General features: G+C 35.7%; 1 protein-coding gene across 1 annotated transcript; it reads right to left on the bottom strand.

The window, feature by feature from the left end:
- Positions 1-28,888: 28,888 nt before the first annotated feature.
- Positions 28,889-43,536, bottom strand: TYRP1 (tyrosinase related protein 1). Its single transcript, XM_061199057.1, has 7 exons — positions 43,152-43,536; positions 41,420-41,742; positions 38,505-38,709; positions 35,492-35,659; positions 33,101-33,280; positions 29,948-30,094; positions 28,889-29,094 (listed from the first exon to the last, which is right to left on the bottom strand). Exons 1-7 carry the CDS (start codon positions 43,534-43,536, stop codon positions 28,889-28,891), a joined length of 1,614 nt encoding a protein of 537 aa, XP_061055040.1.
- Positions 43,537-72,089: the final 28,553 nt, after the last annotated feature.

Below are 72,089 nucleotides of genomic sequence, written 5' to 3'. Positions count from 1 at the left end.
GACACTGCCCTCTCCAAAATGGAGTCAGAGACCAGATTCCTGAGCTGAGTGTCAGTTGAGCGGTCTAGTCCGTTCATTCTCTTCCTCACTCCCTCCTGCCCTCTCCCTCTAATTTATCCAGGCTGTAATCTCACAGCCTGAAGTGTTTATTTTTTACTGGTAGTTAAAGAAATATTTAACCAGCTGCACATTAACATGAAAATGACCACACAAGAAACATGGTTGCTAAGCAAAGGTAGTGTAACTCCCGTAATTGTACTGAGAGCTATAAAACGTGCACAGAAGCATATGTCACCACTAAAGCATCCCTTCTACTCACATTTTTCTCATTGCCTCCTAGAGCAGCATAAAACTGGTTCCTGGATGCCCATGGCAACAAACTCAAAACTTGACTTGTAATAGAGCTTGGTTCCCAGATGTTCCTATTGGCTATAAAGTTACACAGCAGATTTAATGATATAGCTGGACATGAAATGCTTTCATATTTTTCTGCTGCAAAGTCAAATTGAAGGCAATTTTAAGGAGGAACATAAAAATCCTAAAATCCAGATGGACCAGTACTCAGTCTGCTAGGTTTAAGTCAGCTTTAAAGACATGGGTTTCATTGAGTTAGAGAGTTTCTAAATCTACAGAAAGAAATATAAAACCCTCTACATTTAAATTTATTTTCAGACCAAATTAATCTCCTAAGGATAACTAGACACCACATTTAGATAACTACTGTTATCTCTGGACTGGCATATTATCATCCTACTTTCTCTCTTGTTCTCAAGTGAATGCTTATAATATTCCCTTGGGCAGCTTGTAAGTAGATTCCTGGGCACCACCCTCAGAGACTGTGATTCAGTAGATTTGGATTGAGATCCAATACTCTGTATTTTTAGCAAGCACCCTCAAGTGATTCTGATGAGGTGGCCATAGACCACACTTGGAGGAAACAGGTGAGCCTAGTGGTGGTAACCACATGGTGCACAGCCTTTTGTCATCCAGGCATGTGTAAGGCTAGAGTGACCAGAGACAGGGCAGTGACCTGAGAGAAGTACAGCTTTCCAAGGCAGGCTTGGTTGAGGAAATCCTCCCTGGGATATAAATAATTAAAGCCAGCCTTATGCCAGTCTTGAAGTAATAGGGCTCTACTCTTCACAGATTTTGTGAGAAGATGACCACAAAGCTGGCAAGAAGATAACATGATCCCAAATTTGGTTCATGACATTTCTTATTCAGCCCACACCTACACATGAGGTAGAGCTACTGTCTTTTTATAACAAATTACATAGGTCAAGAGGACTATTAAACATTCTTTTTAAAGGGTGTTAGTGAAGACTGAGACTCATATGAAATGATTCTATTGTTGAGAACTGCAGAAGTCCCATTAAGAAGATCTAAAATGAGCAGAAGATGTTACTGCTTCACCATCTGGTTAAGATTCCTAAAGGATCTCTGAGGGAAAGAGAGACTAGGTTCATTTAAAAGTGAGCTCATTAAGAGTGATGGGGAGTAATGAGCTTCATTCTAATAATAATAATAATAATAATAATAATAATAATAATAATAATAATAAATGAGTTCCAAGAACACATTATCAGAATTATCAAATTGATTCACCCTGGGCCCAAATTTCCTTCAAAATCCAGTCAAAGTATATGGCTTAAGATGAGTTCAACCAAAGAGGCTTTGTGTCTTTAGACTTAAAAGTTCCCAGTAGCCTAAATTACCACACATTTTCTGCATTGATACCATTGTTTAATGGCTGTAAATAGAGTGATAGAACCTCATTTTACTAAAGCTAAACAGAAGAACTAGACTCTACTGGTGGACTTTTGGCCTAACTTTGAGACTAAGAAGCAAATATTTTGTAAGAGAGCTCATATCCCTCAAGTCAGTGTCCTTATAGACACAGGACCACTCTCCCTTCTATAATTTCTCAGTAAATTTCACAGTTGCTACACTTTTTGCCCACGTTACACTATGGGCAATGTTACAATTGTTTTACACTATGTTTGTTGGGTCGTAGTCATTCACAAACTATTCTCCGATGCCATGCTTGTCTTCCACAATGAAATAAAATTCCACAGCATGAATCTTCTAATACTCAGGAAAATACTATTGTAAATTAATTTAAAGATTTTTCTAACTTTGGCTTTTTCTCCCATAAGTTTTTTCAAACCTTTGATGTCTGCCACCACTCATCCAGTATTAGCGTCCAACTCATTTAGACTAAAACAAGGTATTTGTTTCTTTTAAGCATGTATAAATATTCTGTGGAATATTACTAAAATATCCATCACTTTCCGGTGCCCTGCCACCTGACTGAGGAAAACCACAGGTGTGCTGATTTAAGGTGTAATTACAAGGATGTACCTGAGTCACAGTGCAATGCTTCTATATAAACATGTTGAGGGCTCACCTTCAAAATGAGGTCATTGCTGGACCAGTCACCTGGTAGGAATGATTTATTCAAATGGAAAAACAGAAGTGAGGTGGAAAACTCTAGTGGGAATTCTAGGGGAATCTCCGAGGCTTGGAGGTGCCAACATGTCTGGAAGGGATCTCCTTGGGAGTTGAGTGTCTAATTTGATTCCCTTGATGAGGAGGCTGGATCAGCTGCTGTAATTCTAAAGCTCCAGGGTTGCACAGAGCTTGTCTCTACACTTGGAGCTGTAGACCAAACCAAACATTCAACTTTGTAATCAGACCAGTTACTTAAATTTAACACAGATCCAGAGTAAACTCATACCTACATTAGAAAAAAAAAAAAGCACTTTGAATTATGTCACTTTAGTTCAGCAGAGTAAATATATTTTTCTGAAAGCAGTTTGTTAATATTTCATCAAAATAACCTGATCAGTCTATGGAATTTCTGATCATTCATTCTTATACTAACAGACTTTAAAAAACTAATTTTTTAAACACAATTTATTAATTAAAAATTTAAATAACAATAAATGAAGTGGCACAGGGAAAATATATGATTAAACATTAAAAAACTGGTGATTAGATGTGCAAGTTTGGGAATATGAACAAAATATTGGGGCAGTTAAACTATAAATATTCTTAAAATTTTTATCCCTGTTTCATTGTCCTTGATGCCTGTAGGTATCATATATAAAGCATTTTAAATTACCTTTTGAGTGCAAGCAGATGGAATTGGGAAGATGGAACAATGGTCTTTGTCCTGTTGCCCATATTTAGAGCTACTGAATGTGCGTGTACTTTTGTGTATAGCATTATATCTTGTTGCTGCTGCACTCTCATGCCCAATGCTGCTGCTTTGAAAATTATAATTGGTTCTCAATAACCACCTTTAGGAAATCCTCCAAAAGTATTTGTGTAAATTCCTGCCTCCTGAGTGCAAGTTTACTAGGATATCTCAAGAAAGGAAGAATCCTTAGTTCCTCTTATTCTGTCCTGACCCAGATAGGTTTGCTGCTTGTTCAGTCTAATAAAATGACCTCAGGAGAGTATAGCAATGTAAAGCTGTGATTAAATGTGTGATGAGTAATAGTTGTTGAACCATTCCATTTTCACAGTAACTTTGAGCCTCTCATGTAGGTACACTTAAATCTACTTGTAAACTGACCAGACACACCCATTTACTTTTTGAGGACACAGAAATGTGTTCAAAATAGATTAGCCAAAGCACTGTTATTTTACTGTCAAAACTACTACAGTGACAAACATGCAGAATTTTGCCCAAGGGTCTAGAAAAATGAACCTCATTATGATAGCATGAGACTACAAAATTTCCATTTGGTTTTAGCAGTTATAAGGGAAAGGTCATGTAAAATCACTGTGCCCTTGACAGTGGCTGGATTAGTCTCCCAGCAGCCTGCTTATAACTTTCTGAACGTAAGAAGCATGGTAGGTGTCTGTCACAGAGGGTCATACCCACAACCATATTTAGGGGAAATTACATATTTATGGGATCCCTGCTGAAGGACCAGCCATAGGCAGCCATGTTGGTACCATGAGACACAGCTGTAGCTGATAGGACTGTAGGTCTGACATAAGAGAAACAAATCCAAAATAACCTATGATTTGCTAGGCCAATTATTTTCATCCTTTTAGGATTTTGAACTGGAAAAGAATGAAATGAGTTGGCAGCTGGAGACAGGAATTAACACAGAAAGGATGAAAAGAGTGATTCCATGACATAGAATCAATTATATGAGGAATTAATTGCAAGCTAAAACTGTGAGGTAACACAAACTAAGAGTTAGTGGAAACTATGAGATAGAGAACTATAAGGAGCAGAGGAGAAAACTCGGTTGAGAAAAAGGAGAAGAAGACAGATAAAAAGCAGGGTATTTTGTTTAGGAGAAACACAGGGAAATGGACAATTTCTGAAGTTGCCCAGATCATTAATGGCTTACCAGCTTTAGTTCCATTCCTATTTGTATTAGTTTCCTGTGACTGCTGTAAGAAATTACCATGAACTTGGTGGCTTAAAACAAGAGGAAGTGTATTCTTTTAAAATTAAGGCGACCAGAAGTAGAAATTGGAAAGTGTCCAACAGGGCCATGCTGGCTCTGCAGGCTCTGGTGGAGAATCCACTCCATGCTTCTTTCACCCTCTGGTGACTTAGACATCCCTTGGCTTGTGGCCATATCACTCTAATTTCTGCCTCCATGTTCACATTGCCTTCTCTTCTCTGTGTGTCTAATCTCCTCCTGCCTCTCTCTTACAGGGACACTTCTCATGGCATTTAGAGCCTGCCCAGATAATCCAGGAGAGTCTTCTCATCTTACTATCCTTAACTTAATACATTTGCAAAAAACTTTTTTTTTCCCCAAATAAGATAACATTCACATATTCCTGAGATAACTATATGGACATATTTTGGGAGCCATTTTCAGTTTACCACAACAAAGCTCGTATTTCCGATGGAGACCTCACTCTGTCAGAGTGGTTCTTCATTAATAAAAAATAAAAAAGAGAAAGTTAGGTGTCACCCAGTATTCCACACGTTGCACCACCCTGTAACTCTCATGTTTGAAGATCAAGGTCAAATTGGAAGTATAATGTGGGTGGAGAAAGAAAGAGGACCATGCCTCCTCTTGCCAAAGAAGCCATGAAATAGTTCAGAACTTATCCATGACAATTGTAAGATAGTCCCTGAATGTTTATGTTCACAGATATGGCCTCCAGAAAAGGAAGGGTCAGAATTCTCTTGCACTAAATTAATAAAATGACTGATACTTTGCTATCAATAATTTTTATATCATTGATTCAAAAATATTGATTCATTATCCATGGATTTCCAGCTTCCCTGCAAGGCCCCAGGTGGCAAACTTAGGAAACTAAGTCCTTCAAGTAGCTCACAGGCTGATGGGAGAGAAATACATACAAACAATAGCAATGCAATCTGATTTCTGCTATGTACACCAGGCAGTGAAAGTACAGTGAGAGGAGAGCTTGAAGGCTTGATGGGATTAAGGAAGAATTTGCTGTTTGGGTGATTTGGGGCGGAGGGGAGTAGCAGCAGGTAGAAAGCATTTAAGGAATAATGGAGAAGATTCCTGCCTAGGAGAATACCTTTTGCAGTCATCACCTTATACTTAAATTTCAGTCGTAGATTGAAAAATTTTTTTTCTTTTTTGGCTTACAGCCTAGATTACCTGGGAAATACCTCAAGGAACACTCCATGAGTTACCAGTTATTTACACTTTTATAGGAATCACTTTATCAGGTCTCTACACCAAGAGCAAGTTTTTAAAAAGTGCTGGGTAGAGAGTAAACAAGGTCACCAGAGTCAGCCTCTGTGTGTGCATGTATGTATGTGTTGACGGATCATTGGAAAAGGAGAAAAAAAAAATTGTACATTGAGTATGTTCCTGGCACTTTGCTTGATATTTTATATTATCTCAGTTAATTAGCTCAACAGTCCTATGAAATGTATATTTTTATTTTATTGCCTGAGTTTTATGGGTGAAGAAACAGATTCAAAACGGGAATTAACTTGCCCAAGGTCACACAGCCAGTCAGTGGCAGATCTGATATCTTAGCCTTACTCTGTCAAGATAAGATATATGTTAGTCTTCGAAAATAGATGGTACAAGATACGAGGCATGAAAGAACATGGTATTATTTAGAGAATGCTAAATAATTTAGTATGTCTGAGTAAAAATATAAATGAGAAATTACACATTGCCCCCTACACATCAGCATGCAATCAATTAGCAAATCTTACTGTTTCTTCTACTTCCCGTGTGTAGCCTATTGTAGTCTACTGGCACCCTCCTAATTTAATATGTTATGACTTCTATGTGGACAATTTCAGCAGCTTTCTACATGTCTCTTTCCACCAGCTTCGTTGACTTTCAGTTCTTCCTCAGCAATAATGCAGGTTTAATCTTCTAAAGCAAAAAAAAAAAAAAAAAAAGCTGTGTGTGTGTGTGTGTGTGTGTATACGCACACACACACACACACTTTATTTTTAGAGCGGTTTTAAGTTCATAGCAAAATTGAGCAGAAAATACAGAGATTACCCATATACCCCCATCACCACACATGTTTAGCCTTCCCCATTATCAACCCACTAGAGTAGTACGTTTGTTACAATTGATGAACCTACACTGACACATCATTACCATCCAAAGTTCAGAGTTTACGGTTCACTCTTGGTGTTGTACTGTCTATGGATTTTAACAAAGTATAGTGACATATATCCACCATTACAGTATCGTACAGAGTATTTTCACTGCTCTAAAAATCCTCTGTCATCCCTCACTTCTCCCAGACCCCTGGCAACCACTAATCTCTTTACTGCCTTTTTCAGAATGTCCAACAGAAGCATAGTAGCCTTTTCAGATTGGCTTTTTTTTTTTCACTTAGTGTAATATGCATTTAAGTTTCCTCCATGCCTTTTCATGGCTTGAATATATTCCATTGTCTGGATGTACTACAGTTTATTAATTGATTTACTGAAGGACATCTCGGTTGCTTCCCGATTTTGGCATTTATGAATAAACTTGATATAAACATCCATGTGAGGGTCATTTGGGTAGATACCAAGGAGCATGACTAATGGATTGTATGTTTGGTTTTGTAAGAAACTACCAGACTGTCTTCCAAAAGTGGTGGTACCATTTTGCATTCCCATCAGCAGTAAATGTGAGTTCCTGTTTCTCTACATCCTCGTCAGCATTTGTTGTCATCAGTGTTTTGGATTTGGTCATTCTAATAGGTATGTAGTGCTATCTCATTGTTATTTTAATTTTTAATTCCCTGATAACATATGGTGTTGAACATCTTTTCATATACTTACTTGCCATCTATATATCTTCTTTGGTGAGGCATCTGTTAAGGTCTTTTACCTTTTTTTTTTTTAGTAGAGTTGCCTGTTTTCTTACTGTTGTTTTAAGAGATCGTCACATATTTTGGATCACAATCCTTTATTAGAGGTGTCTTTTGGAAATATTTTCTCCCAGTTTGTGGCTTGTCTTCTCACTCTCCCAAATTTATATTTAATTGATATTGTTGTATATTTATCCTTTATTTTAAGCCCTTTCAAAACCCTTTTAAGAAAAAGTAGCATGTCAAATTTTAAAAAGGAGTTAAAATATTTAAATACTTAGTAAAGTTCAAATTCCTCATTCCGGCATTTACGGATGTCCATAGTTCAGCGCAACCAATGTTTCTAGTCTTATCAGTTATCAGTTGCATTCACTTTTGTGCCAGACTAATAGACACTTCTTTCCTGGAATTCAGACACTGTTGGAGGGAGCATAAACTGGTGTAGCAATTCTGGTTGGCAGTTTAACATTACAGAAAGAAACAAAAACAAAACCCCCAAACCCACATTAAAAACAATCTCCTTTGCTTTAGCAATTCCTCTTCTTGGAATGACTCCTCAGGAAATAATTGTTGTGTACAATCACATGGTCTCTCCACCTTTCCTTTCCTAAAGGTGTTCGTTGCATTTTTTTATTGTAGTGAACATCACTGGTTGCTTATCCAATCTATTTTCCCCTTCTCAAGAATTTTAAACTTGCATTCAATTATCCATCTCACCCCTGTTATTTTAGGGCTAACATTTTTCTATTCCAGTCCTGAAGTTGAGCCTCACTGGGTAAATCTGCTTTCTGTTTCCAATGGTTTTTTGGAAACACTGGCCTATGCCAACCTATTGATGGCTTTCTGCCCATCTCAGGAAACGGTTCATAAGTGGGTATATGAGACATAAGAGGACATTTGCCAGGGGCACTGGAACAGGTGGTTTCTGTTCTTCTGGATGTTGCTGTCTTTGAATGTGAAGGCCAGAACTGCTGCTATCATTTCTTCACCACCAAAGGACTGAGTGGACCTTTGGCGAAAGCAGGGCCAAAAGGATCTCAGAGAAATGGAGTCTTAGCTCTGATTTAACCATAGCTGACCAGTGCCCTACATCTGGATTTTAACCAGTCATGCGAGCCTTAATAAGCCATGTAATGTTGTTTTAGCAGTTTGAATCAGATCTTTTCTTTTGGTTGAATTCATCAAAATTGATACTTTGTAGAGAGAAAAACTGCAAACATCTTAAATATCAACCAATAGAGAACTGGTTAAATAAAAAATCACTAATACAATGGAATAGTGAGCAGGAATTAAAAGATGACACTGTAGAAGAAGATATAATGACATAGAATGATATTCATAATATTTTTGTGTATAAATGAGTTAAAAACTGTATACGTATGATAATCAATTTTGGCTTAAAATCTATATTTACATAAAATGAGGTGAAGCCTTGCAGAGCGCTTGGTACAGTGCTCAAAATATAGTAAATGTATAGTAAATGTTAGTTATTATTATTTTAATTTAACAAAATGTTAACAGTTGTCATATTTAGGTGATAGCATAAGGATGACATTATTTTCTTAACTTGAACACATTTCATTTTGTAACAATAAGAAAAAACAGCTCTTTCAAAATGGTTTAAATTTTAAGTTTCTACTATATTGTCATCATCAATGTTTAAGAGATGAATAGTTCACTATGATCACATCATAAAGAATTCTGAAGATATTAGAAAAAGAAACCTACTTATCTGCTTCCTAAATATATTTTCCAGGTGCCTTCCCATTCTTGAAACCTTCCTCTCCATTTGGATTGCTTATTTTTCCTACCATCTTTTGACAATTTTATTTCCTCTTTAAGACACAACTAAAATATTGCCTTTGGCACAGTCTTTCTAGGACATGCTGGTCAGATGTGGTTCCTTGCTCTTTTGAAAACTACAGAATTTGCAAGCTGATTTTTATTTTGTCCTGTGTGTGTGTGTTTAATTTACACAGTATTTAAAAAAATCTATAGATGATACTAATTAAATAATGGTAGATTTCCACATAAAAATCTGGATTTTCTTTTGAAAAATAATAAGACCTGACAATCTTGCACTTGCATAGTTGCATGATAACAATAGTCTTAGATTGAATGGCAGCTTCCCTTTTCAAGTGTGTATTTTTTTTTTTTTAAGTATTTCACTCATTTATAACAACTTGTGCCTCCTGTAGACATTTGACTCCTACCATAGTTTAGTGGAACGCTTAGCAAGGCAAGGTTATTTGGCTACTCCCTTATTATACACTGCTTTTCGCGGTTGTTTTTGTATGTAAATTTTCTGTAAGTTTCTTGGGACCAAAGCCTGTACTTACACATATCTTACAGATATTTGTCAACTCATACTGCCTTATGCACAGTAGGCTGGTAACATATTACTTATTGAGTGAATTAAACCAGTGAACAAATAAATAAACCTTGCCACATTCTATAAATCCTTTACTCGAAAAAGGTTTTTTATAGTTGCTTCGGTTAGTCAACTGAAGAAAGCACTTTAGAAAACCACATTAGTAGACAAATAAGAAAATTGTACCATGGATCATGAGTACTGAACAGGTCCTGTATCATTGTTGAATTTTAACAAAATGGTTGACTTTTAAAGGTGATATATGAGATCTGGCCTAGCATTGCACTAACAAAAGTTATTGGCTTACAAAAGATTTTGATAAATTCACTCTTGTCCTTTTACTAGTAGAAATGTGTTTTACCACCTGTCAAACACAATGACAGAAATGCTGAAAACTTCATGATAGAGCCATCACTTGTGCAAAATGCTATTAGATATGTCAAGCTCTGATGGTGAAATTTCTTCAAGAGTCTTAACAGAGGTCAGTTTCAACTTCTATATTCAGTTTTGTGAAAGAAAGCAGTATAGTATCATTTTAGGTTCCCTTATGACATCTCTTGTACGTTGTAGTTGCTTTGAGTTGGGGGAGAAAAAGCTGGATAGCAAATGAAATAGTTTCTGGTTGTGGAGAAAAGTTCCTAAAGTAATTAACTCCTAGTTTTGATATTTTCTGTGAACCCTTATAGCTGCAGGAAGATAGACTAGAATTTGAAACACATCCTTCAAGTTTCTTACATATATTAAATTAAACTTAATAACATGTATGGAATGACAAGGGAGAAAGATCTAGATGTATGGAGAAGAGCTGTAAAGTTGTGGTTGCCATTTTAACATGGGCTTTTTATTTAGAGAGTTCCTTTTCCTTTAACTGTCCATAATCTGGCAGCCTTGTATGAGTATAAAAAGGGTGAGACAGAGCATTCAGCACAGAACTGTGGCATTGATAAAGTCAGTCTTCCCTTGGTCTCACAGTCTGCGCTTTGAATATGTATAATTTAGAGATACAGATTTCATCTGAATACAGATAAACCTCATTTTATCGCACCTCACTTTTTTGCGCTTTGCAGATACTGTGTTTTTTACAAGTTGAAGGTTTGTGGCAACCCTGCGTCAGACAAGTCTATTGGCGCCATTTTTCCAACAGCATTTGCTCAATTTGTGTCTGTCACATTTTGGTACTTCTCACAATATTTCAAACTTTTTCATTGTTGTTATATTTGTTACGGTGATCTGTGACCAGTGATCTTTGATGTTACTATTGTAACTAGTGTTTTGGGGCACTGTGAACCATGCCCGTATAAGATGGCAAACTTAATCAAACTTAATCTATTGGACTAGCTTTTCCCCCATCTTTCTCCATCTCCTTGGGCTTGCCTATTTCCTGAAACAAAACAATGTTGAAATTAGGCCAATGAATAACCCTAAGTGTTCAAGTAGAAGAAGGGTCGCAAGTCTCTCACTTTAAATCGAAAGTTAGAAATGATTACTCTTAGTGAAAATGTTGAGAAGTGATTAGGCATGTTGAAAGTTGAGACAGGCCGAAAGCTAGGCCTCTTGTGCCAGTTAGACAAGTTGTGAATGCAAAGGAAACATTCTTGAAGGAAATTAAAAGTGCAGCTCCAGTGAATACATGAATAAGAAAGTGAACCAAGCCTTACTACTGTTACGGAGAAAATTTTAGCCATCTGGATAGAAGATCAAACCAGCCACAAGATTCCCTTAAGCCAAAACCAAATCCAGAGCGAGGCCCTAACTCTCCAATTCTACAAAGGCCAAAAGAGGTGAGAAAACTGCAGAAGAAAAGTCTGAAGCTAGCAGAGGTTGGTTCATGAGGTTTAAGGGAAAAAGCCAAAGGGTCTCCATAAAATAAAAGTGCAAGGTGAATAAAGCAAGTGCTGATGTAAAAGCCATAGCAAGTTATCCAGAAGATCTAGCTAAGATCATTAATGAAGGTGGCTACACTAAAAAACAGATTTTCAATGTAGGATAAATTGCCATATTAGAAGAAGATGCCATCTAGGACTTTTATAGCTCGAGAGCAGAAGTCAGTTCCTGGCTTGAAAGCTTCAAAGGACAGGCTGACTCTTGCTGGGGGCTAATATAACTGGTGACTTGAAGTTGAAGCCAATGCTCATATACCAGTCTGAAAATCCTAGGGCCCTTAAGAATTTGGCTAGATCTACTCTGCCTGTGCTCCATAAATGGACTAACAAAGCCTGAATGACAGCATATCTGCTGACAACATGGTTTTACTGAATACTTTAAGCCCACTGGTGAGACCTACTGCTCAGAAAAAAAGATTCCTTTCAAACTATTACTGCTTACTGATAATGTACCTGGTCACCCAAGAGCTCTAATAAAGATGTATAAGGAGATTAATATTGTTTTCATGTCTACTAACATAACATCCATTCTCAGCCCATGGTTAAGGAGTAATTTCGATTTTGAAGTCTTATTATTTAAGAAATACATTTTGTAAGGCTATAGCTGCCATAAATAGTGATTCCTCTGATGGATCTGGGCAAAGTAAGTTGAAAACCTTCTGGAAAGCATTCACCATTCTAGATGCCATTAAGAACATTAATGATTTATGGGAAGAGGTCAAAATAATCACAATTAACAAGAGTTTGGAATAAGTTGACTCCAACCCTCACGGGTGACTTTGAGGGGTTCAGGACTTCAGTGGAGGGAGTAACTGCAGATGTGGTGGAAACAGCCAAAGAACTAGAACTAGAAGTGAAGCCTGAAGATGTGGCTGAACTGCTGCAAGCTCGTGATAAAACTTGGACGGAAGAAGAGTTGCTTCTTATGGATGAGCCAAGAAAGTGGTTTCTTGAGATTGAATCTCCCTGCAAAGATGCTGTGAAGATTGATGAAATTACAACAAAGGATTTAAAATATTACATAAGCTTAGTTAATAAAACAGCAGCAGGGTTGGAGTGGGTCGACTCCAGCAAGTTCTACTGTGGGTAAAATGCTATCAAACAGCATTGCATGCTACAGAGAAATGGTTCATGAAAGGAAGAGTCAATCCATGCAGCAAACTTCATTGTGGTCTTATTTTAAGATATTTCCACAGCCACCCGCCCTTCAGCCATCACCACCTTGATCAGTCATCAACATTGCGGCACCAACCTCCATCAGCAAAAAGATGATGACCCGCTGAAGCTCAGATGATGGTTAACATTTTTCAGCAATAAAGTATTTTTAAATTAGGGTATGTACATTGTTTTCCTTTTAGACATAATGCTATTGCACACCTACTAGACTGCAGTACAGTATAAACTTAACTTTCATCTGCACTAAGGAACTAAAAAATTCATGTGGCTTGCATTCTTTCCATGGTCTGGAACAGAACCTGCATTATATCCGAGGTATGCCTGTGTAAGCTCTGTCACTTGATTTTACATGGCCTATCTGAGCTTCATTTTATCTATAAAATGTGATTAACTGTCTTAAAAATATGAACTTCAGGGCATGGTTGAGAGTATTTAAAATCAAGTAACTAGTGTACCCACAACAGCCTCCCCCTTGCCCTCCAGCTTTTGGAGACTTTATGCTTCCTCCATCCATTCTTACCTTTTCAAAACCTTAAGGAGGAAGGGATCTGATCAGATTACTCATATGTAGATGCAAATAACTGATAAGACTTCAAGTGTACCTGCGCTCGTATATGTTTACCAGGGGCCAAAGGTTTTAAGCCCGAAGAATGAATCTTTAACTGTGGAATTTTAGGAATTAACTAATTATTGAAGGAGAAATTCATTGCTCAGATAATCACTTCCCTATGCTTTCTGTTCCACCCCTGGAAGTGGTAGGCAGTCTGCATACTTAGTAGTCCACACCCAAGTGGGAAATGGTGACTAATAAGTAACATGGATAATTTTCTTGGTAGTTAAGTTTTTATTTAAAAAGGCACCAGGTTTCTTCTGTTTCTTCTTTAAGAAAGAAGTGCCTAATCTCTAAGTAGGAAGGGCAGAACTCCCAAACAGAATATTATTGCTATCAATGACATTGTTATTAAACATTTTTTTCCCACTCAACTAGGGGAAGCACCGGCATAGGAATTAGGGCAGTACCTGTATGTTTGCATTTGCCGTGTAAATATCCAGAGGAGGCAAAAGGGCTTTGCTTCCTTAAAGAGAAAGCTCACCTTCTTGTAGGAGATAGAGGGCAGAAAACATACATTAAGTTCAATTTTTGAACCCTATTGAAACGGCTAAACACCATTTATCTGAACCCAGCACCACTGGTGGGATAGCATTCTGAACTGAAATTTCAGGTTTAGACCATGGTTTGGGATTAATGGATAGAGCTTTGGGCAAATAATTTGCTACATCCTAGACTTCTACCACTCTTACTCCACCATTACCATTAAACTAATAGCTAATTTTCTTTCTTTCTTTCTTTCTCTCTTTCTCTCTGCGTTGGGTCTTCGTTTCTGTGCGAGGGCTTTCTCTAGTTGCGGCGAGTGGGGGCCACTCTTCATCGCGATGCGCGGGCCTCTCATTATCGCGTCCTTTCTTGTTGCCGAGCACAGGCTCCAGACGCGCAGGCTCAGCAATTGTGGCTCACGGGCCTAGTCGCTCCACGGCATGTGGGATCTTCCCAGACCAGGGCTCGAACCCAAGTCCCCTGCGTGGCAGGCAGATTCTCAACCACTGCGCCACCAGGGAAGCCCAATACCTAATTTTTAAGTCAGTCCCTCTAGCAGTCAGATGTGGCAGAGATTGCCACAAGGTTCATTTTACAGCTGAGAATAATAGACTTGGGTGACGTGTTACACATCAAAACAGTGGTTGAAACAGATTCTAGCCCAGGCAGTCTTTTGAAACCAAAAGCAGTTTGAATTTTTAAAACTTGCTGAATTAATCAAACCAGGAGGCCTTTAGACAAAGGTGGCTCTAATGCCATGGCAGTCTACATAAAAGCAAACGAAAATCTCAGCCTGTAAATGCCTCAAGGTTACGAAATTAAAATGCTAAGGACAACCAATCACAAACAGCCAACTAGGCTTTAAGCTATAGCCAATCAAACAATTTCCTTGCTTTTCTTCCCCACTTTCTCTCTATAAGTCTTCCTCCTGGCTCCTCTCTGCAGAGTGCTCCTAACTACTTCCTGTTTGGTAGTTTGGCCGTATTCCCACTGATTTTTGCTCAAATAAACTCTTTAAATTTTTAATATGCCTCAGTTTACCTTTTAACAAACTTTAAGACCAGATGAAATTTATAAGTTTCTTGATCCATCTTATTTCTCTAATAATAATCATCATCCATATCTTCAGTTTCTTCACTGTGCTAAGTATTTTAAATGTATTATAGGTTACATAATGTTTCATCTTTTAATATCAATTTAAAGGTAAGCATCATTATCCAGCTTCTATACTTGAGATCGTGAATCTTTAAAATTGTACAAAGCAAGGGCTCTTTGCTTATAAACCCCCCAATCTTTCCATCCTCCTGTCTCTCTAGTTGGGAATAACTCGAATCATCTCAAGAGTGGAAATTCACTGTCAGGTCTACTCTTGAAAACCTTTGGGTGATCACACTATAAATGAAAAGGACACCAGGTCCCGTTTGTTTAGGAAGATTGACTATAATTAACTGCCCGGTAATTTAATAATATTTTTTTCAACTATGCTTTTGTAAAGATCAAAAAGGAAATACCTAAATTGACTGTCTGTATTTTGCATTAGTATAAACGGGTAGCAGTGAAAAGAGTTCCACACTACATAACATACATACACGTGCATGGGTATATACAAACGCTCTGAACACTGTACTGCTTCCTAGTTTTGTGATTTGGCCTCCACTGAAAATAAAATAGTGCCATCTGGTGGAGGTTAGAAGATGTGGAAGCCTCACCTTCAAGTTCACTCGACTCAGTTTTGTTCAGTTTGATATTCTACATGTTTCTACACTGGGCTAGGTGACCTGCAGGGTATCTGGTCACAAAAATAAGTAAGATATGATTTCTGCCCTCAAAGAACACACAATATTGCCAGGCTGCTGGCATGGAAATTGCCAAGGATATACCTTGGGCAAATTGAGGTGCAGAGGGGGCACTGAGCCCTAGAGGAGGTGATGCTCTGGGTGGAGGATTCTTGCCTGAGAAGCAGTCAGGGGCAGAGATGGTGGACCGGAGGGGCATCATGAACGAAAGCACAGAAGTAAGAAAAAGCACTGGTTTTTCAGAAAAGCAAGTAATTTGTAATCCTAGAACTTAAAATTTGGGAAGCAGCAGAGACAGAAGATGAGTCTGCAAAGCAATCCGAGACTGGTCCCAGAAGGCTGGCTGAGGATGCCATGCTGAGAAGATTGCAGGTTACTGATTGTTATAAGTGGGGCGGGGAGATAGTGGAGATTTAGTAAATCAGTCTGCTGGCGGAGAGATTTGAGACAGGGAAGGAGGCTGTGGTTGATCAAGCTTCCGGTCCCATCAAGGAGGGAGAAGCAGTGCAGAGGGAAGTTACAGGAAGGACATGTAGTATTGGACTCACATTCACGGAGAACCTTAAATATAGATTTTTGATATCATCTCCACATTATATATTCAGACTCAGAAGAACACTGACAGGTTTGAAAGAATACATTATCAAATGATTTTAAATTTGTGTTCCAATATTAGCTGTATTTATTGTAATACAGTCTGAATTTTTTTATAAGTCCTGTAATTGTCTCATGAGTAGCACAATTTTACATGTATTGAGAACATTATTCAACTTAAGTATTTAATACATATGTTTTTTAACTGATTTGGCTTTTTTTTTTTTCTACTTGTTAATATACTGAAAGTCTCACAAAGTGAAAATACCTAAGTCCTTTATTAAGTTCTGGAAAAATCCAGCTAGGCAGTGTTACAAGGATCAGAGTAAGAGAAAAGAATTGAAAAATATTTTGGAGAACAAATGAGCAGAGATGGTGTGGATGAATTATAAAGATAGGGTAGCCAACTGGCAGATGAAGGAGAAAGGAAGAATCCAGAATGACTCCTAGATTTCTGCCTCAGTTTCTCATGGATGGTGGCCCTTTTAACTGAGCCGCAGGGTAAAGGAAGATGAGGCATTTTTATGTATATAAAATTTTGGATATATAGAATTTGAAGTTCTTGAGAGTGAGTCAAATGGATTTGCCTAGCCTGCAGTTAATCATGTGGAACTATAGCTCACAGCAGTGGCTAAGGCTAAATATAGACATTTGGGAATTAGCAGCGTAGAGAGAGAATGGTTGAGATCACCTAAGGAGTGTTTGTACTTTGCAAACAGCAGTGGACTGAGGGTGCCCCCTTGGGACTCTCCTTAAGTCTGAAAGACATTTTTATAAGGGCAAGTGGGTTACCTTTCTTGTGAAAATTATGACACATAAAGCCATCTTGATTCCATGAAGGTTTAAAGAAAAGGGGGGAAAAAATCACAGAGTTAAGAGGAAGAATTTAAAATTCTCTGTTAAATGGTCATAGAAGTATTTTGAGTAGAAGCATACAGAAAATAAGGATTCTAGGTAGAGAGGAGGGGGAATAATTGGAGAGCTGGAAATTTCATAGAGGATTTATGAGGATAGAGCAGAATTCCTCAGTCAGTTTTACCGTCTTGATTCAGCATCTTCTATCATTGCCAGCACAGAGGCTAAGGACAAATTTCTCATGGCAGTTTAATGAAGAAAAATGAAGAATTTGGAACTGGCTTCATTTTTCTCTGTTGGTAATAACTGAGCCAGTTTCTCAAAATGAGCACACAAAGAAAGTATTTGTGGTGGGATGAAAAATGGCCCCCACCTAAGTGTCCATCGACAGATGAATGGATAAAGAAGACGTGGCACATATATACAATGGAATATTACTCAGCCATAAAAAGAAACGAAATTGAGTTATTTGTAGTGAGGTGGTTGGACCTAGAGTCTGTCATACAGAGTGAAGTCAGTCAGAAAGAGGAAAACAAATACCATGTGCTAACACATATATATGGAATCTAAAAAAAAAAAAAAAAAAAGTGCTTCTGAAGAACCTAGGGGCAGGAATAAAGATGCAGACGTAGAGAATGGACTTGAGGACAGGGAGGGGGAAGGGTAAGCTGGGACAAGGTGGGAGAGTGGCAGGGACATATATACACTACCAAATGTAAACTAGATAGCTAGTGGGAAGCAGCCACATAGCACAGGGAGATCAGCTAGGTGCTTTGTGTCCACCTAGAGGGGTGGGATAGGGAGGGTGGGAGGGAGACGTAAGAGGGAGGAGATATGGGGATATATGTATATGCATAGCTGATTCACTTTGTTATATAGCAGAAACTAACACAACATGGTAAAGCAATTATACTCCAATAAAGATGTTAAAAAAAAACATGCACACAATTTAAGTGTTAAAAAAAATAAAGAAAAATGGCTCCCCAAGATATCCAGGTCCTAATTGCTGGAACCTGTGAATGTTATCTTTTATGACAAAATGGATTTTGCAGTTGTGATTAAGTTAGGGATCTTGAGATGGGGAGGTTATCCTGGATTATCTCAGCGGGCCCTAAACGCAATCACAAATATCCTTAGAGACAGGCAGAGGGAGAGTGACAAACAGAATAGAGCAAAATCAGAGCGAGAACTTGTACCCTTTTGGCTATAGAGATGGAGGGAGGGACCATGAGCCAAGGAAAGGAAGGAAGGAAACTCTAGAAACTGGAAAAGGACACGAAAAGGATTCTCCTTTAAAGCCTCCTCAGGGAGCAGAGCCCTACCTGCACCTTGATTTCAGCCCAGTGGAACTGCTTTTGGACATCTGGCTTCCCCAAAGTAGGAGAATACATTTGTGTTGTTTTAAAACATCAAGTTTGTAGTGATTTGTTACAGAGGCAAGTAGGAAACTGAAACAGTATTTTTTTTTTAACATCTTTATTGGAGTATAATTGCTTTACAATGGTGTGTTAGTTTCTGCTGTATAACAAAGTGAATCAGCTATACGTATACATATGTCCCCATATCCCCTCCCTCTTGCCTCCCACCCTCCCTATCCCACCCCTCTAGGTGGTCACAAAGCACCGAGCTCATCTCCCTGTGCTATGCAGCTGCTTCCCACTAGCTACCTAGTTTACATTTGGTAGTGTATATATGTCAATGCTGCTCTCTCACTTCATCCCAGCTTACCCTTCCCCCTCCCCGTGTCCTCAAGTCTATTCTCTACGTCTGCGTCTTTATTCCTGTCCTGCCCCTAGGTTCATCAGAACCATTTTTTTTTTTTTTTTAGATTCCATATATATGTGTTAGCATACGGTATTTGTTTTTCTCTTTCTGACTTACTTCAATCTGTATGTCAGACTGTAGGTCCATCCACCTCATTACAAATAACTCAATTTCATTTTTTTATTTTATGGCTGAGTAATATTCCATTGTATATATGGGCCACATCTTCTTTATCCATTCATCGTGGACACTTAGGTTGCTTCCATGTCCTGGCTATTGTAAATAGAGCTTCAGTGAACACTGTGGTCCATGACTCTTTTTGAATTATGGTTTTCTCAGGGTATATGCCCAGTAGTGGGATTGCTGGGTCATATGGTAGTTCTATTTTTAGTTTTTTAAGGAACCTCCATACTGTTCTCCATAGTGGCTGTATCAATTTACATTCCCACCAACAGTGCAAGAGGGTTCCCTTTTCTCCAAACCCTCTCCAGCATTTATTGTTTGTAGATTTTGTGATGATGTCCATTCTGATAAAACAGTATTTTAAACTCATAAAATAATTACTGTAGAGATCTCCTGAGTTATTAAAAAGAAACAAAAAACCAAAAAACTTTTACTTAAGCAAAGAGAGAAATTTTTCTTTTTATGTTTGGACAAAGTGCAAAATAAAGCCTCAAAAAAAGTGGGCATAGTTTCAATCTTATTCTCTGGAGAACTTTGATACATGAACTTTAACCTTCAACTGTGAGAGAGACATGGTCATTATAGTAGGCCATAGAGCTATGGAAGAAAATTGAATAGGACTAAGATTTGGTGCCCAGGACAGGCTAATAATTTGTCAGCCATTTCAAACTGTTAATGAATAAATATACAGTGTATTCATTTATTTAATAGGCAGGGTCACTTCCATTATAGAGTTTAGTTTAGTTTCATTTAAAAGAAAAAAATTTCTGATCTCGTTTGATCAGAGAGGGACCACTTTACATTTTGCCATAAATAGAAGGAGTTGTCTGTGAGGTCATCAGAACCATTTTTTTTCTGAGTTTTCCAGTGATGTCTTCCAGACCCTTATAGGTTGGTAACCCAGGTCATCTAGCCTTCTCCCTCCTCAGATTACAGAGTAATGTTAATGGTGTAAAACATCAGGTACCCTGGGTGTTCGGAGGAGACAGAGTTTGTGCTGGCTCTGTAATGGGAGCTCTGAAAGGGTTTGCAAATATCTTATCATCTTAGTGTTCCCTGATTGCTCTGTGTTCAGATCTCCAGCCCTTTCTGGGGACTGCAAAACATCCCAGTAGACAACTAGACATGTACATACAAACAGGAACCCTTTATGTGTCATATATTATAATAATTAGACTGACGACTTCATGAGTAACTGTCAGGCTTATTTACACTACCAAAGTTTTTGATTAACAACAATTTTCTATTACTCAGAAATACGTTCTACTTAAAATTATATGTCAAGGTATTTGCTTAGAGCAGTAAAACATGTCATAAAATGTTAATAACTGATGAAATAGATGAAGTGTATGTCAGTGTTCATTGTTTTGCTTTTTCAATTTTCTGAGGGTTTGACATTTTCAAAATAAAGTTTGGAGAAAAATTAAGAGGTAAGGTGTAATGAATTTCTGAAATGCATTAAATCTATGGGTGAAGATATGTCACTATTACTTCTGGTCTGATCACTGGGAGACATCAGGATGATATGTAGACGACTGAGGAAACAATTTGGAGAGAAGAAAGAGAAGAATTTTCTATGGCTGAGGGAATGGGGAGTCTAGTGTTTCAGCTGAGTACATTTTGTGATACACATCAACTACACACTCATTAGAATCTTTGTATGTTGTGTTACTTTTAAAATTCTGTGTTATTCTAATTAAACAAATCTGCACTGTTGGTGAAAAAGATATAATTCAAGCCTCCATGCCAATGGGCATTGCTGAATTGAGTCCAATTATTGTAATGGATATCAGTAATTATCTAAGATAAAGTTTATTGAGTTTCTAAAACATTCATGCCTCTATAAAGGAGAAGGTAAATCACAATATCCAATAATGAATGATAAGGTCTTACAGTGCCAAAAAAGACATGGAAAACAATGTGTGTTTGCTGAAATGTATCATAGCCACATTTTGTTCTTTCTTGTACAAAATCCACTATGTCATCGGCAGATGAACATTCACAGTTGTAAATTTAGCTCAATTTTCAAAAGAAAAATCTTTCAAATGTATAAATAGTATGGACTGGCATAAACAATTATTTTGCCATGCTCTTAGTTTTTCATTAACGTTAAGGTTTACGTTCTGGGACTGTACTGCCACCTAGAGGAAATCAGTTTTAAGTATCACTTATTTGCAGTGCTTTTCCCAGCCCCTTGTAGATCAAGTTTCCACAGTTGTGGCTTACTTATAATGCTTTATTTTTTCCTTCTTTTCTGAGCAAACTTTGAATTTAGTTTCTATAGGAGTATCTCATAGTAAAAATTATAGCACAACGTGAAAAAAAGAGAAGAAAATTAAGAAACTTCATCCATTAATGGAATAAGAATTTATATCAAGATTAAATTGTATCCTTGTCATTTATTAATGTGCTGTTGCAGATTCCATAATTGCTCTACGCTGGTAATTTGAAAATCATTTTAAAAATTCGAAGCAAATTTGTTTTTTTTTTTAAAGATGTATTATGTAATGTATTTGGAAGAATAGTATTGGTGCAAAATTATGATATTATATGTGTATGTCTAACAATTTAGGCCTCATTGTTCCATGTCTATGCATACATTAAAATTTTATTTTTGTACTTTAAATCTAAATTGGGGAATGCATTCCCCCTTAATTTGGAAAACCAGATATACGTAGTCTGATTCATTCTTAAATATATGTTCTTTTAGGGCTTAAACAGAAACATCAGTCACTAAACAGGGTGTATTAAGCGTATTGAGAAGAGTTTTATAGTCTTTCTGTGGTAAAGGGACATAAATACAACATGAGTATGGGAGAGATCTATTTTGAGGTCACCTCACAAAGCTGTGGAAGCACAAAAGAGGCAGACGGTGCAGCTACAAATGAGGCTACTGAAAGGAAATGTTGCCAAACCCAGGAACTCCCATAGCTATTTGCATAAGTGCTAGCAAAGTTCCTCAGCCGATCTGGTCCTGCACCCCAGACGCGGAAAAGCAGATGAGGCAGCAGATGACCGTTTACGTTGCCAGGGTGTGTGAACCAGCGAACATCCCCCGCATTACTCACTAAGTAATGAGGAGGGGCTTTAGATATGTTCCACAATTCAGATGGGCCTGCCAGTTGGCCCCTGGGCTTCATTCTGTGTGATCCATACACAGCAGAGACACTCAGGAGGCAATGCAAATGAATCAACAGACAGCAGCGAGGTCCCAGCAGCAGCAGGCAAGGTACTGCCTATGCAACAGGGCGTGATGACAGATAATTAGCTGTGACATGCCCCTCGATGGCAGTGGGATGAGAGCGTTCAGTTGGAAACCAGTGTGCAACGTGGCTTCATGAACCACGAGATTTAACTTTGGAGCATGAATTCTTTTTTGCCAAACTAGTTTTTAAGGAGGTTGTTGGGAAGAGTTAAGTTTTCAAGATTCTAGGAATGAAAGAAAGAATTTATTAAGCACCTACTGCATTCCAGGCATTGGGAGATGTACTTACCATATAAAGGCATTTTTAATGTTCTAAAAATTTCTGTTTTGAAAGAACTGCCTTTCTGTTACAGACAAGAAAACTGAGGCATAGAGAAGTAATGCAACTTGCTCAATGACACATTGCTAATAAATAGAATAGACATGAGGCCAAGCTAGGGCTGTCTGGGTTTAGAGTTGTCCTATAATTTGCCTATTTCAATCAGATGTTGAGTACTTTTTTAAAAAGGAATTTAATAGAAGGTCCCCCCTTTTTCTACTCTTTGGGTTTACTCAACTTGAGTTAAATAAGTTTTTCTTATGTATTTGACATTTTTATATCATGCTATTTGTTTATTTCTTCTTTAAAGTATTAAACTGGTTATTTAAAAAAATTACTGTAAAAGACTCTATTGGAACAATTGGAACAATTTCATATGGACTGTATATTAGAAAATAATATTGTAACCATGTTAAATTTCCTGAATTTGACAATTGGATTGTGTAAGAGGATGCCATTCTTCTTAGGGGACACACAGAAATAGGGATGAAGAGTCACAATATCTGCTACTTACTTTCAATCTTGTTTAGGAAAAATATTAATCATGATATGTACACAGGTAATGTGAAAATAGAGTGACAAAGGAAATGTGCAAAATGTTGACAATTGGTAAATTTAGGAGATTGTATGCAGGAGTTTGTTGTACTCTTGCATCTATTGTCTAGGTTGGATTTTTTTCAAAGTAAGTTAAAATGAATTGATAGTCTCTTTAGCCTTCTATTAGGCCAGTTTTTCTTTGACAGCTTTGGGCGTACATTTGCAAAGTTAGCCATGACTTTCATTATGTGTAGTCTCAGGGGCTGAGTAGAGCTGATTCCCACAGCTGACTAGACCTTTCACCCTTGTCACAAATTATCAGTGTCTTTGGTGCTGGCCGAATCATCTATTGTATGTGAAACCCATCTGGGTGATCTGCCCCTCACTCTTCATTTTGTGGCCTGGAAGGGCCTGATGATAAGTGATCGCGATAAAGGAGGATAATGTATACAAGAGAGGTCTAGTCAATAAGAAGACACATTTTTGTCATTATTATTCACCTGGGGACTTCAGCCGTGTGGAGATTATTAATCTCACAGGCCATTTTTCTACCAAAATGAAAAACTGCATTTCTTCTGCCTTCAAGGATCACGTGAACATTTTTTTAAACCAGAAGAGGAAGAGCAGATGTCTTCACTGTTCATTTCAGTTGGAGACATTTGATGTTCATAATCAACATTTTGAAATGTGTTCAAAGCTGCCATCTTGTGGTCAGATTCTATTCAACTTTTAGCAGATATATTAATAAAAGGCTGACTAAATCCAAAGACTAGAAGGAAAGAACATTGAAGAAATACATTTTACAACATGTCAGAAGGTCTATTTTGAAGCCTACATAAAAAAATACAAGAGTGTATTTCTACATGTAATTTACTTATCTAACTGATTGATGACCAGTCTTACTCATTTCTATTTGAGAGCCACGACAGATTTTATTCATTGTTCTTTCTTTCCTTCTTCCCCAAATTAAAAGTCTAAAGTTTCCTATTTCATAGGTGGAAAAATTAAGAGTAAACTTCTGCTTAGTGACATAAATTTTGAAATCAATCATTCTTTACTGAGATTTCAAAAAAAGTCACTCTTTTCTTTAAAACTTCCTTTCAGAAAGTCAAGGTTCATGAACAACTACAAATGTCCTCTGCTCCAATCTTCCCCACATACAATTCACACTTCAAGTTGATTCTTTTGATTTTGCCTCTTTATTTCTAAACAGAAACAGTATATTTATTACCTTTAAAAAAAATTTAGAGGCAGCATGTTTTAACATGCTACTGAGGATAATGGGGATTCAGCTTTTATCATAGACCTGTTCAGTTTACTTTTCCAGCAATTTTCTCATCCTCTAGGTTTCAGCTTAATTTTCACTTCTTTAGCTGATTTTCTTTAATCACCTATCTATCAATTAGATGCCACCCTCCACCACCAGATTGTTGTTTTTTTTAAGAAAAGCACGCTGTGTGTTTCTTTCATTCTGCTATAATTATTACATATCTTGATTGTTTGCTTGTTTATTGTTGTGGCAGTACTCCCAGCTGCCACAATTCCAGATTCTTTCTTTCTTATCCCTTACAATTAGGATTCTGATTTTATTCAGGATAGTAACCAGCCAAAGAACAAACCACCACCAACAAAAAACTCCCTCAATTTTTTATATTCTCCTGCCATGTGATAAACTTCTAATGCAATATAGGCAGAATTTGGGAGGATATCCATTTCCAAATAAAAAGAAAATTTCTATGTGGGATAGATATAAAGTCTAGAGATGTGACAGCCATTTTACAGCACTGACAGTATAAATAAAAAGGTAAAAACCACACACTAAAGGTGGTGGAGAAAAGTTATAAAGAGCCTGTACTCTTGAAGGCATCATTGTGCTGTTTTACTTACCTTGGGCTCTGCCTTTCAGACTTCCTAGTTTGTGAGAAAATAATGCATTCCTAATACAGTGCATTGGCTTTGCCATTCTCTTTCATCTCCTTTCATTCTCTTTCAAGCTCTGTGAGGCCACGAGCACTATGAACCTTGATTATACTTGTGGCCTTAGATCAGGTTTTCTTAACCTCAGCGCTATTGACATTTTGGGCTGGATTATTTTTTGATTTTGAGGGCTGTTTTGTGCATTGTTGGATGTTTAGTAGCACCCCTGGCCTGTGCCCACTAGATGCCTGTAGAATGCCGCACCCCCAGATGTCTCCTGAGGGTAAATTGCTCTCCAACTGAGAAGCATTGTCTTAGATGATGGGTTAAGTGCCCAGGATATAGTGACCAATAGATATTGGCTGTATTAGCAAGATGATTAATTAATTGGATGTGAGGATTGAGAGAAATGGTAGAATTCAAGGGTGACTTCCAAGTTTCTCTCTTGGGCTAGTGATTGTATCATTGTATCACTTAAAAGATGGAGAGGCATGTTCCAGTTTGTCAATGTTTCTCTTAAACCCTGACCTTTAAGTCAAATAAATACTCCAGATGTGACTCAGACACCACAGATTTCTGTTCCTGTGTTAGTGACGCATAATACCTTAGCACTTCCATAGTATTTCTTTCCTCTTTATCAATCACATAGCATTCCTCCCCCCACTTTATTGGTTGCATTGCACTATTGCCTTATACTGACCTTGATTTTCACTAAAATCTCCTGCTAGCTTCTATCTTGTTCTACCCTTTAATTTTTCAATTGTGCTTTCAAAGTGCGAGATTTTGCATTTTTCCTTTTACATTTCAGCTCTTTCATATCAAGCTCTGTTCTTGGTTTGTTAACATATTTCAATTTTTTTTCTTTTTTCTATTTCATATTAGCTCTCTGTGCCCAACTTGATCTTCCATTGATTGGTTGCTTGTGTAATGATTTTGACTAGGAAATGGCAAAGAACAAAATACATGATGTTACTGGGTCTTCATAGACTGAGCTCAGAACGAGTGTCTCATAACCAATCTTGGAACAGTTACTTTAATAGACAAATCTTCTTTCTCCCTGCATCCAATTTTAAAGATTACATGGAGCTGTAAGTGGGCACCATCTCTGAAATCTGCTTATAGGAAAGAAGACAGGATATAACTTCAGAGGGATACAAAAGTAATAGCTTTTCGTTCTTGATTATATAGGAAGGTCCAATCAGGCATTTTCACTCACTCTGTTTAGACTATAAAGCTCAGCTCAGTTTGTGGTATTGGCATGTAATGTGTGCTTATGCAACAGGAAAGAGTGGGTTTAAGTGGTATGCAATGTGCTTTCCAGTGAGTACATAATAATTTCATTTACTATGTTTTATAAGAGGGCTGGAGGACTGAGAACAGTGAAAAATCTCCAAGATTGCAGGAGAGTATTATTTACAATGAATAATGTAGCATACTATAGGGGGAGTAATGGTTACCTGATCAAGATAAGTCTTAAGATCTTACAGAGCTGTAAAATAAATAGAAAGAAGTCCTTGAGTAAAAGAAAAATAAAGCAGCACATTTAGGGAGAAATTATCAAAGCTATATTTATAAGATAATGGGTGTAGCTCTCTCTTAGAGTTAGGATTTCTTAGAATTAATGCTCATGTTTTGGGACAGGCTCTCCTCCTCTCTCCCATGAACTATTTAATATTAACTAGTCTCTCAGCTTGTACTCTGACCATTCCAAATCATTCTTAATCGTCATTATTTAGAAATATTACCTCCACCGTTATCTTTCTCAGACATACTTTGTGGCTGTCCCCTGTTCTCTCATTCCAAATTTGGAATTCAAATAGAACGAATTCCAAATTTCTGAGGATTGCACATAGGACACTGATTTTATTCCCAATTTATATTTCTTCTCCCCTCCATGAAAACTGTGCTCTAACCACACTGACCTGCTTTATATTTTTGAATGTTCCATGCTCTTTCACACTTCTGTGACTTTGCCCATGCTGTCACTTCTGCATGGAATCTCATTCTCTACTCTTATATTTGGTAAATTCGTTGGTATTCCTTAAGGCCCAAGTCAAATGTCAACTTAATTTTATGTTCCTGACTTTCCCCTCCCCAAATCCATAGTGTGTGCTTGATACATGTTTATGAAACGAGTACTTAGTAAATCTCCAAAAATATGAAGTGAGGAACTCAGTTTCATTATGTTTATATAAAAATAAACCTTACATTATACAATAATTTATCTGAAAAGCTTTGAGTACATAAGATTTTAATAAATCAAAATGTATTCGAGAGAACCAACTGAGTAATGCTCTTCGAAAGTTAAAACAATATTATTGTTATATACATTCTCTTTCACTAACACATTTTGTCTGTTTATCTTGTGTACATAGCCTGAAGATTGCGTAATACCAGGAAACCCAGTAACCAATCAGGTGTATATAACTTTAATCTTGTTTCTGTTTATTGAGTTGGGAATATGAGACTACCCATTTTCTATAGTGTATAATTATTACTGATATTATTTCTCTTTAACCAATTTTCATTAAAATGTTTGTTCATATAACCAGCCTATAAGAGTTCTTCATTGGGAATATTGTTTCTGTAATACAAGATCAAAAAGAGAAAAAATATTTTGTTAAAAGATAGGAAGAAATTAAAGAATGACATTCTCGCAGAATTGTACAGAAAAGGGGAACTGATGAAATAATATTTTAATATTTTATTTTGAAAATATATAAAAGGCTGATAGATGACAAGAAAATGGTATTTGAATTTAACACCATGAACTGATGCTATTTGTAGAGCACTATGACATATATTCTCTACATTTATGCCTTCCTTGTGGACCTCTAAGAAACTAGAAGAGGAAGTGGGAGGTGAAATGCATGGATGGGTAGTTCTTTTTTCAGTGAATTGAGAGGTAGGAGAACACAGTTGCAAGCATAGGCACTATTAACAGTCTTTTAAACAAAGTAAAGCTTTTACCTCTCCAAAGTGTGACAAAGATTGTGATTTTGTTGTGGCCTTGAACCTTAAACTAAATAATATAGGCTGATGCTCAAAGGGGAAGATCAGTTTGAAAAAGTTAATTGGGATACAATTTATAATGTCACATAATTAATTTAAACTACAAATGTAGCTTCCTTTATATCTGTTGGCCAGTGTCAGTGAATGGAAATGTATTTACATCTTGACATTGTAGAAATGCCTACTCTTTTTTTTTTTTAAATTTTTTATTGAAGTGTAGTTGATTTACAATGTTGTGTTAGTTTCTGGTGTACAGCAAAGTGGTTCAGTTATACATATATATACATATTCTTTTCCATATGGTTTATTATAGGATATTGAATATAGTTCCCTGTGCTATACAGTAGGACCTTGTTGTTTATCTATTTTATATATAGTAGTTTGTATCTATGTCTAATCACAACCCCTTCTTTATCCCTCCCCCACCCCCTTTCCCAGCTGGTAACTGAAAGTTTGTTTTCTATGTCTGTGAGTCTGTTTCTGCTTCATAAATAAGTTCATTTGCATCCTACTCATGTATTTTAATCAGGGGTTTACTATCAATCATGAATTTTCTTTACAATGTGAACAAAGTATAACAACTTATTTATATTGTCATATAGCTGACCTTCAAAACATGCCCCAAATCTTCATATTATCTGCTTAAATACCATAGAATGGGTGCAACCTACCATTATAAATAGAACTGAAAAATAGAAAACATTGAAAATATTGTGACTTTCCCCAGTTCTGGAAAATAGTATCTGGTGCTTTTAATTCCAGCATGTGCATGCACAAGGACGGAAGTAACAGAATGAAAGAAAATACAGTTAGTAACTCAACCTATTATTTTTCAACCATATGGTTTTATGATACTAATGCATAAGAGAATATACCACTTGTAATTAGACCACAGACTGATTAGGATTCTGGATTTTTTCATATTCTTCAACATACTGTTGATACTGATCAGTAAGGAGAGGCTGATTTGCTTCATCCGTGTTTCTTCTGGCACGAATCAGACAAGAAGCACCCACAAAAATGACTGCAACCAGTAATAAAGCAGCAACTACCGCTATGGTAACAATCTCAGAAATACTAAAATTCCGACCTATTTGAAAAAGAAAATGAGAGCAAAAAATAAATAGTAAAATAGTTGCCACCCAAAATTGGATACCCTAATAGAGGCACTGTTCCAGGCACTTTACAAAGTCCTCATATTTAATTTTTATTGGCTACATCGCCTATTATAGCACCTGGCATCTTCAAAGCACTTCCCAATTTCTCACAGTGAGCCCTACTGGGATAGTTATTATATCCATTCTAAAGGAAATGATGGCTCAGAGTTTGAGTCACTTGCCCAAGGTCATTTGGTTAGTATGCAGTAGAGCTGGTTTTGGAGCCCAGGTCTTTCAGGATCCAAATCCTGTGCTCTTCCACTGTACCCCATTGCCTTTGTTAAGAAAGGGATTTAAAATTAAATCAGAAAGTTTTGAATTTCAAAACCTCAGAAAAAACAGCTCAGAATATCTCACTCCATCTCTTTTTTTTTTTAGGCTAAATAAACGGAAGCAACATTATGTAGTAGAAAAATAAGGGCATATTACTCAGGGCTAAGCTCGAGACTCATTCTCTATGCTCACTAGAAAGGTGATCTTTGACAATTACTCTCTCTAAGCCTCGTCTTCCTTATTTGTAAAATGAGGATTTTAATACCTGCCTCAGAGGGTTGTAAGGATTAAATGAAATAGTGTGGTATGTAATCAGCTCAATACCAGGTCAGAGTGGGCTCTCAACAAATGTTAAATTCAGTCTCTTTATCCACAAATAAAAATTCAAATGAAAGCTTCTAAATCCAAGTGGAAAACTGTGGATTACTTTATCTCAGAAAAATGTGATTACTTTAAGGGTGACAAATTTGCTTTCGGAAATTTCCACGGTAAAAATACATTTTCAGTACTCACTTGACCATTGAACTTCATAAGTGTATCCCAGGTTGTCTGGAGCAGTAACGAACATTTCTATGTTGGTAATTGGAGGCCAAAATGGTACCATATTGTATTGTCTGTTATGTCCAATAGGGGCATTTTCCAAAGGAAATGTGGATATATCTAAAATATGTCAAAGACACCTTGTTAATAGACAAACTCAAGCTAATATTAATACATTATTATTGTGTTCTGAAGGTGACCCAAAGTATTCAAGGGTAACATTAAAAATTCTTTCATATTTTACACTGAGTAAAGACATAAAAATGTTTCACTACAGCAGAACAGGAAATTGCATAAAACAGAGCTCAAATGCTTTGAGTACAGCACTAACGTGTCATCCAATAGAAAAAGAAAGTTTAAAAGTAAGGAAGTTTTAGTCTTTTCTTATCTATGATGATCATTAGTTGTTTTACTTTTATATTACAGAAACTAATTTGAATAAAATTCATTAAACTTACTTTTCAAAGCTAAAGAAAAGATTGGACCTGTAATTTGCTGTAGTATCATCTATTATTTAAATTTGAGAGACACCGTAGCTAATGGAGGTTTGTCCCTGACTATGACTATTTCTGTTTAGTATTTTTCATTTTTCTGTTTAATTAGAGAAATAAATATTAACTTATTCCCTGGGTTTTACTCTGTTAGCAAAAGGCACTTAACACTTTGAATCAAGGTCCTAGAATCCTATTTGTTTCCTGCCACCTTTCATCTTTCTACTTAAATAAAAATCATAGGCATTTATATTTTTAGTAAGTTTCTGTTATCAGAGCTAAAAGGAGTGATATACTCTTTGTGGCAAAAGATCATTCCTTTTTGTTGTTGTTGTTGTTTATATTTATATTGGTACAATTAAATGCCAAATGGAATGTCACAAAACCAGAGTTGGAAGTGGGTTTGGGTAGGACATTAGTGGGAATACATTTAAAAGAGCTGGAATATGTGAGAAGGCTAGTGAAATATTAGGTTTTCTGTTCGCAAGAAGTATATTACCTGGGCAGTCACTGTGATCCTGTGAAGCACAGGAGAGTATTTTAGCATCTACTCTGAAGAAAAATTGATCATAGAAATGGCAGGTAGTGTTTATATTTTTGTAACTTTAAATTTAGTTACTTTAAAATCTAGTGATTAGAAATGTACTATGAATTAATGCTAATTAAATATTTATCCATTGAAATCTATTGAGCTCCTGCTAGTACCAGGCACTGATCTAGGCACATGGGGTATAGCATTAAACAAAAGACAAGGTTCCTGGCCTCAAGGCACTCATAGTAATTATTTGTTAAAGTTAGATGTTAATGCTAATAACTTAGATCATTTTTTAAACTTCCCACTTCATCTTTACCGAATTGGCCTCAACCCAGTTCAGTTACAGCTGCATAAAAAAGTTATGTCCATTAAAATAAGTGGAGGAAAGAAGAAGAAGAAAAATAACAATAGCAATTGGATTGCAATGTTGCTTCCCTGTGTCAGACCCTTCAATGGCTCCCCTTCTCTCTTAGAGTTAAACCCAATGTCTTTAAGGATCTGCCCCCTGTTTTCCCTCTGACCTTGTCATCTCCCTCCGTTTTCTCCCCACTCCCCACTCTGCTCCAGCCACGGTGGCTCCTTTGTTCCTTTGTCTTGGGAGCATCTTTCTCCATATATTTACACAGTGTTCCCTATCCCCTTTCCTGATTTTACTTGTCTACAAAGACTTTCCCCCATCTAACATACTCTATATTTATTTACATATGCTTATTGTCAGTTTATACATTGCTGTCTAGTTTCCAGAAGTGTATGTTTAACAAAAGTTTGTTTTGTTCATTTCTAAACCTATTAATTCCAGTTATTTGTGACTGAAATAAAAGTAATATAACAAAACACATGTAAATCGATAATTATGATTGTAAAAAGAGGAGGATTTGTTTTTATAATAAATAAATGGAATGCTTTGGAAAGATTTATTAAGAATGAGTGGCTGCAACGTTGCTCTAGAATTAGGAATGAGCAACTATGATTTTTAAGGGTTAGGGGAGCATTATGAAAATTTAGAATAATACTGTACTCAGATTGCATCACAAGGGTTGTTAATTTCTTGTTTCACTTTAAAGAAACAGACACTGTAAATTATAGATAATTCATTATGGTTGTATGTATGTATATAAATACACATGAAAAATCAGATGGAACTCCAATCGGTGAATTCATAGAAGATTGATAAGTGAATAAATATTTATATTTAAGCTATTTATTTCTTAAATTGTTTTCAGATGAAACAAACTATTTTGACCAACTCATCAATTAATGGTCCAAATCAGGTTAGATTAGAGGTTTCTATTGTATTCTCTCTCTCTCTCTCTCTCTCTCACACACACACACACACACACACAGCACAGAAGTAAGAGATGGCTGAATGAATAAATGAATCAGTAGATAGTTAATCTCCAATATTATGTTTACGTGCATGATGAAGTAAAGGCACATAAGACAAAACTTAGAACACTTTTAAAATGTGAAAATTTATGATGTTTTAACCAGTAAAAGCACATTCATTGTTTGAATGGTAATACAACCCTCTCAGCTGAGTGAAGAGAAAGTAGCCTTTAAATAATATTTTAAAGAATGCATTACAATGAACTTAAAAGAGATTTTCTACAGTGTGATATAAAAACTAACATTAACTTTTCAAGTTGAATATAATTTCCATTTGTGAGAGGCCGTAAAGTAATAAAAATCAGAACTGTGGATTATGAGTATAATTTTTCTGTCTTTTGGGGTGTCAAAGAAGAGCTCTTTAAGGTTTTTGCCTTCATATTAAAAAACAATGAGGATGTTCATTGGAAGGTATGAGAAAGAAAAATTGGGGAAACATGGTAGTCATCTTTACATGGTCAAAAGGAGAAGGGATTACCTTTTTAGTCCTAGTGAATGTTAATAAGTATCATCTTACAATTACTATTCTGAGAGACTTCTCATCTGCCTTTTCAAAGTGGTTTAGAATATTTGGAAATGGCTAGATATTAGAGCTATTTTATCCTATTGTTAAGTGTAGTTTAAATGTGCCAAATGCTTAGCCTAAAGTGGTAACTATGCCATCTGAACAATCTACTTTGCTGAGCCTGCAAAAAGCATATGAAAGAGTCTTACCAGCATTGTATCTCCTCAGCCATTCATCAAAGACTGCATCAGTGAAAGTATGTAGGAGGACAAAAATAGGATCATTGGGAGATAAATGAGTTTGCCCCCCGGTTCCATTCAGGAATAGATGAGCCAAATTGTGAAGGCTTCGCACAGTAGGGTCATACCTTCCTGTGGGATCACTGTAACCTAGATATAAAAAGAAGGATGAGAATAGTAAAAACCATTACACATATCTAACTTTTCAAGTCCAAAGCAGTGATTATATTGGGAAACAATTTTTCCTAAGCTTGTCAGGCCAATTTTTACCTTAGTGTAATAGCACTGCTTCTCTGTACCTATGGTTGGTGACATGTGTTTGCTGTACCGAGAGCTAGGTTAGTTTGAAGCTAGTGGCATGACATTCTAAATGTAGCCTCTAGGTTAAAAATAATGACCTGCAAAGGATACCAGTCAAAATATATAGAACACTCTATTTTGACAAGGCTAACATTGGTCTACATGGAAATAAAGATAGTGGAAAGCTCTAGCTTCTACAAAAACTGCTGATACAATTGGGAGAACACCACTCTGATTGTCCTGGAACTTAAATTGCCAGATGTTACTTTAGTCTCCTACCTTATTCCTTGTGAATGACTGTCAGCATGTTTATTTTTAGAAAATTATTTTTGTGGAGAATTTACAATTTCTCAGAGCTTTCTTACCATCTCTGTGCTAGTTTTAAATACCTGAAAAGACTGCTGTCAAAACATTTATAGAACTTTTGAGAATGATCTGTATTCTATATATATATCTTCTCCAAATACATTTCCATATTATATATATTTCACATGTGGATCATATATATATTCCCATTTTATATATAATCCATATATTATATATCTATTATATATAATATATACATTTCCCACATTATATATAACATATATATTTCCCATATATACTCCCATATATATATTGTTCATGAATACATATTAGAGAGAAGACAAGGATAGATCACAAACAAAAATAGAGGGTCTCTGATGTGGGATGGAGTTACAAGTGTGTGTAGTTAGCTTGAAGGACCAGAGCGGGGAGAGCAGGGAAAGGCTGTATATTATAAAACAAAATTAGAATTTGAAATACATTAGCTCAGTTGTATAATTATAGTTATTCATTTACTCATTTTTTATATGTTTATCCCATTATTTTTTGACTCATAAAACATTTAAAGATTGTCTATAATGTACACAGCAGGTGGTTAAGCACTAATCTTTTCACGCATTCTGTCAGGAAATCAGTACAATTTGTCTTTTGATTGGGCATCAATAAGATACAATCTGCAAATTCTTTATGAAATCACTACTTATAGTCTTAGTTTATAAATACCAGCCTAGTCAAAATATGGTTATTATTTATTGAGTCATCTCCAAGTCAGTGTATCATATGTAGTTATGAAAATTAACACAAAGATAGGAAAGAATGGCATATAATTTTGATGATAAAAGGGGAGATAATTGAAAATAATTATCAGATCTATACATCAGGTATCTCAGATCATGGGAAAGAGAGATCTATTCCCTTTTTTTGGTTGGGGGGAGGGTGGTCTAACATGTGTAATGCTGTATTTAAGGTAAAATTTGACTATAACAAGTTTATAATAAAGTTAAATGTGATTCTATTCTTTTAAAACTTTATGTATCGTGAATAATTTAGAGATATCAAAATTTATTTTATAAAGTAAATTATTTTATAAAATAATTATAAATGAAATATTTATTTTAGAGGACTTAGAAAATTTGGATTTGAATCTGTGCTCTGTTACTAAATAGCTGGATATCTTTGGAAATTAATTTCACGTCTTTGGACCTCAGTTTCTCAGCTTTAAAATACTTTGAATTAAGCAAGGAAAACCAAATTAAATATCTCTAGATGCAAGTTCGAATTTTTATAGATCTTAAAAGAAAGTTGCTGGATGATACCTAAATAAAACATGTGTCCAAACCAGGCTTTAGTAGATGGCAACTTATGTTCAGGATTTTTTATTATATTTTTTAAGAAAAAAAATTAATAATCTCTCCAAGTCTTGAATATTATTTGCCTATACTAGAATTTGATATAGTTATACACATATTGGCCAGCTACCTAACAGAAATTTGAGTTTAATACCTTTTAGGTATTTTAACAGAATCATTTCCAAGGGCTTCTCCTATGATAAAAAGTTTCAGGGTCTCACACTTTTCTTTAAGAAAGTTCTTGTTTTGAGCAGAGAATTGTGATTATATCATAATAGGCAGCCCTATTCACATAAACTTACAGGATCCATATGGCATTCAAAGGTTTTTTTCAAAGAGATTTGAATTTGAATAGTTTTCCCTGTGACAACTAGGTCAATTCAGAGCACCGATTTTGTTTACTTGCCTTCCACTGTGTTTCGGAAACTGTTTGTAGAAGTGGAATAAAAAGGAGGTGTGTCAAATAAACCAACTTCCAAGCACTGAGTGACATCCTGTGGTTCAGGAAGACGTTGCACCATTGGTCTAGCCACATTTCCAGCTGGATTTCTCCTAATTGGCCTACCCTCAGTGCCTGGGGAAAAGATGGGAAACGGTGAACATGTATGGAACATTTAGAGATCTTAGCTTTGCTTTTCAAATTTGTATACATAGCATGAACACTGAAAGACAGGGTTTCCTTGGTAGAAGAGAAAATTTTTAAAGTGCATATTTAGTGGCATTAAAGTGAGAAAATAAGTTATCACGTCCAACTTCTGTGAATAGGGAAAATATGTGATACACAGAATCACCTGAAGAAAAAGATGATCACAATAACAGATAGAGGTCCTTGTATTTGTTAAATCAACATATGCTTTTTTCAAGAGAACACATTAAAATGAATATTCCATGGAAAATTAAATCCTGCCCACATAATCTCATAAACCAAAACTCTACACTGAAATCCATATTTCATACACATATGAAATTTTGTACTTGAATGCTCTTTCAAGCCTTCAGAGAAATCAAGTTAAAACAACCTTAAATCTCTTTGGGAAGCGGTCTGTATTTCAATCAACACATATTTTTCAGCAATTAATGTGAAAAATAATTGAAATATTTTAAGGTCAGTAAGATAAACAGGTAAACAAAGAGCTGCTATACTAGGGATAATATGTACCCCTAGAGATACAGAGATGCCTTTGGGGAGACAGGGAGGGAGAGAAAGAGAAATAAGGAAGGGAGGGAAGGTGGGGGTGGGAAGGGGGGGAGAGCGTAAGTGAGAGAATCAATTCTTCCCAATTGGGTGGCTTCAGGAAGCCTTCATTAGGTAGAGAGATTTGCAAAGAGCCCGGAAGGACTGAGGAGAATTGCCAGAGGTGAAATAAGACAGATTTTACAAGTCAAACATTTTAAGCAGAGGTAATAATAAAAGATGATAAGCTTTCTTCTACGCATGATATAAGCCCCATCGGAGCACAAACTCTTTTCTTGATCACCAATGTGTCCTCCAGTCTTGATCCAGCACTGGCATATAATTAAAGCTAAATAGTTGTTTGGTGTATGTTGATTTATGAAAAGATCAGGTTGATTGTACAAGAGGGCCTGTTAGGTGAACAGCTTGCCTAGGGTATGTGGCAATATAAGGGAGTAGTGGATGGCGGGAAGGATAGGAAGCTAGACAAGAACTGTTTTATTTGTTAGGCCAGTGAAAGAAAAAAGGAAAATAACATTTTATTGAACACATATTAATGTGTCTGATATGGTACCAAATACTTTAACAAGATATCTTATTTAATCCTCACGGTAATTCTTGCCTCTCTCTACTTTTCTTCTTGGATGAAATTATCCATTCCTGTGGTTTCACTGATCATCTTTTACAGGACACCCATACCTGTACAGCTTTAGATCAAACCTTTCTTAGACATTGCATGCTTATGTCCTCATATGCTTTCTGGACCGTATCTTTCCAGTATTCCATAAATGCACCAAATTCGGTATACTGAAAGAGTTAATTATTGACACCTAACATTCTTCCAGCCACTAAAATATCACCTTTAATTCATCATATGAAAAACATGCTCTTTCTTCACTATACTTCTCAAATTTGCTTTCTACTTCAGACACTCTGAACTTTTCATTCATTCCTGCATGGAAATCCCACAGGACTCCAATCCATAAGATGTTAATAGGTGCAATGGCAGAAGTTGTCCATGTGCAAACAAATTTAAAAAAAATCACAGTCAGAGAGGGATGAATGTTTTGGTATCTAAAGACATACTGATCGATCCTCAATTTTATCTCATTCAGCGTGCCAAACAAAGTTTTATTTTAATTTTTAAACTTCTACAGAATAAAATTTCATATACATTTAATTCTCTTATTCCTATATATGGCTAAATAATCTTCTAATGGTGAAAAATCTACTTAATTTCTTTGCTCTATTTAAAATATTCTCTATTAAGTTTACAAAGTAATTTAATATTTGGTGCCTAAAGGAATATGTGCAGAATAAATGTTATTAGTATAATAATAAAATAAAAAATAAATTCCAATAATTCTAGTTTTTATATGGAAGAACAAAAGTTCAAAATAGCCAGACGTGCCTGAAGAAGAAAAATAAGATGGGATAAAAAGACTCTGATAATTAAGACCTTGTGTTAGCAGCAAGAGAGATGGTAAAAATAGGATCTAAGGAAGAGAACAGAAAGCTTCACAGGAACTGATCCACACAGGACAGAAAAGTGATCTGTGGCAGAGGTGGCATTCAGACCACTGGAGAAAGGATGCTAGGAAAACTGTTAATCATTCTCTTTTTGTATTCACTTTGGGAGAGCTGGAAAGAGCTAGTTGGCAGACATCTTCTGTACAGTATCTTTCTTTTATTAAAGGCATCCTCCATGTCACCTTTTGGTTTTTTAACCTTCTCACCAGATTAACATAATAGTAAAAATAATATATTATAATAACATAAAATAATAGTAATAATCATTATACAATAATAATAATAATTATTATTATTGTATGTATTTTTTACTCCCAGGGCACTTCCAACTCTTTCTGCATATTTCAGATTTCCTAGGGAAACATTTTCTGTGAAATTCCAACACAAGACACATGACTACTAAGCAGTGCTGAGCTTACTAAGAGGATTAATTAATACAAAATAGACATTTCCAAAATAAGAAAGTGAGCAATGCACTGACCAAGTTGTTCAAGGAAAGCAATGGAAAAATGTATAGGCACTTTCTTTTTCCCCTGGAGCACCTCAGATTGCCTTGACTGTCCTAGGTACTTAGTGAATATTTGTACATCAACTCTCCATGATAAAAGTGGATTTTAGTCTGAAGTCCTTAGTAGAATGAAGGGCCTTCAGGCAGCACATTTAATCACTTTACCTAATAGGCAATTCTGAATCCTAGTTGTCATTTGGAACTTACTGTTACAAAGGGTTCCCAGGGTATCATAATCTTCCAAGGATTCACAGACCATTCGCCATTGAGAAAAGACGGAGTTCGGGCTTATAAGATTGGAATCAAAGTTGCTTCTTGATCCCATCAAGTCATCGGTGCAAATGTCACAGGTGTTCTTCCCGGTGGCAAAATTCCAGTAAGGAAGGGAGAAAGAAGGATCCTGCAACATTTCCTAGATCACAGAAACTCTGTTAGCATTCTCTGCTTTTGTTTAAAATTCTCCCTTTGCTTGGTTTACTCCCTGGCAGTCTGTTTCTATTAGTTCTCTTCAGCCACTTAGGAACCAGTGAGTGTGTCAGTTGGTGTCTGAAGGGCTAGAGGACTTAAATACCTTATTTAACAAAGCCTCAAATTTACTACAAGAAGTCACTTGGGCACTAGAGGGAATGAAACTCAACTTGTTATACAGAAGTTTCTGCAAATGCTTTGGGGAGGTGTCTTTTCTTTTTTAGGCAAGTAGTTACATTTCTGTTGGTTATACTAAAAATTATCAATAATCACTTCTCCTCTTTGACATTTCCACTTCCTTCCATTTTCCTATCTCTAATTCAAGCATGACTAACTCCTGGTCTGGCGCCAGATTCAGCCTTGAGATATATTATGTGAAGCAGTGCTTTTTATTTTGTTTCTGTTTTTTAATTTAACCAGAACGACTTCAGGCATTTAGATTCTGGTTTGGCCACAGACTACGGAGGCTCTTTCACACTTGCCTTATCTGCCCAGGCACTGAAGGTGTTTTACTTAGAGACCCCTGCTTCAGAATCTAAGGCTTCTGCCAGAAACTAATACAGACAGGAAATGCTAAACTGAAGCAGAATATTTCTCTGTGCACACTGTTACTTAGACCAGAGACCTAGTTTCCATTTAGAGCTGATCTCAACAATTTTAAAAATGCTGGACTCAAGATCATATGCTTATTTTACTGGGTTCCTTTAAACATGTATTTATTGTACTTGTTATTTCTCATTCCGTTAAGCCTTTAGGGAGCTATATTTAGAGTGTGGGATGTAAATGTAGGGATTGCCATGGTTTTATCTCACAAGTATTTAGTACATATGTACTTTTTTTACTTTTAAACCCTTTCTAGGAAGCATTTCCTTGTCCTCGGGGTATTTTAGAGGGTCAAAACTTTCCAAGGTATTCCCCAGTTATTGATCTCCAGAGCTTTAGAGTCCTTATTTAGAAGCCATTGTTCTGGTTCACAAAAATTAGTGACAGCTTCTAAGGGATCATTAAGAGTCAGTTTGTGGTTCAGCAACTGGCATTTGGGAGCTGGAGCATATTCATGTGGCATTTCAACTGTGCATTACATTTAGATTATAATTTGTTGGATCCCTTGTGCTGTTGGGTTTTAAAAATGTAAGTCATCGGGGTTGAAGTTTACGCAGGCAAAATTGAAGCTTTTAGATACTTTCCACCTGCCCTTTCATTTTGGTGTACCTGTGGGAAAATGACTTGAAGGCAAGAAGATCTGGAGTCGATTACCAATGACAGATTTATCTACTCATAATCTAAAAAATGCCTTGAAATCAGAGCTATAAACTATGAAGTTCAGAGTATCAGATGAATTCATTTAATCACTCTCAAATTGCATATGGGTGGACTACTTACTTACATGTGAATATTTTGTTCTGTATTTTAGTGCATTAAATCTCTCCCTTCTAACCATTTATTTTCTTGGATAATGCTGGGCACAAGCATTACTGCGAATCAATACGTGAATCTGCCCTCGGATAGTTTTAGATTAATTTTTAGATTTTAATTTGTGGGGAGGGATTCATTGCTGTTATTTCACCTAGAAAACAGGTTCAGTTTGTGGATTTCCTAAGTGAGATCTAAGAATTCTAAAGGGGTTAGGGGTTAGGTTGGGGTTAGCAGATGTAAGCTGTTATATACAGAATTGATAAACAACAAGGTCCTACTGTATAGCACAGAGAACTATATTACATATCCTATGATAAACCATCATGGAACAGAATATAAAAAAAGAATGTATAGATATGTATAACTGAATCACTTTGCTGTACAGCAGAAATTAACACAACATTGTAAATCAACTGTACGTCAATAACAAAAAATTTTTTAAAAAACTTCATTTAAAAATAACAATACTTTTCTTAAAATATAGAGCAATTAGTAAAATAAACAATATGAAAGTATTTATGTTAACAGATAATTTAATGTGGCTTTAGCTTATCTGATTAAAAATAAGCAGGAAATAACTGTGTTCTGAGCTTCACTTTATGCCAAAAAAGTCAATGCCTTTTAAATTAAAATGATGTCTGACCTATGGGATGTTGTTAGTAGGTGTCTTCTATAAGCCTCAAAGTGGTAGGGGGCATGGACAAAATGGAGTTCAATTAAAATATGACAATATAAATGAAAAGTAATTTTTTTCATAATTTAAACCCCATATCATATCAGAACGAATCATCAACTTATAAAGTGCGCTATACATTTGGGACTTGGAAGACTGAGAAGTTATACACACCTGCCTCATCCAAACCAGGAGGAGGTATTGGTGTACATTTGAAAAGGGAGACATAGCAAGTGAGAGTCCTTCATTGCAAACTATATGAGGGTTATTTTTTCAATGACAGAGCTGGAGAATATGTCCAGTGCTTTAATTCACACCTACAGATGTCTCAATTGGCTTCCTCATCACTGATATGACTTTCTTTTCACTTCACAAAGGGTAAAGATTAATTAATAAGGAAGTAATTAGCATAAGGAGAAACTTAACAGAATGCCAAAGGCAGATTAGTAATGTGAAATTGCTTTTCATCGCCTGTTTTGATCATTCGGAACACGGTGAATCAACAACTTAGAAACAAGTCACCTCCTCTGTAAAGGATATGAACATGGCCGTGCCTCATGCGTACCTGCATGTCTCTCTCCAGCTGCAGCAGGTGGTACCTATGCCACGTGAGAAACGCTGGTCCCTCATGAGAGAAATCCACTTCACCAAAGCTTTCCTGGCCTGCCCCGAGAAAAGTCTTTTTGACTGAGTAGTAGTGCGTCCAAACAAAGTAGTTGTAAATGGAAATGTTCTCAAATTGTGGTGTGTTGCCATCTGGCCCCAATATTTCTTCTGATCTCCTGGTGGCAATGACAAACTGAGGGTGAATGGTGCGCTTTGCCATATCCAGGGCCCGGACAAAGCGCTTCTTTTCTTCTGTACTTAAGTCCAGTAGGTTTCTCCTGACTTTAGGGATACAAAATTCAAACGTGAAAACATCTGCAGCGTGGGCATGGGTAGACAATGTGCATAATCATCTTGTAACACCACGTCCCATTTACCCATGAATGATAATTTGCATGTGTGCTCATATCATTTTATACTTTTAAAAATACCCCTTGCTAAAATCCCTTCTTCAGGCCTGCTTTTTCTCTCTCTCTTCCCCTCCCTCTCTTTCTCTCTCCAACTTATTCTAGGATTCCTATGAGTTTTCCTTAATCTTACCATGGACTTTATGATTCTATGATCCTGTTGTATTGATTTCTGCTCACTATTGGCATATTTCTTGGAATTTTCTACCTTTTTAGTATCATAAATTTTGCAAAAACACGGTATGTGGTATAGTATAGTGGTTAAGACCAGAGTCTAATTCTATGACTGCACACATTTCTCTAAGCATCAGTTTTTCATCTGTAAAGTGTGTGTAAAAATATCCGCTTTATAAAGTTGTAAAGACTAAGAAGACACACATAAAAAGCACTTAGACCAGAGCCTGGCTCAGAATAAAGACTCACCCACAGACATAGAGAACAAACTTATGGCTACCAAAGGGAAAGGGGGGGAGGGATAGATTAGGAGTTTGGGATTAACATATACATACTACTATATATAAAATAGATAACAAACAAAGATGTACTCTGTAGCACAGGGAACTATACTCAATATTTTGTGGTAACCCATAAGGGAAAAAAATCTGAAAAAATAGATATATATGTATAACTGAATCACTTTGCTGTACCCACAACATTGTAAATCGGCTATACTTCAATTTAAAAAAAAAAAGGCTCAGTAAACGTCCCCTGAAACTCTTGGTCCCATGTTTGGCACAAAGAAAACAATCCAGTATTGCCGGCTGTTACTATTTAAAGCTTTCTCATTTATTGTTATTTAGGCTGCAGGCCAGGCTCATGCTATAAAATGGCTGAACTTGATCATCAGAGCAGGAAATATCCTGTGGTCAGCAAGGGTAGTGGAAGAAGCTCATCGATTAGAGCTGGACACATCTCAGTGTGAATTCCAGGTTTACCACGTACCAGCTACATGGACTTGACCTTTCGGAACCTCACAATTAACATAACTATCTTGCAAAGTTACTGAAAGGTCCAGTCATAAACACCTAGCACAGTTCCTAGTGTAAAGGAGTTGCTCAACAAATCTTTTGAAAGGAAATGTTATTAGTCAGAAGACTTGAGCTTCAACTTCAACTCCTTAAATCAAATACATTTCTCAGCCTCTCTAAGCCTGTTTCCTCAGCTGTGAAAAGTAAGTCTTGAGCTTTATGATTTCTAGGAGTTCTGAAAGTTCAACTGGTTCAGGATTCTGTTAAGTGGGTTGAGTTCCATGCAGAACTGTGCATCCATTCACACCCCACTTACCTATGAGAACCCTCTGGTCACAGGCAGCTCCTCTCCATCCAGGACGGCAGGTTCCACAGTTGTATCCTGAGAAATTGCCAATGCAGTGGCATGTCCTGTTGAAGAAGCGCGTGGGCCAGCCCTCTCGGTCGTCTCTGCCATCGTGTGGGTACTGGGGGCCGTGGGGTCGGGAGTCAGCTGTCACCACCTCACACCTGCCCCTTCCTGATGAGGAGCCGCAGCGGTCAGTCCCAGGCCCAGACAGTGGGAACAGGTCTGGGCAACACACGCCATTTCTCAAAGCCTCGATGGTGACACACTGTCTTGGGAATTGAGCCCAGGCCTGCTGGAAAAAAAGCAGGGCCAAGAAGGTATAGCCCAGAGAGAGGAGTTTCGGAGCTTTCATTCTGCTTGAAGCAAGAATGCAGTACAGGCTCCGGTTTTCAGCCCTTTGTGTAGAGAACGAGGCACATAGATAAAAATCAAGCTGAAAAGGAAAAAGCAAGATGGAATTATGCAAGTTTTTTTGTACTGTTATAAATGGCATGAGCCCCTTCCCAACCCACCTTCAAAATGCTTTTCATATCTGTAAAATGACATTTCAAAAACTAATCAAAATAGTAATTTACCTTTAAAAATTTGACATGTATAATACCTACATAATTAAATCCCCTGTCCTAGTCATTTAATTTTCTTCATTTTAAATTTCTATTTATATAAAAAAATACTTATCCTGGATGTCATTTATCAAAAGCACTCATTAACGGGTCACCATCGTTAATTACATTTATCGGTGGAGCTGAAAGAAGAATTGGGGGCAGATTTCTAGCAAGTTAATTTCCAGGATTTAAAGTCCCCTTTATCCTAATGGAGTTTTGGCGGGAATCCACCCACTCCCCATAGAGTTTCTCTCCAGTACCTTGAACTCCTGAGGGGATTCTCTGCTGAGCTTCTCTTAGAACTGAGTGTTTTATATTTGCTTGTCCCCTGATGTCAGAGCTGTTAATTGCTTGTGGGTTTCTGCCTGGTAACTCATCCCAAATCTGTTCACCCAGACTGGGAGGGGCTGGTCCTCTTTTCCACCGTTTACTAATCTCTTTTCACTTCAGTGAATTTTTCTGCCCTTTAAGTATTTGGTTAGCACATGATCGCCTTCCCACTGATTTCCTTGTGATGTTTAAAGTTTTAAGAAAAGGTCAGAGCGACGAATTTGGAATACAACAAGTCAGAGAAACTAGAGAACTTTTGTTTTCATTGCAGAGAAATTTATTTTTTTCTTTGAAAATATATCTTTAGAGGATAAAAGAGATTACTTACCTTTTCTTAGTGATAAAGGGCTAGGCTAGTGCTTGCACCTGATGGTAGCTTTTGATTGTGTTCCGTCTTGAAAACAGATGCTGCCATTCTCAAAATTTCCAGAGAGAGTAATTGTAGTAGAAAAGGCATCAGATACAATTACACCAACTCACATGACATTGGCTATCAAGGTGCCTGCTGGTATTGACAGTTGGGTACTCCAGCTCCCTTACCTCCATTGGGGTGGTGTTCATCTCTGTGGCAAAGGATCTCAGGGTCACTGCTATGTCTACTGTTTAGAAAATGACCACTAAATAGCTTATTCTTTCCTACCTTCTCTGCAAGCAGTCTTAAGTTAACGGCTCTAAGGGTAATAGATTCATGTATTTCAAAAGGAATTTTCCTCTGGAGTTGAGACCCATACATATGAATTCAATTTTCAAAGCTAATCTTTAGTTAGGAGTACATAATTGCTGTGCAAAAGTGATCAGAATTTGTGATCAGGGTTAGCTGTCCTATTTGACTCTCAGCCATAAAATTGTCCAGAAACCTATATAAAGGACTTGGGTATACGGTTGCAAATAAAAAGCCAACCAAGGCTATGTCTACAAATTAAGATAAAAAGAATAAGAAGAATTTCCTGTACACGGCCCCTTGTCCAGGCCATCAACATGATTTATTACAACCATATCAAGCCATGGTTATTAAGATTTGTGTCTATAAATCGTGTTATTCTTTTTAAATTTATTTTTATATTTTGGTCTGTTGTGTATAAAACAATCTACTAATGTGAATACATATTAGGATATTTCCTAAAATGTTTTAATAAACATAGCAATCCTGGTTATGATCTATCCCATGCATAGAGACCAAAAGTCCCTTTTTCTTTTTTGCCTTGGATCTCTAGGGTACTAGAATCACAAAAATGCTATCGTCATTACTATTTAAGTAGGCTTCAGTGACCAGACTTTTTCCCCCCACTAATACTATGTATTCAAGTTGTTGTATGTAACAGTATTCTATTTTATTTTTTTAATGTCAGTTTGATATATCATTGTAAGAATATACTCAATATATATATATCCATTCTCCTGTAAGTGAACATTTGGGTTATTTTCCAGGATTTTTAATTTAATTTTTTGTCTTATGAACAATACGGCTATAAAGAGGCTTGTAAATGTTTCTTTTTAAACATATATAAGGGGCTTCCCTGGTGGCGCAGTGGTTGAGAATCTGCCTGCCAATGCAGGGGACACGGGTTCGAGCCCTGGTCTGGGAAGATCCCACATGCCGCGGAGCAACTGGGCCCGTGAGCCACAATTACTGAGCCTGCGCGTCTGGAGCCTGTGCTCCGCGACAAGAGAGGCCACGACAGTGAGAGGCCCGCACACCGCGATGAAGAGTGGCCCCCACTTGCCACAACTGGAGAAAGCCCTCGCACAGAAACGAAGACCCAGCACAGCCATAAATAAATAAATAAAATTAAAAAAAAAAAAAACATATATAAGAATTTCTTGTGGCAAATACCTAGGAAATGGATTGCTAGTCATAGGATTTGTGAATATTTATAAGTTAGTTTTAAATTGTTTTCCAAAGTGGTTGTATCAATTTATATTCCCACCAGTAGTGTTTAAGATTTCTTACTGGTTCACAAACTTGCTAACACTTGGTAATAATAGACTTAATTAACATATATAGAGATAGATATTTCATTCATGTTAATAACTAATATGTTTTAATACTGTTCTTGTGCTTTTATCCCTTCTGTTTCTTTTATTGTAAATTTTTTTTCATGCATATTGCCCATTTTTTTTAATTAGGTTTTTTGTCTTTTTGCTATATAGAACTTCTTTATGTATTCTGTCTTCTAATCTTCTGTTAGATAAATACATTGAAAATATCTTATTCTAATTTATGGCTTAAGTTTTGCATTCTTGACACAGTTTTCTGAGGATTAGCAGTGCTTAATGTCATGGTATCAATCTTTTATTTTATTGTTAGTAGCTTCCATGTCTTGTTTAAGAAATCCTTCCCATTCCACAAGCAATGAACTATTTTTTAATGTTGTCTCCAACATAAAAAACTTTAAATATTGCCTTTCACATTTCACTCTTTAAATGCATGTGGAATTAGGTCTTGTGCCTGATGTGAATAGGAACCTCAGTTCAACTTTTTGTTCCACATCAAAACCCAGTTTTTCTGAGCACCATTTATAGATGGAGCCATCCTTTCCCTAGTCATCTGCAGTATCACCCTTTCAGGTTTTCATGTATGAATGGATTTATTTCTGGCATTGCTCTTCTGTTCTGTTGGTGAATTTGACTATCCCTGTGTCAATGTTATATATTCTTTTATAAAAATCTTTTTTTTAATTGAAGTATAGTTGATTTACAATGTTGTATTAATTTCTGGTGTACAGCAAAGTGATTCAGTTATACATATATATGCATATTCTCTTTCATATTCTTTTCCATTATGGTTTATTATAGGATATTGAATATAGTTCCTTTGCTATACAGTAGGACTTTGTTGTCTGTCTCCAAATGGCTTATTTCACTTTAGTTCCTGAGTGATAGTTTTGAAGATGTTCCTGTGCTGTTTTCTCATTGACACTGAGGTTCCTCAGAAGTCTGCTGTCATTCTTACGGTGCTTCTTTGTAAGTTATCTGTCTTCTCTTTCTCTGACTTCTTTTAAGATCTTTTTGTCTCTGCTTTCATAGGTTGTGTATAGAAATGGATCTATTTTTATTTATTCTACTTAGTCTACATTTTGCTTTACATATTTGTAGATTCATGACTTTGTCCATTCTGGAAATATTTTAGTAATTTTTCTCTTCCAATTTTGCCTCGTCTCCATACTCTGTTTACTTCTTCTGGGCCTATGATTAGGCATATGTTCTCATTCTGTACTTCATATCTCTTAACCTATCTTTTTATTTTGTATAAATTGGCAAGGTTAATGGTGTCTATTAGAAGATACCTATAAGTTGTTGGGTAATTTTAAATATTGTCATATCAGTCAGTTGGAACTATCTAAAGTCACGTGGAAATTAGTTTTATCATTAAAATTATATTAAAATACATAAAGAAAATAATACCCATACTCTTTGAGTCAGCAACCACAGCCTGAATGTATTAGAATCACAAAACACAAGCTGGGGCTTTTATTATTATCTTATAAAATGACTCTATTCCAGGAGGTTATGGACTAAGAATATACCAATATATTTAACAGGCAGTTCTCTCACCATAAAATGTGATCTTAAATCACCAGGCTCAATGTTTATATTAATAATTTGTGTTGTTTTTCTGTTACTGCACAGTTGTAGGAACAAAAATAAAAGAATAAGTCAAGTTACCTCAAAAGTCACCAGGTAAATATCCAAAACTATGTTTGGCAGTTGAGCCAGATTAACAGATAGCACCAATTTTTGCTTTTTATCACTTTATCAAATCGTAAGTAAGAAGTTGTGCAACAGGTAAATGGGAAAAGGAAGAGGTCCTTTGGGAAAGGAAGAATTATTAAGAAAATAACCTATTATACCTAGAATGTCGGAACTGAAAAGTCCTGGTGCCTTATAGTACATAATTTTGATCACATTTTAATAGACCAGTAGGCAGAGAACTGGTTACAGCCAATGCTGAGTAAACTGGACTGAGCTAATGATGGCTTAACTGCCAGCTGGCCATACTAGATCGCTTTAAGGTATGAATCATTAGATTTTGGACAAATACAATTGGATTTTTCTACTTTCCTATAAGTTTAGGAAGCACGTGTTTTATCCAGGTTACAATTTATAGGCAAAGGGAAAAATTCAGATAATTTATTTTATATCAGTCTTTTTGATTATATAATTATGCTTACTATGTATTACATAATTCTGTTTATTACGAACAAAGTTTCATGGAAAGCAGTTTTTTCCTATAAAATGAGTTACTCTTTGAATATTTTTCTTTTGTTTTGTATTTCTTAGTTGGAAGCTATAAATATGCTTCCACAAGCTTAGTTTCTTTGTTTTCGAATGTAGCTCAATGTATCTTCTCTGGCATCCACTCTAAGGTAACACTGTACTCTTGTTTCTATATCGTATATAGTACCCCCTGAAAAGTGTATGCAGCACACTGATATATGGTGCTATAACTTTGCATAGTATTTTTTTCTTTCAGAACTTTTATTTTTTTTTTTGGCCACACCGCCGTGTCTTGCGGGATCTTAGTTCCCCTACCAGGGATCGAACCCGGGAGCCCTGCAGTGGAAGTGCGGAGTCCTAACCACTGGACCGCCAGGGAATTCCCAAGAACACATTTTTTATATTATTATTTTTTAAACATTACACAATCCTGTTTTACTGCCATGGATATTAGAAAAGCCTAAAAATTGGTTGGATTTGCTATTCCTAATGTGGACTCCAAACAGAGTAAACAGATTAACCTTGAAAACATGACTTTCCATCAGCTTTTTATCAGAAAGCTGCTACATAAATATTAAAAAAAAAGAAACGCAAACACTTAGAAGATGACATACAAAAGCCGTTGTTTCTTCCTCTTCGTTTCTTTCAAACTGCATCCATCAGCCGGTCTAACAGAGTCTCACTCTGAGCCATTTTTAATCTCTCACCTGCCCTGTGGCAAAAACCTAATTTATCCCTTCACCCACCATACTTAATGTCACAGGAGTTTATTTTCCACACAAGAATTTATTTTTCACTCAGCAGCCTGGGAGAGCTTTTTATTACTGATAACCTGATGAAAACAAAATCTGTCAGTGATTTCCAAACATACCTAGAATAAAACCCAAGTGCATACAGAAGCCTTCATGATCTGGCCCCTCCTATCTCTGACAGCCTTCACTCTCACTGCCCTCCCTGGTAAACTCTTTTATTCACTACTTTGTTTCTTACACTTACTAATCCCTCTGCCATTTCCCCAGGTGTTTGTGTGACTTGCTGTGTCACGCCATTCAGGTCTCTGTTCCGATGTTACCACTTCAGAGAGGCCTTGCCTAAAAACCCCACCTAAAATAGACCTCTCTATCCCTAAACCCATCATTCATTACTCTTTTTTTTAAGACTAAATCTTCTTCATAGTACTAAACATTGCCTGAAATTTTTATTATTTATTCATTTTTTCCTTGTTTATTGTTTGTCTCACTTATCAGAAGACAAGTTTTTGTCTTCCAATACTGACGTGAGAGATTTCTAGAGAGCCATTTAGCTGTTTTTTAAATGAACTAGGACTAGACATCTGACTTATTTACTCCCAGTCTAGTAATTAATCAGTACTGCCACTAAAATGAATAAATATAACCTACCTCCAATATGTTCATTAGCTACTATTCGTGAGCACCTGTTATTTCCCTTAGTGCTGTGCATATATTATCTCTCATTCTTGAAAAATATTATTAAAGTATTACTTTTATTCCTCTTCTTCAGGATGAGGAAACACAGGCTTCTGGAGATTAAAAATTTTTAAAACTGATATAGTTTGTAAGTGGCAATTTCAGGTTTTGAAGTCAAATTAGTTTGGTTCCAAAATGTTTATATTTTTAAAGTACTGCTCACATTCTAAAAAAGAAGGCTGGGGAATGGAAAGAGTGTTGTATTTTGAGTCATAAAATATACCAGCTTTGCCTCAGTGACCAGGTGCCTTTGTTTGTCTGAGTCTCAGTCCCTCATCTATAAAATATGTATAACAAACATATATAACCAGGAGAGTACAGACTATCAATGCTAGTTTAATAACTAAATGAATCAAAGACAGAAATCTTAAAGTAGATGAAAAATACTGAAATTAATATCTTATTCATAATTATCTTAGTAGACTGGAACACAATTTACACCATGCCTTCATTATTACCAAATGTCCAATCAGTTTTATGAGTAATCCTGTGAAACAAGAATTTCAAGCATTGAAGAAAGAGGAAAAGCTGAAATGGCAATCTCTATTAGTTGTGAAAGCCTAGCAATAGACCACCAGTAGTATATTCTACCGCACATATTGACATCATTCCTCAGCTTGCAGGTGTTTTCTAATGTAGGAGTCGGGTGCAAAGTGTAAAAAGAAAAACATACTTGTGTTTGCTCTTTGACCAAACATTGTGGAATGGTTAAAATGCCATACTCTAACAAAGTTGTTCACAACATAGGTCAGGAATCAGTGTCAAAATACATGTGCCACACTCCTTGGCCCCCTACAGAAATTATTTCTAAGATTTCTTTGATGGAAATTAAATTTTACACAGTAATTTTGCCTTATGGGGTTAGCAGATGCAAACTATTATATATAGAAGGGATAAACAGCAAGGTCCTACTGTATAGCACACAGAACTATATTCAGTATCCTGTAACAAACCATAATGGTAAAGAAAAAAAAAGAATTGGGCTGTTCAGAAATACACACATGGGCAGCATATTAAGACTTATTAGTAACCACCATTAATGTGCATGTTATATATCCAAAGCTGATGTGAAGTTCGTATCTCATCCTCGTTTTTCCTTTGAAGTCCTATGATTGTCATTTATAAAAGATGTAGTCAAAAAGCTAAATGAAAAAGACCAGGAATTTAGGTTAAATTGGGGAGAATAAGAGTTTCAGGAGCATCTTTATTTTTCCAGAAAACCTGTTGATGAATATTAATATATTTAGTGATCATTTGTGGCCAGTGATATTGAATATACTCATTGTCCAATTGAATTACATTTTATTAAATTATATGCTTAGTTATAGTAAGCTTAGATTAATAGCTAGAATTCCAAAGGCATTAAGGCAACTCAAAGTCATCTGTTAGGCCAGTCATGTGTTTTTGCCTCATGGAGAAGCTTAAATTCTTTGAAAGCAAAGAAGAATAATGTTAGGGCTGTGTTTTTGTGTCACTGAGCAGAGATTCAGTCAAACATAACATTGCTATTTTAGGGCAGAATATTTCAAGTTGACATCTCAAACAATGTAGTTTCTAATAAAATGTGCCATTAAATTCTTCATTGAGTTTTCTAAATTCAACACAATATTGCAAATACTGGTGTAGGGCCAATTAACAATAATTTAATTTCAGTTTAGTGAAATTCTAAGTTAAGATTAAAGCATTTAGACTGTTTCTTTTACTGATGATTTCAATTCTGCTTGTACAAATGACCTTGTAAGAGTTCCCCACGAGAAATTTTAAAATACATGTGTGTTAGGTGTTTAAAGTCAAAATAATCAAAAATACTTGTTTTGAGAGTGAATTAAGTAGTGCATTTGTTGTGTAGTTAAAATTATTGTGTTCATTTCCAAAGATTATGTCTGCACTATAATATTTGTAAAAGATAAAGTTTCCATTATTTTACAATTTTTAAACATATCTTTATGGTATCATCATGACTATATCCTCGTATTTAGCATCTGCTTTGTGCTAGGGGCTGAAACAAGGCTGATGTTCTGAAAACAACGGGGTAGTATAGCCATTATACTCCAAGTGCTTCTGAAATAATTAATATGTATGTAATGTGCATATTGGCTCACTTCTCACTGTTTAAACCATATTTTGGAATTATGTAGAAATGAGCAAAATATCTAGACTATATAATTGATCAATAATATTGACAATTTCTACTAGAACTTCTATTATAATATCCATAATATAAAGCATAGGAATTAGTGATAGATTGTTCTAGCAAAAGAAATATTTAAGAAGCCATAAACCTTCTATAGTAAAGAAAGTGTCAATTAATACAGAATGAATACTAAACCATTTTTTTCGTATTAACTACTTGAAAAAATTTAATGTATGAGATGTAATTTTAATTTATAAACTATATTATTAATGATAGTTAAATGTATAGATATACATTATAGAAAATATAGTTAAATATAATATAATATATTATGTACCTATATAGAGATATATTATGTAATATATGATAGTATATATGTATATGTGTATATGTATGTATGTGTGTGTGTGTGTATATATTTGTGGAAGTGACTGCTTTATCAATTTGGAATTTAGTCTCTATATCTAATTTGATGTGCATGTATAATGGCATGGAGTCTTATTTCTGAGATACACCTTACGTAATGACATGAGAGAGCCCTATGATTTCTGTGGTACACCAATCTGGTGTCATGGGTGAGGTGAGGTTAGAGGCTGGGTAGTGACATTTCTTCCTCCTCTTCTTTCAATATGATACCTTTTGCAAAAAGGAAGGATGACTGACTTTATATTTTTAACTCTATTTATAGTTAAATAGGCTCAGACACATAGCTTATCATAATTGTTAATTTCCTTTTCATGTGAAGGGTAGATGGATATTTCTAATCAGAGTGGTTCTTCTTCAAGTGAGAGAATTTATATTACTTCCATTTTGTGAATCTTATATCTTTACCACATGGTTTCAAAGATCACCATGCATATTTGCATCAATATAGTGAAGAGGGAAGGAATATGGATTATAATTATAAGGAAGATTTCTTTATAGGCCAGACTTGAAAGTAGCTTTCATCACTTCCTACAAAATTCCATTGGCTAGAAATTAGTCATTTGGCTCCACACTATTACAAGGGAAGTTGGGAAATATCATTTAGCTGTATCCCAAGGAGAAAGAGGAAATAGGTTTGATGATGAGCTGGCAGTCTCTCTTCCAGTGACCAATCATTAGCTATTTTGAAGATTCCAAAATAGCCAGCATAATAATTATAGATATGTATTTATTTTTCTAGATGGAAGATTTATCATATTTTTGATATGTAGAGTTCATTAGTGATTCTGTTTTCTTGTCTGATCCTTTTTTCTCTGACTTATGCTTGCACCACTCTTCAGAAGTGGCCTGACAGAATTTCTAAATAAATGGTTATATCTGATGGGTAAAATTCCTCATATATCAGTCAGTGCTTCAACCATAAAAGAAGAGTAGGAAAAGGCTTCCTTCCTCAATGAGCCTGCATCTAACTGGGGAGACAGAATTATGATCCTCAAAATGTATTTGCTGAAATGGCTGGTAGAGGCAGAGGAAATGGAAATTTAGTAAAGAGTAAGATCATTATGGATTGATGCATGATCAAAGTTCTTTTTCGGCTAGAGTATGAAGAAAATGTAGTATAGATGCTTGGAGATTGTAGTGCTGCTATGGTGCCAAGACAATACTCAGTGCTTACACTGTTGTTACTTAATTGGAATAGATGCCATGTGTTTGTAATATCATTAAGTGCAAGGTAGCACACTACATTAATGATACCATGGTAACTGCCTCCACAAGGAAGAAGCACAGAAGTAGGTGAGGATCTCAGCGACTCATAAGACAAATAGAGGTTGACTGAAAAACACAGGTAAAATTCAAACCCTAGCCTAGTTTATAAAATTTTGGGGAATTACGTGGTCTAGAGAAACCAGGGACATTTCCCATGGTATGAAATCAATTATTATCCCTTAGTTTTACCTCTACAAGACAGGAAGTCAAGACTGATGGTTCTTCTCAGTGTTGGCAAAAATCACATTTCCCATTTAAAACACACTTCTGGTCCCTATTCACAAATAATGCAGTGACAAGCATTAAAAGATTTACAAAGGGTGTCCCTGAGATTTGGATTCAACTCCTCTTCCTTATTGCCCACTTGAAGGACAGCTGGTAATTTTCTTTACTTGGTGCTTATAGAACTCTCACTAGTAAAGGACATCAGATATTTCTGAGACCAGAAAAAACTATTAGCTTTGGATAATTTCAGTGAAACATTCAAATTAGAGAGGGAAAAGATCAGGAAAACAAACTGATCAAGTCAAAACAGTATATTCAAGAGCACGTGACTGGGGAAACTCAGAAGGGTTCGTTCACTGCCTTTAGGAGAAGGTTATTTATTACTTGTCAACCAAAAGACAGCCTTCTAAGCACCTCCGTGACCTGTCATTTTGGTTATAAAAGTAGTTTCATGTATAAAAGAGAACTAACCCAAAGCCTAAGTAACCTAAGTCTTTATTTTAAGCCAAGTTAAATTTAAATTATTTTATATCTAATAAAGAAATATGCAAATCTTATGTACAAGAATGATCATGTTAAAACACTTTGAATGAAGATCTTTGAAACCCTATAAAAGATTGAATTTTTTAAAAATCCTTACCTTAAAAATTAAAATTAAACTTTGAAATATGCAGATGGAAAAGTGAGGCTCTTGGAAATCATAATCATTGTCAAATTTACTGATAAAATAGGCTGACATCTATAATATGCAGTAATGGATCAAGGAAGATCAACTAGTTTTCATCTAGCAAGCTAGTTATTTGTCTACATTTCAAACAATTGTTTTTCATTGAATTAACATATAATTTTCTGATTCATATCTGATTCATGAGACATTCAAGAAGTTAAAATTAGGGGATCTGGAGAGATAAATAAAAAGTATGATCAACACAGAGAGACTCTGTGTACATGTATGATTACTGCTATTATTTCTTACAATTAGTTTTGAAATGTTTAGATGTTTTTCTGCACAGACACACACAGACACACACAGACACACACACACACACACACATTCCTTACCCTGAAACCTGTAAGGCCCATTTTATTTGGTTATATAAATCATCATATTTAGGTAAGAAGACAGAGCTTTTCCATTTGTTTGTTTTCTTTTTTTTAAACATGAGAAGTTTGAAGAGACAATCAGTTTTGTCAATACTCTCATTAAAGATGTCTCCTTAATTTTTAGATAACCTTCCAGAAGTCAGACAATGGTAGAGACTCCCCTGCCCTTTTCGCTTCTTCCCAAGAATCAAAATTTACCCTCTCCTTCCTCCCTACTCCATCTGATAATCCCAGGGGCCTGGTCATTAGAAGTTAAACCAAAAGGGGAGGGAATGAAGAAGCTGAGAGCCCTGAAGGGCTGGCGGGGGATGGGGGGTGTGAGGGCAGCAGGGGAAGGTTGTGGAGGCTCCTGTAAGGTGACTGTGAAGGACTAGGTTAGGAGGGTGAACATCCGTATAGGGGATGGTGCTCAGGTGCATTCTGTAGACCAGAGGAGGCACTCTCAGTCCTCGGTACCCTGTGGACTCTGTGTGATCGACAAACATCGTCTGACTTTAAGCAGATGATTAAAATAAATTCTGTCTTTAGCTGGGTGAATTTTATCAGTTACGGCTTTTATTTGAGAGCACGCTACCATCCTGCCCCTTCACATTAGCGTCATAGCACAAGGTTACCAATGCTATCAGTAATATAAATGAATTTCTGCACTTGTTTGTTCTGGAATGTTCTGTATGGGGGGGGGGGGTGGGAGGATGCAGTAGTCCTCAGGCAGAAATGCGCATCCATGGAAAAAAGTGGAAGAAAATATGTTTTTTTGTGGGTCACGTTGAGAAAGTGAGGCAGTTAATTGTAGTTGGGCATGCTACTTATTACAAATGTTCTTGTGCCTGTTTATTCACATCTATTGCTCTCAGCGTCTAGAAATTCTTGAGAGCTACAAAAAGGCCTTGTTAATGTCAACAGTGACTTCTTACCTTTGTAAAATATTTATAAGAATTCTTAAGTATGACTTTATGTGCTTACAGAGACTCTGTAGATAAAAAGCATTTTGTTTATATTAAGGAATGAACTATTAGCACTGCTTATTTTATAGTTTCTATCTTTCAAGGGCTCATTAATTTCTATTTTTTGATTTTTATGTTTGCTTTTTGCTTGTTTTATAACTTAACTCTTTATTTAGACTTTTGATAGTAAAGATGTGCATAGATTAACCATTCATTACGAACACCCTTGTCTCTGTGGACATCCAAAATGCGTAGGGAACTCACACTCAGAGAGTTCTTACAATATTGGGGGCAAATTTGTAGCATAGTTTCTGTTTCAACTCTATAAGGTAGATATCCTTACTCATAGAGGTTCATAGAACTAAAATGATTTGTTCATGTTCGTGTACCAGTAAAGAAGCAAGCTGGGATTGAACACATTTTCTTAGGGCCATTTCCAGCAATATTTCCACAACATTACAGCTAACTGTGGTTGTATTATTATACAGTTTGAAATAAGCAGGACAATTGTAGACAGAATATGGGGATGGAGCAAGCAGAGAGGAATTATAAAAAGCAGTCAACTGATGTCTGTGGGACTGAGAAATTGGTTGATAGAAGATATGTTTCATTTATAAGCTGTGTCAATGACTTGTATTAACCATTATAGACTGTAATCTTTTAATATCAAACTCCTGTCTAACCCTGGGGTAATGTTCTGGGTGCTATTTGAGTCTCCTTTTAGTCAGTGGTCATTATTAAATCTTTTCCTATAATTTGAAATGAGCTCTACCAATAGGTTATTTTCTTATTCAGAATTATAAGTAGGTCAGTAAAAATAGAGCTCTGTATTCTTTCTGAAATAGTCAATGATTTTCTTTCAACATGCATGAAAGTTTTTAATGAACAAAATAGAAATCTGATGAGAAGGAAAATTAAGCCCAGTTACTAATTGGTAGGAAAGATCAAATGGGAAGCAAACAAAACTCTCTTTTGAATAGATGAAGCATAGTAATCCAGTTATAAAACAATTTATGTTCTATATTCATAGAATACATGTATTAAATATTCCCATCATTATTTTAATCACTGAATTTAAAAAAAATGGTCCTTAAAACATTAGGCACTGCCATCTTTAAAAATTTAGCCCCAAATTGGTCAAAGTTATTAAGCTCTCTTTTTTCTATAATCAGAAATTTTCCACGTAAAATTATTCTTTCAAAATAAAAGTGGTACATACACACAGCAACCAGAATTAAAAAAGCAAACATTTCTTTTTTCAGTAAACAGTCCCCCGGCCCCTGGCCCCACTACACCTTTATTCCCATCTTCTGGAGAGTAACTTCTTAGAAATTAAAAGAAAACAAATTGACTGATTATACATTGTAGTTTTCCTTAAGCATTTTTAAATTTAAAAGTGATCTATTCTTTTCTCAAGTATTTGTTTATTCTTCATTCTTAAAATAATTATGCCTTCTCATTTTTTACCATATTTTCTATAGTTGTTTTTCTTTTTTCTTTTTCTTTTAATAAAGTACAGACATTGGCAGTAACGGCCACAGAGTGCAGCAAGTTTTAGCAATTGTAAGGACACAGATTTGAGTTCAACAAGCTCGACAAAGATGAAAATCTTTAATAATGAGCCGTGAGTCCCTTGCTGCTGAATGCATTCAAGCTAAGGGTCGATGAAGCACTAGTGACATCCTGGAAGAGATTTTCACATTAGGAAGAAGTTTGGACCACTCAGTGCTTAGTTAACTTGTAGATTCTACTGTTGCTTCTAATATCATGATAACCTTTGTGGTAAAGACTTGTAGGGCTCACACACACTGGTTCCTGTCTTCTTCCTGGCATATGGGGATTATATCTTGCTGCCCCCTCGTAGCTAGGCAGGGCTATGTGACAAGTTTTGTCTGTGGATTGTGGGCAGAAGTCAAGTGTATCACTTCCAGGCTGAAGCAGTTAATTGCTGGCACAGTTCTTATGTCTTTAACACTTGTGCCTGACAATTAGGAAAGTGGCCCCATAGCAAAATGGTAGGGCTACTAGATGCAGGCAGTCTGGACTACTGAGAAGCTACATGGAATCTAAAGTGATGCTGCATGAGAGAGAAATGAACTCTTTTAATGTTAGGAGATTGGACATTCGGACATTGTTAGCACAATATATGCTTAACCTTATCTTGACTAATACTATGCCTTAACACTGAAAGGTATGCTTAAGTTTATTTCTGATCTGGCACCCATACGAGGAAGCACAGCGTCTCAGTTAATTATCTCAAAAGCTGTGCAAGGTTGATGTGTCCACTCTCATTTTCCAGGTAGGGAAGGCTCAGAGAGGTTAAATTACTAGCCAAAGTAGTTGGTAGGAAAATTGGAATTTAAACTTTGGGAAAGGTTGCCTAATACAATACAGAACTCCCAGATAAATTTAAATTTCATATAACCACAACTACTTTTTTTTAGTATAAGTATGTTGCATGGGGCATATGTATACTTAAAAAAAAAAAAAAGAAACAAAAACAACAACAACAAAAAACCCTGTTCTTTATTGATACCCAGATTTACCTGGAAATCCTGTAACTTTAGTTGGTAAATCTGGCATGCCTTACTTAGAGTCATTAAGGCACATGCTGTGTCTATAATTTCATAATCACAATATATTCTGTATTCTGAAGAGCAATGTAATTTTTTAATTACAACCTGAAAGGCAAAGGTAAAAAGGTAAAAAAGGCATGGCTTATTATTTTTCCAGATTATTCTCAAAGAATGTGGATAATTTGACATGAATAAAACTGATATACGCATTGCTCCTCAGCTGAAGTGCAAAGACCCAGCTGCCAGCACTTGGTCTAAGCCAGCATGTGGTAACAGCAGCAGACAAACCCCAGGGCCCCCACCCTGCTCGCATTTGCCTCACTGTAGGAACTTTCACCAGTTCATCACATTCGTTCTTGTGGATGCTGCACTGTATCAAATGGTTAAGAAATTAACATAATCCTCCTATGGATCCCAAATCTAAAACCTTGAAGGAGAAAGTCAAGTTTCCTTTTTGGTTCTCTGAGGTGGAGGAAGATTTAACGGTACGCAAATTTCTCAGACTAATTGATCTCCCAGCTTTCCAGAAGTTGGGAGAGACATCAGAATTAGGTTACGTTATTATATCTTTGTTTCCTAAAATGAAGTATTTGGAATATATAGTTTGAAAGACTCAGACAGCAATGCTTGTGATTTGCCAGTGACTGGCTGCTGGATTTTTCATATGACTTTTAGTGTAAAAGCATGCTTTCAGGCAGAAATAGTTTGCATTCCTTTCTTCTTTTTTCATTGTAACTCATATGATCTTGGAATAAACCCCATGTTTTGAGGCTGAGATTCAGCCTTTGAGTAGTTAAGCAGCTCAAAGCCTGGCCAAATAAGTGTGTCTTTGTTGTGGGGAAGTAATAGAAGCAGCTTTCTCTGCCTTCCATTCGTGTTTCAGCTGCCATTTAATAACTCCATCTATGGGTCTGGCGCTGGGTGGCAGACTGGCATACTTACACAGACGAATGAGACGTGCCCTCTATTCTCAAGGAGCTCACACCACTTACAAAATATTAATTGCTAAAATGGAGGTAAATGACCAAAGAAATGGGAATGTAAGAACATGGAGTGATTAATTTTGGTTAATGATTTAGGATCATTATTTTAGTTAGTAAATTACTGATCATCTATGTGCCAGGCACTGTGAATACAGGGAATACAGATATGTACGACACAAAAGTGGTCCTGGTCTCAAGAAGCTTGCATTCTAGTCAAAGAACCAGTGTAAACGTACACCCGCCCATCACACCCACACACAAACAAACACACATGCACACAGAACAAGTAAAGAATAAATGCCAAGCCCTGACAGTTAAACAAGCAAACAGTTATATAAATTAAAAACATTACAAGTCGTGATATGTGATATGAAGGAAACAGACGCAGAGATGGGAATGAGGCTATCAGCGGAGAACTGGGAAACATACTTTATTTTTAATGAGGAGATCAGGAAGGTTTTTGTGAAGAGGTGGCATTTAATATAAAAAGTGTTAAAATACTTCTTAAGATAGTGTGTACCTTTACATTAAGTTTGAAATTTACCTTTAATATATCATCTGTAACATCGGTAATTAATTTCTTTTCATTTTCCATTTCCGCTGTAGAGAGAAGAAATACATACTTGCATTTACTTAAACCAACTTCTCTAGCTGGCAGAATGACACTTACATGGTTACATACAGAGCTAATAGTCAGCTGCTACACACCAGTAGAGTTGTTGTTAGTTACTAAAATATTGAAACCCTTTACCAGTAATAGGCAAATAGCTTCCCAAGCCCAGTCCCATTAAAGCTTCCTTCTCATGAATCTTCATACCTTCTCATGATTCAACAACTAATTACACGGTTAACGCCAGGTGTACTGATCAGTGCATCTTTCTTACTGTTGTTAAATATTTTAAACATTACCATTGGTTTCACCTAATCATTGTCAAAAACAACTGATCTAAAATGGAATACTGTGATTGACCTATTTACAGAAGGCCCCTGGAAGGTTCCAAGATGAGGAACATTCAAAGAGCCACAGATATTGGTTATATAATCGTATTGTTGCAAAATTACAATCAATTTCCTCCAAAACTGTTAAAACATCAGGATTTTACATTCATGGACTTAACCTATTAATAATTTTAGTCCTTTGCTCCTTAGTCCTAAAAACAGTCCGAATCCTTTTGACTTTCTCCATTAATTTGCCACAGTATGTATTTTACATGTCTTCTATTTTATTAACTAAATGACATTTATTATAAAAATGAATTCAATATTAAGAAAATTCAGAAAGCACTATGTGATGTCAGTGACCTGCTACCAGAATTTTCATATGACTTTTAAAATAAGACCATACTTTCAAGCAGAAATATTTTGTAAAAGAAGGTATGATTTGTTACTGAGATAATAGTTTTTATTAGTTTTTTTTTTTCCTTTACTTTATTTCCTCTCTTCTCTCTCATTTGCGTCAGGCAGGCTGTTGGAAATCTTTATGTGAACAGTAAGAATAACCTGAAAAAGACTGTTTCAGAAATTCAAAGCCAAGTGAAGAGATTTCATTTGATTTTCTGGCAAGAAGGGCAAGAGAGGGTATCTTTTAAAAGCTGATGCTGAAGCTTCACTGGGTAAGGGAATGAGGTAGGGTGGGGGTGAGTGGTGGTATGTTGGGAGGATTGTCCAGGGAGTAATGGGGATCCAGGAAGTGCTCTGTGGCAGAGAAACAAAGAGGCTGCCAACTCCCACGAGGGTTGGTAGCATGGTGCACCTCGGGAAGTAGGACTTGAATCACAGGATCCTAACCAAAGTGATATTTCTGTACCAAATGTGTGGCAAGAAATGGAGAGCCACTGGATTTTGGGTAGTCACTCTGGACTTGGAAAATGAGGATGCCAGCAGTGACCTGGCTATACTGAAAATTAGCATTCCTTCCCATAATTTCTTGCCATCATTTGAAGTTTCAGATTCTCATACTCTTGAATGGGGAAAAGACTCCCATTACTCATCGGAATTTCTCACATCTCAGTGGGGAGGGGGTTGACATAAGGAAAATAAGATAGTGTTTTTCTCACCCCTGAGTTTGTGGACCAACATCTTCAACAGGCATCATGGAAAACACCCCATTCTGAGGGGGAAACACATCTTGTTTGGTCAGTCCAGCGTTAGGAAAAAATGAAATCATATGTCTTTAGGCCAAGCTTGCACTTCTGGTATTCACTAGCCTTCGTTCCTCAGTTGTCTCTCACCCTCCTGCCTGGCCTGAAATTCACTTTCCAACCCACCTACCCTCTCCTGTGGACAAAAACAGAGATCTTTAGACTCTTAGACTTTGAGTTTTTGAAGACCAAACTTGGGTCTTGGAAATTAATTCTTCTCAAAAAACATACTAAATCATAATTCATACCTTTTTTTTAAATTAAGATTTTAATCAGCTTGCAAGAAATACACACACACACACATACACACTAAATATCGAGATTTAAATAATAAGTTGACAAGACTAGAGAACAAAGAAATCAGAATAGAAGATCAATATGGGAGAAATTAAGAATGCGTATGCTTATATATGTATATCATAGATTCCTAAAGAGTTGACAGCATTACAGAGTGATTGATTATTGAAAAACAAGAAACAGATCATGCTGTCCTCTGTTTAAGACCCTTGAATGACCTCCTCTCACACATGGAATAAAACCCTAATTACTTCTTCATATTACAGTACCAGCACTATCTATTCCTGCCCAGCTCTCTGACCTCCGTGACAGGACAGTAAGTCCACTACTCTTGCAGGCTTCTTCTCTTCCTATTTTCCGTCAACACTCAAGATTATTGCCTTCCTCGGGGCTTTTGTTCTTGCTGTTCCATTTGTTTAGATGCTCTGATCCCAGCTCTTTGGCAGTTATCCTGAATTAGTCAAGACTCAATTCTGGTGCTGTATCTAAATGCCACATTCTCTCAATTTTATCAATTTATTTAATTTCCTTCATAACATTCTCTCTATTGAAATTATTTTTCTCATGTGTTTCTTTACTTGTTTGTTTCATGTCTTTTCTTTCCACCCTCTATGCCCACAAGAATAGATGTTCCACAAGAACATGTCATTTTCACTCTTGCATTTCCAGTACCTAGAACAGAACAGCTTCTGAAATAAAATGTACAAATATGATAAGAAAAGATTGAATAAATAAGTGAATTCTGAGTTTCCAAGCAACAGAAGGGAAAAGAAGAATATGATCAGTTACATACTCTTCATTGTCCAATAAGAAAAGGTTCTCCTGATTAGAGATCAATATTTTTTCTGTCAATAATAATGAAGAGATTTTGCTGATTGGGACAATATGTATTTTACAATGTCCTAAAACATATCCTGGAGGCATTCTTAAAAAATTTTTTTTTCCATGATGTATTATCTTTTAAAATTATTACTGAGCTCATTTTGCTAAGCTTTTGTTTAGGATTTTTACATTTTTGTTGATGAGAAAAAATAGCCTCTAATTTCTCATACATCCTGTCAGGTTTTGGTGTCAGAGTCCATCCAAATTCAAAGTATGAGTTGGAAAGTATTTCCTTTTCTTATGATCTGCAAAAATTAATAAAGATTGGTATTATTTTTTCATAAGTTCTTGGAAAAATTTGTTCATTCTAGGGCTTTCTTTGTGACTGTACTAAAAAAATTTGGTTTCTTAGTTATCCAACCAGTGCTTAAGCCCATCAGATAGACACAATGAAGCAGGGATTTTTCTTCCTTATTCTAGGTGCAGCATTTAAAGTTCAGCCTTATAAACAGGTTTAGTCTCCCAGTAACTTCTGCTCTATTGTGTCATATACAACATTGCAAAGGATAAGACTAGCTTGACCTGGGGTGATATTGTGGTATCACCTGCCCCAACTTAATCCCTCAATTATTTTTCTTCATGATTATTCCATGATTTTATATATATATAGTTTGTCATGCCATAGTCAGGCACCCAGTCAGAGCCCATTGCATGTGTAGTTATTTGAGATTTAGAGGCATTATATATATATATATATATATATATATATCCATATCTTCTTTTTAAAATTTTAAAAATTGAAGTATAGTTGATTTACATTGTTGTGTTAATTTCTGCTGTACAGCAAAGTGATTCAGTTTTACATATATATATATATATATACATATACATATATATATATATACACATTCTTTTTTAAAAAATGTATTCCTTTCCATTATGGGTTATCATAGGATATTAAATATAATTCTTTGTGCTATACAGTAGGACTTTGTTGTTTATCCATTCTATACATAATAGCTTACGTTTGCTGACCCCAACCTCCCACTCCATCCCTCCCCCAATCTCCTCCCCCTTGGCAACCACCAGTCTATTCTCTGTGTCTGTTGATTCTGTTTCTGTTTCATAGATAGGTTCAATTGTATCATCTTTCATATTCCACATATAAATGATATCATATGGTATTTGTCTTTCTCTTTCTGACTTACTTCGCTTAGTGTGATAATCTCTAGGAACATCCATGTTGCTGCAAATGGCATTATTTCGTTCTTTTTTATGGCTGAGTAATACTCCATTGTATACATTGGGTTGGCCAAAAAGTTCATTCGGGTATGTCCATAACATTTTACAGAAAAACCCAAACCAACTTTTTGGCCAACCCAATCTGTACCACATCTTCTTTATCCATTCATCTGATGATGGTTATTTAGGTTGTTTCCATGTCTTGGCTATTGTGACTACTGCTGTTATGAACATAAGGGTGCATGTATCTTTTTGAATTATAGTTTTGTCTGGGTATATGCCCAGGAATGGGATTTCTGGATGATATGGTAATTCTACTTTTAGTTTTCTAGGAACCTCCATACTGTTTTCCACAGTGGCTGTACCAATTTATATTCCCACCAACAGTGTAGGAGGATTCCCTTTTCTCCACACCCTCTCCAGCATTTGTTATTTGTAGACTTTATAATGATGGCCATTCTGACTGGTGTGAAGTGTTACCTCATTGTAGTTTTGATTTTCATTTCTCTAATAATTAGCGACACTGAGCATCTTTTCATGTGGCTATTGGCCATCTCTATTTCTTCTTTGGAAAAATGTCTATTTAGGTCTTCTGCCCATTTTTGGATTGAGCTGTTTGTTATTTTGTTGTTTAGTTGCATGAGCTGTTTGTATATTTTGGAAATTAAGTCCTTGTTGGTCACATCATTTGCAAATATTTTCTCCCATTCTGTAGGTTGTTTTTTCGTTTTGTTTATGGTTTCCTTTGCTGTGCACAAGCTTTTAAGTTTGATTAGGTCCCATTTGTTTATTGTTGTTTTTATTTCTATTGCCTTCAGAGACTGACCTAAGAAGACATTGGTATGATTTATGTCAGAGAATGTTTTACCTATATTCTCTTCTAGGAGTTTTATGGCGTCGTATCTTATATTTAAGTATTTTTTTAAAATTTGTTTTATTTTTATTTATTTACTTTTGGCTGTGTTGGGTCTTCCTTGCTGCATGCGGGCTTTCTCTAGTTATGGCGAGCAGGGGCTACTCTTTGTTGCGGTGCACAGGCTTCTCGCTGCAGTGGCTTCTCTTGTGGAGCACGGGCTCTAGGCACGTGGGCTTCAGTAGTTGTGGCACATTGGCTCAGTAGTTGCGGCGCACGGGCTTAGTTGCTCTGCGGCGTGTGGGATCTTCCTGGACCAGGGATTGACCTGTGTCCCCTGCAATGGCAGGTGGATTCCTAAACACTGCACCACCAGCGAAGTCCCTCTTATATTTAAGTCTTTAAGCCATTTTGAGTTTATTTTTGTGTATGGTGTGAGGGTGTGTTCTAATTTCATTCTTTTACATGCAGCTGTCCAGCTTTCCAGCGCCACTTGCTGAAGAGACTGTCTTTTTCCCATTGTATATTCTTTTCTCCTTTGTCGAAAGTTAATCATATCCCATTCTTTAATTAAAATAAATCCTATGATTGTGTTGTATTTTTTCAACAAACTTGTCATTCGTTGAGCTTATAGTCAATCCAAACCTGAATTTTTTATACGTGTAGCTGATAAGGAAGTCACTTCCCTCAATTTTTTTTACCTTATACTTCTGCTTTTGGAGTTTGTCCCTGTTCTGTTTCACTTGCTCAATTTTGCCAATTTTTATAGACTGATAAGATCTCTTATAATTCTAACCTATTATTTTCCTGATTTTTATCTCCAGTTCTGTGTCACTTGTAAATTTGATTCATATGTCTACTACCTCTTTATTCAAAAATTTGACTCAATTTTAGTAGCTAAAGTTATACCCCAGAATTTTACAGAGTTGTCTTTTCATGTGGACTTTGCTCAGTTAGTAATGACTCATTGAATAATCTTTCAGCCCACTGAAAAGCCACTTAACGTTAATTTAGCACTCACCGTATTAGCTTTTGCAAGATAAAATCATAAGACTATTAAATTGCTATTCAAAATCAGCCACACTATGCCTATAACATTTTAGTCATCTTACAATAAAGATGTAAGGATTAAAATGAAGACTTGTTAAATGTTTCCAAAAATTGTGCACGAGTCTGGAATAAAATTTAACTAAAAATAATGATATAGATTGTGATCATAGCTCTTTTTTAAAAAATATATTTTATAGGATGCAATGCCCTCATTGATATTAGTACTTGATTAAAAACATCCCCATCAATGTGGAGAAAGAATAATAATTATTTTAATGACAGTTATTGAGTACCCACCACATGCTAGATACTATAACAGTATTTGCAAATGTATTTTTTTTAACTTCCCCACAATCCTATGACGTAGGGTCTATTACTATCATTATTTTCCATATTAAGATACTCAGAGTTACTGGATTTAAATGAATTATCTATAAATAAATGCAGGTAAGCAAAACAAAAACAAAAACAAAAACAAAACCCTGAATTCACCTTTAGGTCATTAATGTGGTCTGCAATGTCCATAAATTTCATCACCTATTAATTATAATATGTTACATGGGGATCAGATCTCAAAATCATCAAATCCAGCAGAACCTATTTAATTTGAAGAAACTGAGACTCAAAAGACATGACAGGAATTAATTATGTTGACCAAGTCAAATTGGAGAAATTCCAGAGTAAGAAAATTAAAATCATTCCACTTTTTTTAAATGGAAGGAAGTGCCAAGGGAATATATACAACAGGAAATAACTTAATGAATTTCATAAATGCAGTTCTCATGGATGCCTTGATAACTTGGTATTGTTCATTGAGCCAAGTGACGTCAGTCATGTACGCACGCATATGTGCAAGTAACCCATGACCTGCAAGATAAAGAATACAATATTGTGTTTCCCTCATAAATGTGAAAGTCACCAGTTTAAACTTTGAAAATGTTGTGTTCTCATAAGTTCTACCGCACTATATTTCCTCTTTTCTAATTAAGTTTGTCATGCCACAGAGCCTATTCCATGTGAGGTTATCTGAGATTTAAAGACATTAAAAAGAAAGTAGTACCTTGAAATAAGTGCAAATAGTTGAAGAACAGATTATTAGTTTAAAGACAATCTGCCAACTACTTAAGTGACACCTCACCTTCAATTAATTCATTAATTATACATTCACAGCAATTAATTTCTGGGGAATAATTAATGCCAAGGAACAGCTAAAAGATGTACGAATCACGTTAGTTATTTAAAAAGAATATGGTAAAACTATTTCTTTTTAAACTGATAAATAAACCCAATCCATATAACCACGGACTAGAATTATTACACTATTGAGTAGTGTTAAAACGAGACAAAGCAAAACACACAAAAGAAACATAAAACAAATATTACACTGGTATGGAAAGGCAGGTGTAAAATCTGTGCTGTGTGTTAACTATGACTTATTTAATGTCTACATTAAAGAGAAACGTCTGATATATATACACACATATATATATAGCAATTCTTGGTTTTCTTTGGAGTCCAAATGTGATCCTCAGTATTTGATGAGAGACTTGGGCACCCTGATAAACTTAACTTTTACAATTATTAGAAACTTAGCATTCTAAATTACATTCTAAAACATAGAAAAATGTTGAATTCTTTCAAATTTATTGCATGAAGCTCTAAAAACCCTAATCCCAGAATCTCACAAAGACAGTGCACTAAAACAAAACTATACACAAATCTTATGTAGGAATATAGATACAAAAACTTTAAATAAAATACTGGTAAATAAATTTCAGTAGCTTATGAAAATATAATAAATTTTAATCAAGAATTTATTTAGGATATACAAATGGGAACTTAATTTTAGGAAAATGAATATTATAGTCTGTCAATAAGTAAGTAAAAGCACCGAGAAGTTTTTAGTAAATGCTTCAAAGGCATTTAAGAAAATCTAATACCTGTTTCTGATAAAAATTAACTCTTGATGAACTAATAACAGAAGACTGTTTCCTTAACTTCACTAAAAATGCACATATAAGTCAACAGCTAGCACTGCAGTTAAAAGGTAAATACTTTAGTAATTTTTATTGAAATCAAGATGAGACCATCGTTGTTGCTATCACCACTATTATGAACATTGTTTTAGACGTTTTAGACGTTTATGTCATGAGACATGAAATAGAAAAAATATATTTGCCTCCTGGAAATAAAGAGAATGAGTTTATGATGCTGCTGCTGTGCTGATGGTGACGATGGGGGAGAAAATCAAGTTAGGTATTTATCTCACACATTATATCAATAAGAAAAATAAATGGATTAAAGCAGTTAGTGTAAAGTATAAATCTCTATAAAAAGAGGTAAGTAATTGACTTAAGTAAGCAAGCACTTTTCCAGCACAAAGCCATTTTATTAAAAGGAAAATATTTATAAAAATTACAGACTAAACCACACAAATTGCACTTACAAATCCATTAAAGATACCATCAGTTGACTAATGAGAAAATGTTTTGCACAGACAGTTTAAAAAATAAAAATACATGTTACCAGTGAATTTAAGAAAATCTATGCAATATTATAATAAATAAAGTCAATTTCGGATGTTGTTTTTTGACCGTTAAATTGGCAAAGACTTTTAAAAACATCTTTAATAGTCTTGAGTATGTAGTGCTGTCCACATTCATACACAGCAGGTGGGCATGTGGATATTTATGAAATTCTTCTTTAAAGAAATTTTGCAGAATGGATCAAAATATTAAACTATACATGCTTATGACTTGTGACATTTCAAGAACTGTATCATTAGGTAATAATCAAGTGTCTGATGACATATTTATACAAGGCTTTCATTGCACTTTCTTATTCTAGGGGTAAATAATAAATAGTTGTCCAAAAACAGTGAATAAAAGAATTATAGCAAAGCCATATGAGCCACGAGAGATCCCTGAGAGCAAGAAACTTATTTGCCTTGTTCCCTGCTGTATCAGTGCATATAGAATGGTGTCAGGAGTGTAGTATGCCCTGAACAACTATTTGTTGAATGAATGAATTAGAATAATATGAAACATAATACTTATGCTTGTGAAGATTTATGGGGAGAATAATTAAAATATAAAGGTATATGAAAATGTGATAAAAATTCTATATAGAGTAAGATATCAGGGTTTAAAATATGATATTTAAACTTAAAAAAGAGGTATTCAAGAAAAAATAAAATTATTAAGTATCAAAGTGATGATTTTACAGGTTTCTTACACTTTTTTCTGTTTTCTAATTTTTCCATAACATGCATATATTATTATTACTATAAAGAAAATGTAACTATAATTATTTGATATTTTAGATGTATACTGAACCAACCAAAATAAGCACAACTTTGTTCAAAGGGAAATACTGTTATGAGGACAGACTAGATCTATCTTGCTCACTTTTCTTTCCCAACACCTCAGCATGTTGTCTGAGTAGAGTATGGACTCAGTATTCATTCATTAAATGAATGAACCAGTTTTGATTTTGACGATTATATTTCAGAATCAAGTCCTTTAGGGCAGAATACCTTACAAATATCTTATAATGACACCAGTATTTTGTTCAACTCAGATTAGAGATAACCTTATATTGATTTTATTTCCATGATTCTTTAAAAAGTTGTGTCAATTTAATTTTGCATGATCTCAAATTATTCTTCAAGTTTGACCTTGAAACATTTTACAGTTAACAAATAGCCCTCTCTATGATGAGTGGTTTTATTCCTTTCACTAACAGAACCTCTTTGGATCTTCCACATTACTTGCTATCATGATGTTTTTCTATTGTAGTAATTATCATCATGCCTGTCTGTCTCTCAATCACTTTGACTCCTAACTATGTATCCATCTGTCTATTTTCTGATTTTTCTAGCCTGTGATCCCCATTTAAAGGAATACATGTTGTTTGTCTTTTTATCCCACATTTGAACACAGTTCCTAGCATACAATAGATAATCCATGTTTGTTGTTTTCATCAACACACAGCAATCAGTGTCTTTCTAATCTATCAACAAATTCTATCAATAACTATTACATCCTCAATATAATGTTATTCATTCCGTAAATAATTTATATAATTCCACTAAGAAGGAAATACTGACGTATATGAAAGATTAGCCCACAGTACAGGAGTGAGCAAGTATTAAATGGTGTGGAATAGACCACAGTGCCATTGAAGATAAGAGGAAATTGTGATCAGTGAGGCTGGGGTTCATCAGGGTTGGCATCAGAATGGAAGTAAATAGAAGTGTAGATTGAATTCTGCTTGCTGGGCTCCAAATGTTGTTACAGCCTGAGATATTGATCTGTTAAAGAAGTCAAGTATCTCATTCACTTTTGAAAATGAAATATTAATAAGAGTTCACAAATTTGCTTTTAGTGGGTAGATATTAAAGTGTTCATTGTCTCATTGGTGTTGCATTTTAATCAATATTTCAGAAATGATATGTGAATTATCTGATGAAATGTTAATGGGACATTACTTTCTTGCACTGTCCTCTAATATCATAGCTGATACCGAAGGTGTAGCACCAATGTCAAAAATTAGGGAGTAAAATATGCTCTCCTGTGGGTCCCTGTCAAGTGTGGTAAATTAGCTCCTCTAGGAAACCATGAACTGACCTATTATTGTACATACCATGTCTGGTATACTTCCTCCCGATCTCACAGTGCCTCACGTTTCAAACATCTTTTTTATACACCTGAATGATTAAAACACTGCTGAAAAACATTTTTCCTTTATAAATGCATATTTAAGTTTTGATTGATAATTTATGTTAATATAGGAAATTATTTTAGTTAACAGCATCATACTCTACAATCGGGAACTGTCAATCTTTTCAGTGCTTTTCAAGTCACTCTAGGTACCATTAGTGACTTGTGAGTAAACCTACGAAAAATGATGAAACTTTGAAGTCTGGTAATGTTAAATGCATTTTAAGTGTTTGAAATATGTAAAACTGTGTGTATCATGTGAATGAACTCTTTGCTTTAGACTACCAGTAATAGGGCTTATGGTAGGGTTTTTTGTTTTTGTTTTTTTTGGTCTCTTGTTATTTTATAATGGGTCAGAGGTTATTTAGGCCTCATATGCATATTTCTGAAAGGGCAGCATGCATTGAAAAAATGTCACTGCATTAATGTGTGCCATTCTTGGCTTCCTTGGCCATGCCCGCTTGTCACAATTATTGCCAAAGCAATGCCATTGTGTGTCCTGTGATTCTCTGCCCATGCAATTTAGACCAACCCATTTCAATGTTCTTAAGGTAATTATGTCCCTCCAAATGTCAGCTAAATGACTTTGACATTCAAGATTCGTAACAGCTTTTGAACACCATGTTATCTGTGCTATTTGTAATTCATATTCATGCAAATCCCCAGCCCCAGACACATTACACCATCCCATCTGCTGAGAAGGTTCCTACTCCCTTCTCCTTTGAATTGTAGCCGGCTAGAGAGGCTCTATACCTTTTGAAAATGCTTTTAAGGTATTTACCATCTCCATAGATTCTACTACAGGTAGAATGTTCTGACCATTCCAAGTGAGGAAACACCAAGATATTTATGTCAGCATGAATATTCTTTTTTTAAAATTTAGCAATTAATTGTTATCTTGTGGTAACATATAAATAAAATATACTACTATTTTCTTTCTTTGGGTAGTAGCAATAACTTTCCTAGGTTAGTTATTGTTTGACTAAGTTTATCTTTGGTTAATTGTAAAATAAATAAAATATGTCCTGGTAAAACTTCTCAATAGAAGGAAAATGTATGGAGTTATGTCAAAAGAGGGACCACCTTTGCATTGTTATATGACATAGATAAAGTAAGTGTCTTTGACTGGAAGATACACACACACACACACACACACACACACACATACATACTCGTTCAATATAAACTGGAGAGCTAGTGAAATTATGTGGATAATCTAGGTAAGTTATTGTGGCTGTCCTAAGATCTCTCTGCTAGATATTTTTAAAAGTCTATTTAAAAATTTTTGTTTTAAACAACAGCCATTGTGTAGTATTAAAAATTAACCCAACAACACAATATCATGTTCGTAGATGGCTAACCCTTTGAGAATAGCTCTTTATCCCATAGCATTATAAGCCCCTCAATGCTTTTAGCAGCCATATGAATTTATGTTTAATTAGCTGACCTCTCCAGTCGTTCCTGAGGAAAATAATTTCCCA

This window comes from Eubalaena glacialis, chromosome 9 (assembly GCF_028564815.1).
Source record: "Eubalaena glacialis isolate mEubGla1 chromosome 9, mEubGla1.1.hap2.+ XY, whole genome shotgun sequence".
In the NCBI taxonomy this organism is placed as follows: Eukaryota; Metazoa; Chordata; class Mammalia; order Artiodactyla; family Balaenidae; genus Eubalaena; species Eubalaena glacialis.
Note: the sequence above shows the minus strand (reverse complement) of the source record. Positions and strands in the feature narration are given on the sequence as shown.

What these genes read in the sequence shown, in the direction of transcription:
- TYRP1 (XM_061199057.1), bottom strand. Translation starts at nt 43,536, where the DNA reads ATGAAAGCTCCGAAACTCCTCTCTCTGGGCTATACCTTCTTGGCCCTG. An exon ending in TGACCAGAGGGTTCTCATAG is followed by an intron (nt 41,743 to 43,151) that starts GTAAGTGGGGTG and finishes GTATCCCTAAAG; the next exon opens with TCAGGAGAAACCTACTGGAC. An exon ending in CCTGGGAACCCTTTGTAACA is followed by an intron (nt 35,660 to 38,504) that starts GTAAGTTCCAAA and finishes TCTTTTCCCCAG; the next exon opens with GCACTGAGGGTAGGCCAATT.